This window comes from Bidens hawaiensis, unplaced genomic scaffold (assembly GCF_021521415.1).
Source record: "Bidens hawaiensis isolate Kalapana, Puna unplaced genomic scaffold, B.hawaiensis_p1.1 tig00003983_1, whole genome shotgun sequence".
Classification (NCBI taxonomy): Eukaryota; Viridiplantae; Streptophyta; class Magnoliopsida; order Asterales; family Asteraceae; genus Bidens; species Bidens hawaiensis.
This window is the reverse complement of record NW_027491231.1, coordinates 212,550-274,255: the sequence shown is the minus strand read 5'-3', so window position 1 is coordinate 274,255 and position 61,706 is coordinate 212,550. Positions and strand designations below refer to the sequence as shown.

The following is a 61,706-nucleotide window of genomic DNA, read 5'->3' as shown; positions in this document are numbered from 1 at the left end:
TTTTGACCTTGACCACATAAGTCAAATATTAAGTTGTTTTGGCCATTCGTTATGCCTAGCGAATTGGAACTATTTCGTGTGCAATTCGTTAAGCAAATTCAAACGAATTAGAATAGCGAATTAATTTGATTTACGAATCAGATTGGTAATTGATATTTATAACGAACTAGATGGTGAGTTCGTTACCTTGTCATAGTGATTCGCTACTTCTCATTCGTTATTTATTTACTTGATAGCAAAACAGGTGATTCGTTATAATCTTGTAACGAATCAGCTTGTTTTTAGCGAATGACATCTTAATTTAATTTTTTTCTTTTTAACATGTTTAATTGATTTATAAATTTATATTTATATACTTTTGATTATTACTGATTCTTGATATTGCTTATTTAGAATTAGGGCCGATAACGTGGAACAAGATCCCCCAATGGCTGATCAGCAACAACAACAAGCTCAGGATGCCCCTTTGCTTTCGTATTACAAACGGCATAACGTTTGTGCCTTTGTTGATACGAATTTTCCTGATGAGGATGTTTTCGGAAATATGCTGGCATTTATTAGTCGATCTCGTATTCACTACGCTGTTACTACTAATCCTGACGTTAGGTTCAACATTGTTCGACAATTTTGGAACACTGCTCACTGTGCGGAGACAGAGAAACATATTGCGGCTGAGGTTAATAGTAGACCTGTTATCGTCTCTGTTGAAACCGTTCGAAGGGTGTTACGATTTGACGATACGATTGATGATCCAAGCGAATACCACAAAGAGTTGAATAAAGGATTATTTGGGCGGTTATTTTATTCTGGTGGTCTCGATTCGTCTATGTATAACAAGGCATACTTGTGTCCACAATACAAGTATTTACTTCATGTTCTCATTCATTGCCTTGGAGGACGAAAGGTTGGGTTTGATGAATGTCGCACCATGCTACAATCAGCATTTGTTGCGCTAGTATTGAATAAGCGTTACAATTTCTCGAAAATGAACTTTGTTCATCTTACGGAAAACTGTATTCCTAGGAAACGACGTGTTAAGTTTTTTATATATCCACGTTTCATCCAACTGTTTGTTTAAGACGCAATCTGGGATTTGGTGATCGATCCAAATGATGTGAACGATAAGTTTATTTTGGACAACATGAAGGCTGACACCATGCGAAGGATGAAACAGTACCGTCAAGATCCTCCTCCTAGATTCAAACGATTGATTCGGAACTTTTGAAATATAATTATAATAATAATAATAATAATAATAATAATAATAATAATAAAAGAAGAGATGGTTTGCATATCTGATTTGGGATGTATCGGTAGGCCCAACTAGCGTTGATAGCCCTCTTTAGCAAATTTTATATATCTAATAATTTGAAAAATGGTGAAACCGAATTCGATACTTAGGGAGGATTACCATAATCTAAAAACTTTGAGATGGTAAGATATAGATGCACTCAAACCAGCACACCACCACATGTCCATCTTTTTACGAGCTTAGAAATAGATATATACTTTAGGGTGATATTAAAAAAAAAAGAAAAAAAAAGAAGGAAAAAAAAGTATGTGTTGAAAGTGTACTCTAAAAAGTTGTTCCAAAAAGCAAATGATTGTAAGAAAGTTATGTATTGTAAAATGCCAAAGAAGCATTCTTTAAAGTTAGTTAAAGACGCCAAAGATGCACATACTAGACGGGACTTAGAATTTACGTGTTACCAAGGGGATTGTGACTCTGAGGATACACTTTTGGGGCTCGAAGGTTCTTCGTCAATAAATATGAAATTAGGGATTTATAGGAAAATGTCCAATAATATTTAGGAATAGCTCGTACGACCTCCATAGGACCATTCATCCATCAAATTTCACCGAGTGCATCTAATTAGTACCATCAACGAGTCCTTAGCTTATGGTGATTTGTCGAACCAGTCTGCTTCGACTCTAGTTCTTCAAGCTCTCTTGGTATGAGATGGGGTAGGTGTAGCCTTGATTTTTTGACTTAAAACGCTTAATGCAATTGGGGGCTTGATTGGTTAGTGGCTAGGTTTAAGTGGACAACAATACCGGCAATCGCGGTTAATATGTCGAGCTATTTCTATTGTTTTGATAATATTAAATAATTTGGGAGTTTTTTGTTTTCACCTGGTTATGATCCTGTGTAGATTTCTTTTTTAGGGACGAAAAAGTCTTAAGTATGGGGATGTTTGATGTGTTGTAAAACACACTTATTTTCCGCACCATTTATCATTGTTTTAGTCGCTTTTATATACAATATTTAATGTTTCTTAACTTGTTTTAGTATGGTATTACATAGTTATATATTTTTCATAGGTTGCGGGTTTTAAAGAGAAAAGAACCGGGTTTATGGAAGACGAAAAGGGCCTTTGTGATCAAATTTTGAAGAAACAAGTTAAAACCCGGCCTGAGCCCATTTGTGTGAAGCCTTACATGAGTATAATATATCACACAAAAAATTTAAAAACCCTAAGCCTTGAACCTCTAATAGTAGCGTACGGCAGCACTAGGAAATCACAAAGAAAATAATAACCTAACTCCTTACTTCCGGTCGGAGGGAGTTAAGAAATCCAATAAATCAAAAAGTAACAAACAAACGTTTGTTTTGGTCAAAGTTTGGAGGCTGAGCAACAAGTGGGAAACAACATAAAAAATTTATATAATCTCCCGTTTGTTATATTCCAATCGGCAGTAAAGGCAAAGAAAAAAAGAAGAATTATTTTCAAGTGTTCTGAGATCAAGTGAAGAAGAAAGAAGCCAAGGGGAGTCGGGACAGCAACCGTAGGAAACATTATTTTTCTTCAAAGTGGTTTGCATTACTTATTTTACAAGTTCATCTCTATATTTCTTGATATGATGATTATGACTTTTGAATCTGTTAAGTTTTCTTTGGTCATGATTATTGGCTAAATCTTTTGCACTACCTAGGTTGAGATGAATATTGATGTTGTTTGATGTTTTATTTGGTTTTAATTAATTACATGACATATTACTATTGAAAAACTTTATTTAATTTAATCTTTTATGTGTTAAACTATTGTTTTTATATAATTATTGCTTGTGATTCCGCGTATGACTTTGATTGATTGATTGTGTGTCGTTCGGTTAGGGTTCTACGTTTAGGTGATAGACTTGGTGTTTTTGATCTGTTTGTGGTTAGCGCGACCATAGGAATCTTGAGTGTGATTAATTATTAAAATTCAATAGGTTCACCTTCCTTACGACCGGGAGGTAATAGGGAGTCGGTTTTTTTCGCATCTTTATCCATAGAAGTGTTAGTACCAATTTTAAGCGGGTTTTGTGTCATTGAGTCCGAGAGGAGATGCGTCATTTGGGTACCTTAGTAATCTTTATCCCGGTGCATTTATTCAGTCTTCTTAGATTTGTGAGGGTTAGTTGGTTAGACCGAGAGGTAATCTAGCTAACTTTAATAAGTCTTAGTTAATTATTTTAAGATCCCGGTGTCGTTTGATTAGTTAATTCCGTTAGCCGTTGAACTGTCAATAGGATTCTTGCCTAGGTAGTCATTTCTCCACATATGTTAAAACCTCGTTAAGTCCCGTTAAGTTTTCTCGTTAGTTTCGTTAAGTTAAGTAAGTTAGATAAATTATTTAAAATAGAAATCAAAATAAAATCAATTAGATATTATTAAGTAGGACTTGGATTATGGTTTATAATCTGAGCCGTTCTCACGTGTCTTCGAGTTCGATATCCGGACTTTCCTTTTCTTTGTTATACGCGACCGGTACACTTGCCATTTGTATGAACTTGGAGAGGTTGCTTGGTTTTTAAAGCTTAGTTGCGATTCGTGTTTTATTTATATATATATATATATTTTCGCGCATCATGCTTAATTATTTATTTTATGCTTGGTGGTTGGTATCTCATCCTCATCTATCCCCATCTAGTATGATCATACATTTACCCAAGTACTTTGATTTCGTATCAATAAGAACGGGTCCACATCTATTTTGTTTATACATTTTCATGAGAATTGTAACACTCATCATTTACATATGAATTGTGATTTATATATATATATATAACTAAAACTTATGTATGCTCACCAACTTTCATGTTGACAAACTCTATTTTCATACATGTTACATGTACAAGCAGTTGATATTATTCAAGATTAAAGACAATAGTTTGACATTAGGATATCTATTCATATTACACAAAAAACGATTTATTTGATTTAATTATTGTAATTTGTGTACTTGATTTATTGTTAATGAAATTAAATAATAATTTCCACATTAATTAGTGTCTTTTGAGATACTGTCCAATCAATACGTTACGCCCCGGCATGTTCCTCCGCCTTTGGTCGGGGTGTGACAGATTGGAATCAAAGCAGAAGGCTATAAGATAGGTGGTTAGATATAACGGCCTAGTAGCATGCTTAGGGTCCCAATGCGTGATATGCCTTTACGTTTTTGCACCCTGAATTATATTTATTGATTGCAGTAGCTTAAATGCTATTTAATGATTTAATACTATTCTTGTACACAAAATCACACACTTAATCCGAGGCTATGCCTCACTCTCAGAATTGTTTTCAAAACTTTAGGATGATTTAAAAAACAATGGAAAATTCCTTAAGAAATCCCGCCTTTTTCACTCCCCTCACCTTGAGGATGATTCGTGGGACGGATATGTAGTAAACTGTAAGAGTGACACACTTGTTTACCGAACACTTGACACCAAGGCTTGCGAGCCTAAGGAATTGCAATGCACATAAATCTCAATCAATCGTGAGACCCGGTTGCCTTCCTAGAGTGTTTAGTAAAGGTGTGGAACTTATTAAGCCAAAACATATCACGCCAAACGAAACCAAATCTACTACCCTCATTGTATCAAACGTGGTCATGTGACGATCACACTCTTAAATCAATGATGAGATTTTTGTTTAATTTTTTTTTTATTTTGTTAAGAATGAATATTTTCTCAAATTATCAATTTCATCAATACTCTAAGTTAAGGTTATTTAAAATTTTATTTTGTATTCTAAGTTAAGCTTAATAAAATTTTATCTTGTATTCTCATGAATTTTCACAAAACTCAAAATTTCACATAGTTATACAATTTTTCTTTTTTCCAAAACATAATAAATTTTCACGTGTCGTCATTGTAGCATGTCTTCTTCCCGCCTTATTAACCGTAACCGTCGCACCGGAAACTCGGGCCGTAGCATGTCATCCCGCATCGCTAAGGGAATCGTGGAAGCCCTCCCAACAATCATCTCTCAACTCCAATATGTGAATGCTCCTACATCATCCACAAATCCGAACCCAATTGCTTGCTCCATCAAACAATTCAAGAGTGCCAAACCACCCGAATACTTCGGTATCAACGGTGCTACTATTCTCCTCCAATGGTTCGAAGAAATGGAGAGCGTGTTCCTCCACTGTGTATGTCCCGAGGACAAGAAAACCACTTACGCCTCTAGCGTACTCAAAAAGAATGCCCTCAATTGGTGGAATGGTGAAAAGCGCACGCTTGGCACTGAGGTTGACATAGCCTTGCCATGGGATGACCTCAAGAAACTCATGCTCAAGAAGTTTTGCCCAAAGCATGAGCTTCGGAAGCTGGAAGAGGAATTTTGGAATTTGAAACAAGAAAGTGTTAATGACACCATCTACAACGATCCTTTCCATGAACTGAGCCTTCTCATCCCCCACACGGTCACTCCCCTTGAACGTTCAATCGACAAGTACATCTCGGGTTTACCTATGCAAATCCGAGATTCCGTCCTATGTCATGACCCTCAAACCACCCTCCATGATGCCATCACCTTAGCTGGTAGCCTCACTGAGAACCACGTTGAGGCCAGGACCTTGACGTGGAAGAGTTCTAAGAAACCCAATGATAAACCCACACATGAGTCCACTAAGGAATCTAAACCCGAGTTTTCTAAGCCCGAATCCTTCAAGCACAACAACAACAACTCTCCCCATTACTGCAACAATAAAAGAAAGTCCAATTCCCAAAACTATGTATTGGCCCAATCGCAAGCCCAACCCACCAAGAAGTCGTACACGAGACCCCACCCATTCTGTGATACGTGTAAATTTCACCATTCACCTAACCTCAAGTGTCGACAATGCACCCATTACGATCGATTTGGTCACCTCTTTACCACATGCTGTGAACGCAACCAACTCATGATGCAACCATCTACCTCACCTTTTACCCAACCCCAAACTTTACCTTATGCTCAACCATTTACTCAAGCACCCTCAACTATTAGGGCTTGTTACAATTGTGGAGACCCTAGCCATTATCGCAATGCATGCCAAAGACTCACAAACACGAACCAAATTCAATCCTACCCAACCCAAACCACTCAATATCAAGCTTACCAAGCCCAACTAAATCAACTTCAACCAATCCAAGCTCAACCCATCCAAGCAATTCAACCCCAACCCACTCAACCAATTCAAGTCAACCGAATCCCAATCAACCAACCTCAAGTTAACCAAGCTACTAAAGGTGCTCAAGGACATGCGTGTTACATCAACGGTTCCCAAGTCTAAGCCTAACCATTTATGAAGACATGCTACACAAAAGACGTTTTTTTTATTTAGTTCTTTTCATCTAAATCTAATGTATTAACTTCATTAAATCTCTAGTTTTGTTATGAATGAGAATTATGGTTATTTATAATGGTATTCAATCTCTCAATTGTTCCTGTTATGTCGTTTAGTGCATTATTTATTGTTACACAATTTATTATCATTAAGTGGTCTATGACCGATTATTTACCAGGACTATGTGCATGGTGATGTGCATAGTTATCTAATAGTACCGTATTTATATCATAAACTACCTATGACCGATTTCCTAAAAACGTTTTGGAAATTGGGACTATGAACATGTCTCGTACATAGTTATCAAATATGAATCACATGTACAAATTTTATTTCAATATTTTAATACATGACTACCCAAACCCTCCAAGCTCACCACAATCTCACAGTACTCTTATCTCATCTCATCGATTTTATAATCTTGGTTTCAAACCTTATCTATTATTATATTCATAAGTCATGTGATTCATTTGTTGTGTGAACCTATTTATTATTGCGTGAATTTTATCGTCATCTCAAGTATTTTCTCTACATCGTATGTGTAAGTTACTTATATAATTTCAAAATTTTCCTCTATCTATTTATTTCATTTTGTTGTTATTACTCTCGATGGTTATCTTCAACAATTTCGTCTTTTTTAGGATTATTTTACTATTTAATTATGTTCATCAATTTTCATTCAATTTTTAGTTCATTGCTCTTGATCAAATGATATCGATTTAAAAATTTTCTGTTACCTTGTTTTCAAACCCGCACAACAGGACGAACCATGTGTATCATGCGACGATCTAAATAATTATAAGTGTACGCATAATTATCATAATCCTGCATGGAACGCATAGTGACTACGGTTGTGTGTCATAACTCAGAACCGAGGGTGATTTTGGGTAACGATAAAAATGTCGATGTGATAAAGGTATGGTGGATACGCCGCCAGTACATCCTATATATAATTGTCCTTATCGTATTTTCCATTTGTAGCGTTATTCGGGTCATTCGAAGGTCTGCGTTATAGTTATAAAAAAACTCTTTTCTTTCTTAGACTCTTACTTTATTTCTTTATGTTATGGTTTTCTATAATTCCGGGACAAATTTTCAAAAAGTTGTGAATATTGTAACATTCGTCAATTTTCGAACCCGAAAACCCGACTCGTTTAATTTTTTTATTTATTTGATTATAGTTATAAGATTGTACAAAACCAACCCTTAGCCAACTTTGATTAACTTTTGCACCCACCACCATAGAACACGGACCAAATAGCAATTAATATTCAACTTTCATTCCCTCCTCTTCTCCCTCTCCCAACGGCAACTATCCCCCCCCCCCCACACACCATTTCTTGGACCTTAATCTACGGACTAATTGACGTAATTGATCATACCATATCATTCCATGCCAAAATCCGATCCTTCCGACACCCTAATCATGGGAATTACCAATCAATTGATAGCTGACTCGCTAATAACCAAACCGCGGCCAAAAGTGTCCCTATACCACTATAAATACGTCACCATTTTTCAATTAAAGCTGTACACACATCCCTCTCTACCTCACGACCTAAACCCCTAAGTCAATTAACCCATACATTGTTGTTAAGATTGTTTTCGCATTCAAGCTTTGATCCGTAACCCTAAACGGTCGTTATCACTCAATTCATCATCAATCACGGTAATTAAACATTGCTTTTTTACGTTCGTTTTTATGCGAATAACAGAAACCCCAACTCAATTTAACCAAACTATGAACGAATTGGACGATTTTAAATTCTAGGGTTCATAGTGGGAAGGAACTTGAATTAGTTAGTGTATAAAATAATTGATCTCAAACTATAGATGAGTTAGACACCTGCCCCAGTGGCAGGTGCATGATGGTTAAGCACATGAACCGGCCTGGGGGCGCGGGTTCAAGTCCTCCCAGGCCTAGTTTTGGGTTTTTTTTTAAAAAAAAAAAATTCTTTTTATATTCTTACTAGTATTGTCATTCTTTCGGATTTAAAACGTTAATTAAATGTTGATTTTAGAAATCGAACCTCCGGATTAATGTCTTCTTGTCTTTGAACCTTTTTATAAATCTCATATGTATATGTATTTGTGTGTGTGTGTGTGTATACACACACATATATATAAGACAATAACTCCTTTTGCTTAATAAACCGAACCATGTTCTTTATTCAAAATAGATTCAACTTTCTCATATTATACTTCATTAATGTTTTAATAATAATATTTAACGAATCGAATCGTATTAAAGGTTCCGGTTAATTTTTTTTAGTATACATAAACATTTATAATATTTAATCTACTTGTTTAAATATCTAACAAAAACAATAATAATAATAATAATAATAATAATAATAAGATTGAAACCCTAAATGACTACAAATCCATTTTAAGCCGATTAATAACCGTTGTGTCATGTTTTATTAACTTATACTCTCTAGTTACTTATAGCATTTACAAATTCATTGATAGTTAAATTAACTAATAATATTTTAAATTAAAATTTTACTTAAACCCTATTCATCGTAAGCCTTATAATTATTTCGTTATAAATAATTTATATTATCGTTAACAATTAGGAATTTCAGTCGACGTATTCCAAGGGTCCTTCTTAACTTCTTATCGCCATCTCATCTTCGATAATCCACACGCACTACAAAAAAATTGGCCTAAGGCAACCATTATTTCACAAAAAAAAAAGCAGCATTAGGTGAAGTTGCATTAGATCTAGTGCCACCTTTTTGTTAGATAACACAACTGTTTCTTTTAAATGCAACACTTTTAAAGGGTTGCATTTAAAAGAAACAGTTGCATTATCTAACAAAAAGGTTGCATTAGGTCTAATGCAACTTCAGCTGATGCAGCTTTTTTTGTGAAATAAAGGTTGCCTTAGACCAATTTTTTTTTTAGTGACGTTAAATTGAGTTTAAATATTCCCCATTTTCGTCTTTTAAATTTTGGGGGTGGCATGTATACTCTATTTAAATTACTCATTTTTATTTCCACATCTATTCAAAACACAATTCAATATATGTTTATGTGTGATTATTGCATGCTTCATGATAATGCTTTATGTGCTTAATCGTTTATTTTATGCTTAGTGGTTGGTATCTCATCCTCATCTATCCTCGTCTAGTATGATCATACATTTAACCAAGTACTTTGATTTCGTATCAATAAGAACGGGTCCACATCTATTTAGTTGATACATTTTCATGAGAATTGTAATACTCATCATTTACATATGAATTGTGATTTATCTATATATATATATATAACTAAAACTTATGTATTCTCACCAAAATTCGTGTTGACGGACTCTATTTTCATACATGTTACAGGTACAAGTAGTTGATATTATTCAAGATTGAAGAAAATAGTTTGACATTTGGATATCTATTCATATTACACAAAAGAACGATTTATTTGATTTAATTATTGTAATTTGTGTACTTGATTTATTGTTAATGAGATTAAATAATGATTTCCACATTAATTAGTGTCTTTTGAGATACTGTCCAATTAATACGTTACGCCCCGGCATGTTCCGCCGCCTTTGGTCGGGGTGTGGCATTTAGGGTGCTTAACAAGTGGTTGACTGTTTATCTATTGTAAAGTTCATATTTGTGATATTATTCCGTGTTTACCTGCTGCCATAGATTATCTCAGGTTGCATGTTCCCCATGTGGTTGATTATTGCATGAAGTAGTTTCGTGCAGGCTTTAATTGCATGTTTCAGTTAATATTTTGTGTGTTGATCGATTGTGGTAGGCATACCATTAGGGTTTGTGTTTCTTGGATCATTGAAGCTAGTAGGTTCACCACCTTTGAGTTGGACCAAAACCTTAGGTTTCGGCTTATCTTTCTAGTTTAGTCGGTTTGGTTATTCGTTGCGAGACCACATGCGTTTTTCCAGCTGTTGACTAGGTTAAGTTTGTAAGTTGAGTTGTTTTGTCCTTAGTATTGAATTACCCATTTTCTCTTAGGTTTGTAATAGCTCGAGCCTTGGTGAGATCTATAACTAAGACATGGACCAAATGATGAGTTATTATGGTACGTAGATTAACAACCACGAATTAAAAGTTGTCTATATGTCGTTAGGTTTTCTGGTAAAATTGACCGTTGGGACCCAGTTGCCTTGACTTCACCTATGTTCTTTAGAACCCTGGTTTCAACCACATGTTAGCACTCGTGTCATCTTATTGATGTTAATTCATCCTACCTAGGTGGTTCGTTTTCTTATTATCATTAGTTCTGTTAAGTTTCATCGTTAGTTAAGTTAAATTAGTTATGTTAGTTTTAATTAAATAAGATAAAGAAATATATATTATTTAGGCACGACTTAGGTTAGGGTTTAGTATTTGAGTCACCTCACGTGTCTTTGTGTTCGACATCCGGACTTCCATTAGACTCTGCTGCTACGCGACCGGTACACTTGCCGTTTGTGTGAAGCGTAGTTAGGAATGTTTGGTTTTATAAATTTAAGACTTAGTGTTGAATTGCGATAATTAGTTATTAATATTTATATATAGCTTTTCGCTCATCAGTGTGTAAGTTAGATGTATGTCAGTAAGTACATGTTTGTTAGTATAGGTTCCTTACATGGATAATAGTTACTGTTCCTTAAATGGATATTATATAACTAAGTATATGTTCCTCGTGTGGATAATAAACGTTGTTCCTTCTAAGGATAATATATAGGGTTCCTTGTATGGATAATAAATATTGTTCATTCTATAGATAATACACGTTCCTTCTATGGATAATATATAGTGTTCCTTCTATGGATAATATATAGTGTTCCTTCTATGGATAATACACATTGTTCCTTCTATAGATAATATATAGTGTTCCTTATATAGACAATAGGAAATGTTTTTTTAATGGATATTATGTAACATTCCTCTTATGGATATTTATAAAAGTTGTTTAAGTGCAAAGAATAAAGCTAGAACCCACTCAACGTATAGCTGACTTTTAGTATGCATGCAGGTATTGTAGATGACGTAGCTAGCTTGAGGAGCGTACGAGGCTATCCATATTGAACATTAACTATAATGACGTTGCTATGTAAAAAATTTTAATTTCCGCTATACCAATTGTATGTGCATCTGCTGTAACGAAATCAGTTTATGAGTAAATCCAACGCTAAAATAGGGTTCCCGGGTTCGGGATCTTACATTTTGTTTATATATATTTAAGATACTTGTACAATGCTTAGTTACGCATTATGTTGGAAGATTTAGACATTAATAAACATTGAAACCTGAGTGGAGGGATATATATATATATATATATATATATATATATATATATAAGACGCTCTAAATTAAATGCCCCATTCACGGCTCCGGCTGCTGCTCTCCCACCGAAGGTTCAGAATCCGGAGAGTTCAATGCAACAATCTAGCGCCTTCAATACAATCATTAAAACCATCTGTTACAATCATTCAATACATAATCATCAATTGACGGTTTAACATGCCCTTTTAAACCTCCCAGTTTCGTATCGTCATATTGGTTCGTCCATTAACATGTCGTTGAATGCTTTCACTGGCTTCATGAAGCACCACTTGACGATTGCACTTCTGACTTCTGTATTATAAATTTGGTTCCTGATTACCTTCAGCAGTTATCTATGGCAGGTAAATCCGTCAATTTCTTACCATTTTTTTTTTTGTTCATTTTGTGAAGTAGTCGTTCAATTAAGTTGTTAGGGTTCGGCCAAGGGCACAATCATTGTTCTTTAGCTTACTTCCACCCTCTCATAAACTATTAGCATTGAATTGGTTTTTTCCTTATTTTCATTGGTTAATTGCATTTTTAGGGCTAATTGGTTTTGGTTTTTAGTTCATTAATCGTGTTTTTGTTTGTTATATGTCAGGTGTTTAAACTGAGGTCCTTAATCCGCTGGTAGCTGGATGTAACAGTGAGCCAAATTTTCAACTTTTTAATACATGATAAAATTACGTGCCATATTAAGTCTAATTGATCATGAACTGATTGTTCAGAAGCGAACTGTTTTTCAAGGGTTTATGGTGAATGGTAGCACAAATGCACAACTGGGCCAAAAAGAAATTTAGCTAAAAGGGAAACCTTCAAATATGTCAAAAGAGTCAAGTTTGGAACTTTCTACCAAGCAGGTATGGTCTATGCTTAGTGTTAACTTTGATTTACTTTATGACAAGTTGTTAGTTATGATGATAAACTTAATAAAACTATACCAAATCATTTTTAAGTAAGTTTGTTTGTTTGATTCGTTTGTGTGGTTCTGCATATGATCTTCAAGATTTTCTGGCTGAATTTATTGAATATGGATTTGATACATACTCTGTGACCATTGATTTGTGGGTTTTGAAACGGGTCAGATAACAAGTCAAACCGGGTTAGGGTAAAAACAAGTAACCTTTTAGACATTTAGTATAGTATGGGTTTGGTTGGGCGGGGACCCTGTATATCCTTTAATTTATCGTTTTTGAAACGGTTAACTAGACGGGTCTGATGATAAACCAAAATGGGTTCGGGAGTTTGGGTCAATATGTTTAGGCTGTGCTAGGACCTTGTATATACATTGATTTGTCTTTTTTGAAATGGGTTTAACTACACAGGACAGATAACAAGTCAAAATGAAACTCACAAAAAAAAATAATAATTAAACTTAAGTAACCAAACCTTGAAAAAAACGGCGGTTTGGTTATCTGTTTCGAAAAAACTGCCGTTTATGGATTTTTCGGTGTGGTTTCGGTTTCACATGTAGTTCAAACCGAACCATGTTTATGGATTTTTATTTTTAATTTTGAATGTTACGTAATTTAAAAGAAAATTTTAATAAATAGTATTTGCTTATTGTTTTGGCCCAGATTCATAATAATCAATTAATTATTTTGAGCCATTTTTTCTTTTTAGCCTAAAAAAATTATAAGCCCAAATAGTAAAACTGAATCCAAACCGGAAAAAATGAACCGGTTTTCAGAAACTCAAATATCGGAAATTCGGTTTGAACCCACACCGAAACCGAACAGTTTCAAAACCCAAAATCTGAAAATTTGGTTTTTGTTGTAGTTTGAACCCAATACTGATCCGTGCACTGTGATGTTTAAAAGTCTGATTTTATTATTGGTTTTGAGAAGTGATTATGGTTGTACTTTGAATCATGCAGATGAGAGTGTGATAGCTTTAGCAAACAATTGCTTACATCTTCGGTCTCTCCGTTTATACTACTGTCAAAACATCACGGATCGGACAATGTATGCGTTGGCTCACAGCCGAGTGAAAAACAAACATGAAGTATTATGGGGATCTGTTAAAACCAGGTACGAGGAAGGCCTCATGAACCTTAAAATCAACCAATGCACGGTTCGAACACCACCCGCTGTTCAAGCTCTCTGCGACTCGTTTCCTGCACTTCATACGCGCTCCGGTAGGTATTCTCTTGTTATGAGTGGCTGCTTGAACTTGACCTCGGTCAGCTGCCCGTGTGCTTTTCAATCGCATCAAAACCTCGCACATGTGTGTATAGATGGTTTACTTGAAGGATTGTGGATGTTGGGACTTTTGAATGTGGCAGACTCTTTTATACAGTTTTATGAATAATATAACTTTGCCCCTTCATACCCCTTCCCTTTCTATTATTCCATGTGACCCAGAGTCAGAATAACATATTTTGTGTGCTTATATTTTGGAACTTAGGGTGAGGTTAACTTAGGTGATGTTGTTTTTTGAATAACATATTTACGCTTTGGCCCGCGGATGTCCAAAACTCACTAACCTCAACATCAGTCATTGCCCAGCTTTTACTGACTCTGCTCTCGAGTTTCTTACTACTTACTGTCGAAACTTGGAGATCTTGAACCTTCGTTGGTGCTTTAGAGCCGCAACCAATAAGTCCCTCAAGGTAGTAGTATAATAATATTACAAAGGTGCATTCGGAATATTATTATTTGACTATTTTTCGGTTGTGGTGGTGGTTACAGGCTATTGGATCCAACGGCCAACAACACGAGTCGATAAATCTCGGTTGGTGTAAGGAAGCCGGTAGTGCTGGTGTCATGAGTTTAGCTTACGGGTGCACTAATCTCTGCGCCATTGACTTGAGTTATTGTGTCTCTATAACAGGTTTTTATTGTATAAATAATATACAATGGACGTCATACATGATTTCAAAAAAAATATGTATTCTTAATGTTGTTTAAGCCCAACTACTAAACTCATTTAATGCCTAAATTTTTTGATGATTCTTAGAGACGGATTTGACTTGATTCTCGATTAAAGCAAACTTTAAACCAAATTTCAGAAATTCTTTTCAAATTCGGTTTGAGGCAAATACCAAATGTGGTTACATTACTCATTAAACTTAAGCCAATCATGGCGAAGGATACTAATGGCCCAGGTGGCCCGGGCCCTCCTTGTTTTTTTCTCATCAGTAGTTTAAATTTATCTGTTTTGTCTAAAAATTTTTACATATAGTGTAAATCTACCCGTATTCGTTCGAAATTTTGAGCTCGGTCCCCTTCGTTTATTTAACTTTTTTGTGCATGTTAAGTATGCATTCTTCACATTTCCATCCAACATTCGCCACTATTTGGATCATAAAGGTCACTGACTTACCCGATCATCTCCATTCCACTCTTGGAAAGAAAACCCATTATAGATGAATAAAACAATTGGTCCAATCTGACACCTCCTATTTTTTGCTGTCACACATGGGACTTAAACGGTTAAACCAGTCACCTTTTTCTTACTTTTAAATGAAGTTTTTAAAACTGAAGTATATAATTAATTTTATTGAATATTTAGGGGAGTTTTGGGATTTCTTATTTTTACCTCGTTATAACTTATAAGGTGAAGTCACAAGTGCGTGACTTATCAATATTTACTCTCACATAATAAGGAAACCCAAACACTTTTTTTTAACTTATCTAAGTTATAAGTAATAAGGTGGTAAAAATAAGTTATTTAAGTTTTCATGATAAGTTTATTGCATGTTAGTTCAACTCTAAGTAAAGATTCGGGTTGAAGACCGTAAGGTCTTAATTTCAAATCTGATCCAATCGGTGTTACCATGGTGGGTTTACAGACGCTAGTTTTTCCGGAACAGAAGATGGTGGGCTTGGACTACCTAACTCTCTTCTCTATTGCGGGTCTATGAGGTCACCTTCGGTCATTGGATTACTCTGAGTAGCCTTTGGTCATTCTAAAAAAAATATGGTAAACATGAGATATCTTTTTACTTTTTAGAGCATTCACAACCCGTTCCTCATCCTCATCTCTATAATTACACTACAAAACACTACAATTCTCTTTCATGTTTAATTAAATAATATTTTTTATACTTTATCATTACATTTTTCTCTCTCCTCTACTCACAACCAATTCAACAAATATTAATAAAAAAATTTGGACAAATTTTGTTTCCCCAAATTTACAAAAAATCATCACATTTCTCTTCACCCTATAATTTACACTCACAGTCATTCAAAATTTCACAGTATAATTTATCAATTTCTCTCACATAATTATGGGGGGACGGGTTGAGAATGCTCTTAGAATGTGTGAGGGTCGTAAAATAGTAGTGCACATTTATTTTATCTTGGGCCGTAATGACCTACAAGGTGTGGCCCAATGGGCTAAGATGGGACTTGAATTCTATTAGACACATTTGACCAAATTCATTTGGGGGCCTCGCCCTTGAATAAAACCCAATTACGTTTTCAAGAAACCTTTTTGTCATCAATTCAAGACTGTGACTTTCCCTTTGAATTTATTTTGATGGTAATTGGGCGGCTTCAAAGCATAATTTTGACCCATTATCAAGATTGGTCTTTATTCTCGGACCGGTTTAGCTAAGAATGATCCAAAATTGACCTTAAAAGAGAATGATCCGAAATTGACCATAAAGAATAAAGAAAATGCCCACCAACAAGTCTATATATTTTTTTCTTTTAACAAAGAACCATTTACACATGGAATACGAAATGCTGACAGTAAGATTCAGAACCTAGTCTCCAAGAAGGAAATGCTGCTATTTTGACCAAAAGAAAACAGGAATGACTTACTAAAAGCCACTATTTACACATGGAATACGAAATTAATAAAAAGCACTATTTACATATGGAATATGAAATTAATAATTTGAAAACTTTCAAAAGGCAAAATCCCACTTAAGAATCGGGAATTTGGGTCTACAAAACACATTATGCACTACTGAAAATGGAACCGATCAAAATAACGATTCGAAAACTTTTAAAAGGCAAAATTCTGCTTTACATTGGGAGATTTGGGTTTGAGTGAGAATCAAGAATGGTGCTTTGATAGATTCTTGCTTGTATATATATTATATATATATATAGGAAAATGTTCAAATAAGAATAAGGAGTTTCCTAGGAATTGTAAGAATAAAAAAAATTTTGACATTTGGCATTACAAATGATGGTGAAAGAATAATTATAGGAAACTATGTCGGTTATTGGTAATTTTAAATCTCAACCATTAATATATATACATATATATAGTATATTATAATAGATATAGGAAGGACAAAGCAGTCATTTAATAAAAACTTTTAAAATTAAGACATGTACAACTTATAATGCATCATATACCGCAACTTATATTTGTTTGAAAATTGGGCGGTGCGTTCAGCCGAGGGCTATTTCAGAATTTAAAATTAAAATTATCCTTTAACCCTAATTCCATTTCAAAATTTAAATACTCTTGCAACCAGTCTTCTTTTCTCTTTATCCGTCTCTCTCGTTTGCATCACTCTATGCAGCCGTTCAATTCGATCAGGTTTACCATGTATTCTTTGTTGAAGGCATGGTTCAAGATCCAAAACTTCCACATCATCGTAATCCACAAGAGTTTGTTTTTCATGATTACTTGCACCTTAGTTTTTGTTTCATTGTTTACTTTCAGGTGAGTTTTTCATGTTAACGGTTTTAGTTGTTTTTGCAGTATGCAATCGATCAGTTCTGAAACCTATATTCCATTCGATTAAAATTTGTGTAGATTTGGGTGTTTTGCACTGGAAATTAAGCTTGGTTAAGTGTGATGAAGATTTAGATTTAGAGCTACCAGAGGCTACAATAGTACAATTACATGGTAAACTTATGTCTAATTAATGAACTATTAAAAGCCTTATTATTTTAATTTTTTTTTAATTATTTTGGTTTTAGACTTGCATATGCCTACGCTTTTAATATAGGTTTACTTATTAGTTTGGAGTACTTAAAGAATAATATTCTTTTTTTTTCACATGATTTAAGAAAATTAAATTAGATGCGGTGTACTGAGTTGGAGGTCTGACTGAGTTTATGTAGATTCCAACATAATATAATTGTTGTCAGGATCTGAACTAATTTTCATTTATGGTGTAGATTCCGTTGGATTTTTATGGCTTTAACTGGAATGCACAAAAATTTTATGACGACCATGTTCGATGGGTACACAAATTTGATGATTTCATAATGGTTTTCAGCCTAATCAAGTTTGGATCAGCAGGTAACAGAGTTATATATGCAGATGTATATAGGGAAAGTATATGCTAGAAACCCCCTCCAGTTACGAAAACCTCGCAAACCCAAATATGTGGCTCTATCTTCCATTTATACATTAATATTTGTTTAATGTAAAGGTTACTTTAGTAATTTCCTCATTCTTGACATTTTCCTTTTTCTTATTTACTCACATCCAAAAGTCCATCTTTTTCATACCTTCATTGTCTCTCATTCATCTACTCATTCAAATCAAAAGAACTAATTCTATCATCATATTCAAACCCACATATCTAATTTTGTCACCACAAATATAATTTTGCATCCTTTTTTTACCACCACCATATCCTTTCTAAATCTGGTTGACATATCAATGATTTGATCCGTCGACAAAGTGTAGAAGACATCAACGGGTCACACCGTTATATCCACCGGTTGCATCCGCCGCCGGCTGTGGCCGCGGCTCCAATGAGAACTTCATACTCCGGGAGGTGTTTTTCGTTGATAGATCTTTGATGTTTGGTAGTTTTTTTACCCTTTTTTTAATAGATCTTTGATCTTTGATGTTTTTTTTTCCAAGATATAATGTTTTTTTTTTCTTTTTCAAGCTCTAAAGAACTTTATTTTTATTTAGCTAGATCTTTAATGTTTTTTTCAAGATATGATCTAAAGAATGTATTTGATAGATTTTTTTTTTCATAATATGATGTATTTTCGTTTTTTTTTTCTTTTTGTTTTTAAGATCTAAAAAATTTTATTTTGATTTAAGATATAATGTATTTGGTAGTTCTTTACCCTTAAACATATATTACCTCCGCCGTCACTTTAGGCCGGAACCACCGTCGGAGTTTGCCTAAAACCTTATGGTTGTCCATATCTTAAAGAAAAATAGGAAGATGGTTAGATTGGATTGAGTTAGGATGAAAGAGAAATGTATACTTTTAAAATATAGTGACTTTTGTGTAAGAGAGCGTGTGTGATGGTGACATAAAGTGTGTGATAAAAATGTATGGATATACTTAGGAGAGAGAGTGTAATTGTGACATAAAATAATGAAAAATGATTGTTTTTTTTTCTCTTTATCCTTTTCAAGATCTAAAGGATTGTATTTTTGTTTTTTATTTATTATTTTTTTTCGTTTTATCATAAGAATCCATATGAGTGTTTATGTTTGAATTGATTTGTTTATAAGATATGTTTTTTCTTCTTTTCTTTTTCAAGATCTAAAGAATTGTGTTTTTGTTTTTTATTATTATTTTTTTCTTTTTATCAATAAGAATCCAATAAGTTTATTTTTGTCTATATAAAATTTTCGTAAAACATATGTCCGATTAATGTCATAACATATGTATTAAACAACTAACATATGTATTAAACAACATATGTTTTTTATACAATTAACATATATTTATGTTACTTCCAGATCAGAAACCTACTGAGCAATCAACTTGTGGTGTGATAGATTTCTAAATAGTGCCAGAAAAATGCAGACTTGTTTAAAAGCTGACTGAAGCTTGTGAAGAGAGAGAAAGAGATTGTGACATAAAGTAAACAATTTGCAAAAGAGAGAAAGTGATGTGACATAAAGTAAACAAAAAAGAACAGGAGAAAAAAAAAAGAAAAAGTAGGAAAGAGAAATATTTTGTTTGTGTGTTTGTGAGGACATTTGTAAGATAGGGAAGATGATGTGAATATAAAGTAAACAAATGTGACATAAACTATACAACAATTGTATATTTTATGATACACATTTTTTAATTCATTTAAAAGTTTTTATAAAATAGTCTATGTAATAATAATCATTGATAAATTGTTTGAAATTTTGTTTTAAGTTGGAGATAAAATATTTAAATTTCTTTTAAAAAATTTTGTGTAATAATAATCATTAGTAAATTAGTTGACATTTTGTTTTAAGTTAGAAATATAGGATTTAAAATTTTAATTTATTAGTAATATTGTTGAATTAGATAGATAAAAAAATTGAATAATAACATTCTGGTACAAAAAAAACATACATATTTGCATATTTCAAAATCTGAAGACAGGCGTAACATACGTTTTCGCATGTTAAAAACATACGTTTCTAGACAACAATAACATACGCTTAAAAAAACTCTGAAGACCACCCCGCCCCACCATATTTTTTTCGGTACAAATAAGTTGAAGATATAGTACAAAATTGAAGATTTCTTCAAGAATCGCAACAAAACCAAAAATATATATATATATTTTTAAGGGTCAACAATAAAAAGAAGAATGGAGCTCATTTTTTACTCTAAAATAACAAATTGCAAAAGATGTAAAACAAGATCCAAATCTAAACAAAATTTCCAAGAATATCTTAAAAAACTAAAATACTAAAACGATCAGATCTGAACTCTGTCAACATGGTACCTTAAAAAGAAAAAAAAACAAAAAACGATGAGATCCTAGCAGCTTTCATCCATAAATTCTTGTTAAGAATTTTGTCAATATAAAATGTCTAAATCTAAACCTTTTGTAGAGGAAAATCACCGGATCAAGTGGTGGCTGTGAATCCGTTTTGTCCAGATCTGCGACCTACGACATCCGGCAACGGCGGCCCGTGAATCCGTTTTGTGGATTTGGATTTGGGTTTTGGATCTTGGCTTTGATATGCTTTGGATCGTGGATTTGATTAACATCATCATCATATTTGGATTCTTATTTGTTGTGTGAATGAATGATTGAGGGAGTCTTGGTTTTCTTCAAGAATCGCAACAAAACCAAAAATATATATATATATTTTTAAGGGTCAACAATAAAAAGAAGAATGGAGCTCATTTTCTACTCTAAAATAACAAATTGCAAAAGATGTAAAACAAGATCCAAATCTAAACAAAATTTCCAAGAATATCTTAAAAAACTAAAATACTAAAACGATCAGATCTGAACTCTGTCAACATGGTACCTTAAAAAGAAAAAAAAAACAAAAAACGATGAGATCCTAGCAGCTTTCATCCATAAATTCTTGTTAAGAATTTTGTCAATATAAAATGTCTAAATCTAAACCTTTTGTAGAGGAAAATCACCGGATCAAGTGGTGGCTGTGAATCTGTTTTGTCCAGATCTGCGACCTACGACATCCGGCAACGGCGGCCCGTGAATCCGTTTTGTGGATTTGGATTTGGGTTTTGGATCTTGGCTTTGATATGCTTTGGATCGTGGATTTGATTAACATCATCACCATATTTGGATTCTTATTTGTTGTGTGAATGAAAGATAGAGGGAGTCTTGGTTTTCTTCAAGAATCGCAACAAAACCAAAAATATATATATATATTTTTAAGGGTCAACAATAGAAAGAAGAATGGAGCTCATTTTCTACTCTAAAATAACAAATTGCAAAAGATGTAAAACAAGATCCAAATCTAAACAAAATTTCCAAGAATATCTTAAAAAACTAAAATACTAAAACGATCAGATCTGAACTCTGTCAACATAGTACCTTAAAAAGAAAAAAAAACAAAAACCGATGAGATCCTAGCAGCTTTCATCCATAAATTCTTGTTAAGAATTTTGTCAATATAAAATGTCTAAATCTAAACCTTTTGTAGAGGAAAATCACCGGATCAAGTGGTGGCTGTGAATCCGTTTTGTCCAGATCTGCGACCTACGACATCCGACAACGGCGGCCCGTGAATCCGTTTTGTGGATTTGGATTTGGGTTTTGGATCTTGGCTTTGATACGCTTTGGATCGTGGATTTGATTAACATCATCACCATATTTGGATTCTTATTTGTTGTGTGAATGAACGATAGAGGGAGTCTTGGTTTTGAATAAAGCAAAAAAGAGAGAGAGAGGCCCTTGATCTGATGGATTGCCCTTGATTAGTAACATAAAACAAAAAATGTAAATTGTCCAGATTGTCCTTTTTTTACCTTTCTCATGTTTTATTTAATTACAAAATGAGACTTTTTTAAATCATCCAATCTCAACCATTCATTCATCGAGATCGATGGCTAGTATAGGATTTCCAGGATTTTCGCAACTGGAGTAGGTTTTTATTTTAACCTTTCCGGATGTATTACTCTATTTATTCAATTTTTGAATCTAAGTGTCATGATTTGTTTTTGTACTAGATTTAAAGTTTCAATTTCAGTGCGAGATTGATTTCCAGGTCAAATTTAACTCTTTAAATGTTTTTACTACCATGTTTTTACTAAATTTTGTATTTCTTTGTAGAAATATCTAATGTGGTTATATGGTGAACGAGCTTTGCAATTTATTACGTGTGTGGTGTGCATGTTTATGTTGTTTGTTTCAGGAGATGGTTTTTTTTATGTAAATTGGGTTGAAATACTTCTAGGCGTTACTACGGTGATTAAGTTCTTGGAGGTTTCTATGCATAATTTCATGGGAGATTTTCTTTCTCCAAGTTTGCAAGAGAAAACTCTACCCTTCTGGCCAGGTAATTTGTAATATTGTATAATCTGTATTTTAGATATGTGTCAATTTCCATGAGGTGGAAAACAGAAGAGTAATTAAAGCTACTCATATTAGGTAGTGCTAAATAAATAGTTCTATTTTACACAGAGATAATCATTTATTATTATTTAAAAGTCAGAAGCTAATGAGATGGATTTAAACATAAGAAATAAATACATTAGAGCTTCGCAAGGGCAATTGTGTTTTGAACCCTATGTTGTTTCGGTTAAATACAAGGTATTTTATAGTAATATGATTTAATATTTTAGTTAAAACTTTTACATATGAATATTTATTTTGTTACCAAATACAGGATCTGATCAGAAGCTTTACGGGTCGTGAGAAACACAAGAGATAACTATGGTCAGTTGATATACCAGATAAACCTAATATGATGAGAATTTTAATTTTTATGATAGTTTTATTAAACATTTTGTCTTTTTTTTTATTAAGGATTTACTTTCAGCTTGGTTTTAAAATCGAGCCGATCCGAGCCAGCTCGGTTTCATATCGGGCCGAGCCCGAGCTTGCTTCGAATTGGCTCGAAAACACCCAAACAAAATGCAATTCTAGGTGACAACTTTTAGACTTTTTCTATATTTAATAAACTCATTACTTTTTCTTAATTTCCGGTTGGTTAAGAAGAAGATGGAATAGTAGTCCGGTGATGATTGCTAGTGCAGAAATCGAAGAATATAAGTAGTCCAGGAATCCAGCTGACCCTTAGATGATTTAATCATTTTCATTGGTTCTTTAGCACCCCTATTTTGTGCATTATTTTACAAACACTAACGCTCTCATAAGCCTTTCAAGTTTTCATGATAAAATTTCCAATATTCCCTTTATATGAGTAACAAACATTGACGGTATTAAAGTTATTTATTTTGGACATCTTTAGCAAGATTTTCCTGCAGTTTCTTTGTTTACATGGCCATTTTGGTAATTTATTAAGAACTTATAGAAAACGACATATATAAATTATTCGGAATATGGCTGATGGCATATAATGACTCAAGAAAAATTCATCCACTTTGAAGCTACAAAATAGCCTATTTAACAATTTAATATTTAATAAATGACCCATTTGTTTATACCTGAAAATTTACTTAAAAATAAGTTTCACTTATTTTCAATGTCTATAATTCGCAAATTGTGAAAATAAAATTTAATATATATATATATATATATATATATATATATATAAAAGATCATAGATATGATTCTATTGAATAATTTGTTGTGTTAATCTTCCTGCCTAAGCCTTTTTATGATTCTATTGAATAATTTGATGTGCCTGCCTAAGCCTTCTGTTCACATAGTTTCAAATTTTATACGTTAGTGTGTTGAATGTGACTATATTACCTATCGATTTTCTAGTTTGAAGGCTTTTTAATTCAGGTACTATTTATCTTTTGAATATGATTTTGACCTTTAGTTTGATTTAATTTTGACTTTTGTCTACCATAGAGGAACAAATGCAACAAGTTCAGGTTAGCAAGCGGGTCATAGCTAAAGCTCTTACCGATGACGATGCCAGTGGGTCGGCTTGTAGAACTTAGGAGGCTTGTAGAACTTAGGACGATCTTTCGATGATTTTGATATGTTTATTAATTTTGAGTGGAAAATGAAAATGAATTTGTTTTAGGTTATGTTTCTGGGTTGATTTAATTCTTTACCGTTTGTATATTTTATTCTGAATGATAATTAAAACAAGTCTAATTGTTTGATAGATTTCACTTACATGTTTTAAACATCCTATTTTAATATAATCGTTTTGCCATACTAATGAAGTATCTCTGATCCACCACTACTTAATTCACAACTGCTATTCTTCTTATGTGTGTTTGACAATTTAAACTGTAGTGTTCAGATAACCCATCGATCTTTTTATGCGTGAAACTAGATGTGCACAAATCGGGTATTTTTTTATGTAATATTCGTCACTTTTCAAACCCGAAAACCCGACCCATTTTAAATTTTCGGTTTTGTTCTATTTAATTTTTTTTATATATTTCAAATTCGTTTTTGTATTTTTATATTGAATTCGTGAAACTGACCCGTTTCGTCATTTCAATGTATTTGTAAATACTGTTCGATATATTATTAATAATTATGACGTTTATAGTCGTTATTCATTTATTACCTATTTCGTTTGGTTCAAAAACGAGAGCCCAACTTCAAAAATGCCTACTTGAACGAGACCCGAACTATCCGGGCATAATACAAAAAAAATAGTTAAGTGTATAAACCTTTATGTCATTTTTATAACATTCAAAAGTTCAAAATTTATTGGTAACTATAGTTTAAATCCAGATTTGATAGAATATTAAAGTTCAGGGGCCAAAACGTAAATAATTCAAATTAATATAATAAAATAATTAAATTCAAAACCAACCCAGCCCCATCCCTTTCCCCATCACGTTTTTCCGGCGAAACATTCCGGCGACGGCGAATTATTCCGGCAATCCCTAATATACCCATAATAACACTCGTTTGATCCGTTAATCGACCCCAAACGACATCTCCACTATTATTAAGCATTAATACGTGATTAATTTCGTTAATTAACAACTTGATTAACCCGTAATTAATCCCGACTCATCGTATTTTTACAAAATTCGTAATAACTCACATTTAACGTTATACGCGTCAATTGACACTGTAAACAATCTCTAATCTTTCATTTACACTCATCCACGGCAACATTTTAATCTAATATACGCCCTAAATCGCATAATCCTTCATCAAAATCCGATTCCGATCACCTCGTCGTTCACCCTCGTTCCTTCACGCTAAGAGGTAATTAATACATGTGTTTTAATCATTTTTAGCCGATTAACAAAACCCCTAATGTAAATCGATCAAGCATAGAACGTATTAATGGAATTGGAAACCTAGGGTTTTGGGTAGTGAAGAAGATGAAGTTGAATATTAGTATTTTTATTTTCAGTTTCTCTTTTGTTCTCAAATAAGCAATCAGTCCAGTTGGTTGTGTCTATGGCTTGCTACCACAGGGACCCGAGTTCGAACCCGTGTCAGCCCGTTTGATGGTGTTTATTTTCTTTTTTTAATCATTTTCCTTATTATAATAACAAAACTAAAATTTATAAAAACTATATTAAACCAAATAAAAGCTAGAAAAATTATAGAAATCATATACAAATTATTTTAAGTTGAGTAAAATTTATTTTAAATCATATTTATCATTCATCTATAAACCCGACTTTCGTTTCCGTAAGTTTTCGTTAAAATTTCTATTAATATTAAATTAATATATATTATTTCGTTAAAACTTTATATCACGTGAATATAATTATTTTTCAAAGCTAAATTTTGTGAAGATCCATAATGCATAAACGTTATAGATCTTAAACCGTCAAATTCGTTTAAAACTAGTTTAACCTATATATATATGTGTGTGTGTGTGTGTATACATATTTCCTTCGTTAAAATTTAAAATTCATTAGCATGTCATTGTTTAAAATAAAATATACCATTAACATCCAAACTCCGTAAACGCTATAATATTCAAACCTAATATTAAAATCATAATTTAAGGTAATAATAAATTAACAATTCGTTAAAAGCTTAACAGTAATATTATATTTTCAAAACTCCATAAACATGATAAAATATACATCAAACACTTCTAGTTTCCGGCAAATAGATTTATTTACTTTTTATAAGTCGTTAGTTAATATTTGGTTTTGTATTTTTAATTTTAGTTCGTGAAGTTCAATTGCTTCGGTTTCATTTACGCACTTTCGGTTTTATTTCAAGTTTGTCTTCAACTTAAAGGTGAGTTTCTCACACCCCCTTTTTATCTTTTTAAACTATTTTGGGGGTAGCATATATATCCTATCAACAATTCAATTTCGTTTATTCATTATTTACAAACTACAATTTGCTACATGGACTTGTGTGTTTACTTGTTACTTGCTACAAATTACTTGCTCATGGATTACTCCAAGATAGTATAATCATACGCCTCCTTTGAGCTCAATACATTTGTTGTTATGAGTGGAAAATGGCCTCATTATCCGAGTACGTTGGGGCACAATCCCAACTAGAAAGGACCTTACTTGTGCTTATCTGAGTACGCTGGTGCACAATCCCAGTTGGAAAGGACATTACTTGCTCATTTACACTTGTTCCTGGAATTGTATGATTTTTACGTACGTATATCAAAACTTGTGTGAACTCACCAACTATTCATTTAGTTGACTTTATTTTGTATATATGTTACAGACACAATTATTAGAGGATGAAACGGAGAAGACACTAGAACTTATGTTATATTAATAAATGGTCAAGTTGTTAATGGTTCTTGTATTTTCCTTGTATTTCTTGTTACAAACTTGTGTACCTGATGTTTAAATTAATTAATGATAATATTGTCACTTAATAGTGTCACATGTGTTTTGGGCAATCTGTACGTCACACTCGGGCGTATTCCGCTTTAGCCGGGGTGTTACAGATTGGTATCAGAGCCGTGACTATAAGATAGGACATTAGACGTAGTGTTCTAGTTAGTTATAGTTTATTTGCTTAATTGCTTAGATTGCATAATTAGAAATTATGTGGGCCTTATGTGATTGTTCAAAGCACTTAGTTGTTACTATTATACTGATGATTCAATTACTTCAATTACACAAGCACACACAAGTCCAAGGCTTATGCCTAAAATAAAGATTTTTCCAACATTTTCAATTATTGATTTTCATTGTGGTGTTCCGATATTTATTCTTCTTAAAGATGGTTCTTTATGGCGCGTATGTAGTAACTGTAAGGGGGACGTGCCTGTTTTCCAAAACTCTTGACACCAAGGTTATTGAAACCTAAGGATAAGCAATGCGTATAAATCCTAGTCAGACGCGAGACCCGGTTGCTTACCTGGAGAGTTAGGAAAGAGCATTAACTCTATTAATCCAAATCATACCACTTTCAACGCCATATGAATCACAACTTTAAGTATTCAAACGCGACCATATTCTCTTTGTGAAAATAATATGGTTGCACTCCTCTATGTTTTACAATGTGTTTTAACTGGAAGTCTGTACACGAATACCCAGCTTTCGGTTCGATTTAATTACGCATTTTTTTACGAGAATAGTTAAGTTTAAAAAAAAAAAAATTCGTGACACGTTTTTCTTTATTTATACGCTCATTTACGGCTTAAACTTTTAAAAGTTTGCAAAGTAATAACCGAATTTCAAACGATTCCTTTGTTATTTTACTAACATGTTTTAGAATTGAAAATTCAAAAAGTTATGGTGATATATAAATGGTTGAATTTCGATTTGATTACTATATTATTTTATTCATTTACTACTACGTTTTATAATTGAAAATTGGAAAGGTCATGGTGATATATGAATGGTCGAATTTCAATTCTATTACCTTATTGTTATATTCATTTACACTTACTTTTAGAATTGAAAATTTAGAAAGTTATGGTGGTACATGAACACTCGATTTACAACTCGTTTCTACAATTTATTGTTAAGTTTAATATTTATTCATATGATTATTCAATAATTTCTTAGATTTTCTTTTTTTGAATGGGAAAACTCATGACGTCTCATGAGAATTTCAATTTCGATTTCAAATTGTGTTTCATATGATTTCTTTTCTTTACTTGTTTCATTGATGTATCTATTAGTCGTTTTTATACTTACATCCCAAGTCACGCAAATTCCTCACGTTTCGTATCACGCCTTCTTGTTTTCATAATTGTCGCACTCAACCGACGAAATGACAATCCAAGTTATCAAACAAATGGCCTCCGCGATCCCGATCACTCCACGTTTAACCACACCCACCTCCATCGCTATAGTAAATTCAAATTTAAACCCAACACCATTCATGGAAACGCAAACTAAACCCAACCGAAAGGCCTCACGCTGAAAAACACCCTTTGTATGGTATGTGTAAATCCCACCACTTTACTTCCCTGAAACGTTGATATACTTCAATTTGGGGTAGATTCAATTACCACTTATTGCTAAAACCCACACAAACTCAACGCCACTCGCCCATCTGCAAGACCTGTACCTAACCATTTGTCTCAATTACATGTTTGACCTCATGCTTCAAGCCTACTATCATTGTGGTGACCCTAGCACACCCGCTATACTTTGGAAGTCCTAACTTGGTTCCGCCATGCAATATCCTAATTCCGCATCCTTTGTCGACCTTACACGATTTTCCTATTTCAATACTTAGATCTTTACAAAACTAATCAAACTCGTATATATTTTCTTTTGCATACATTCCTACATTTTGTCTCTTTTACTAACACCTCGCGCTTAAACTCAAATCCTTGGCTGTTTTTAACTTTCAATCAAATGAATTTTCTTTAAAAATGATTTATTACCTCTATTATTATTATTATTATTTATTATTATTATTATTATTATTATTATTATTATTATTATTACTACTACTATTACTATTATTATTATTAAAGTTATTAACATCATTATTAATATTACCATCATTTCCAATATTATTATTAATAAAATCTATTAATACTATTTATTATTATTAGTAATATTATTCTTATTAGTGTTATCGTCACCACTAATAATAATGTAATTATTTATTCAAACCATATTTAAAGTAAACTTCTTGTTCCAAACAAATCTTAAGCCCTTTAAGGCTATTTTTCATTCAACAAGTCGGATATCTTGACAATCATTTCTTTCCTTTCTACCTAGGCCACAGGCCAAAAGAAAATATTTGTTTTTATGTGAAAGTTTCATAAAATTTGCAAGTCTTTGCGACAGCTAAAAAAAAAACTTTTTGTCTAAATAAATTTTATTTCACCATTAGATTTAAAAGCATCACGATTTACAACCGATTTTCGTAAGATTAAAGTTCTCTTTTCATTCCCTTTCATTAACACCAATGAGTTTCGGCTAAGAAATCATGGCACCACCTCCCACGTCAACCTCTCCTACCCCAAATAAACCGACATTCGAGAAGACAAGCGTCACAAGCAACATTTTCGTTTCTTTAACTTCTCCTTCACGTATTTTTTCGAACATACTCAAAGTGATTTACATCCGTGTCTTTAGAATATTATTTACGTAGTTTATTTTGATTGTTTATTGATCTTTGATCCATATTTGTTTGTATTTTATGAAACGTAAATTCGTACATTATTCTTATTCGCTTTATTAAATCGGTTTATGTTTGTTATTTCGAATTCTGCGATCTATGACAATTTCCCATCAATGTAACCGTTAAGTGGAAATTGGGACTATGAACATGTATGTGTACATAGTTACCTAATAGAAACCGTATTTTCATTTTATTTCTATATTTTACTATCTGTGACCGGCTCTCCAAACGAATTCGCTTACTTAGAACCCGGACTGTGTCCCATGTACATGCCGAGTTTATTCTAGATGTTATATTTTTACACAAATTGTTTTGTTTATTCTTGTACTTCTCTTCCACTTAATGTTTTATTTGAACCATTTTATTGTTCTTGATTTCATCAATCTAAGACAAATACTTTATTTTAATTTCGAAGTCTTAATTATATATACTTGATAAGCACAAAGTTACTATTGGAAAATTTTCTTTTCACAAACTTAATCGATTTCAATATTTTAATATTAAAATTTTCGTTTATCCATTTCATTTCAAGTTATTGTCAATTTACATGTTTGTAAGATATAATTGTTTATTCATCTCAACGTTGCAATTGGTCACGTCGATGTTCTATCGAAGATTTTCATTTTTTTTAAAACATCATGATATTTTGATACTTACAAGTTTCGTTCATTTAAGCTATTCTCGAACCCAATGCGTTATCAAGTAGCATATTCATATTTCGTTGGTTAAATGCTATATTTACATGTCACATTATTTCGACTCCATTATTTCAATTACATGTTACGATGTTTATAATTCTAAATATTTCATTCTTTAATTTCATTTTCTCGTTTATTTCATTTTCAACATCGTTTACTTGCTTTAGACACGATGATTATATTTACTTGACTTCTTGTTTTTCGCGTTGTCCTTGGCCTGGATGGTCTATCAATGTGTTTGTAATGTTGTTACCCTTTAAATTCATTATTTTTGATTTTCAACGTTATGTATGAGAATTTTATTATTTATGTAAGGTCTATGTCCTAGAACCACACAATAGAGCAAGTTATATTAACCATCCGACGATAGAGGTAATTATGGGTCGACACGTAATTATCAAAGGCCTCGCATGGAAAATATAATAAGTCTAGTTGTGTGAAATAACTCGGAACTTGAAATGATTTTGGGGAACGGGACAAACACAATATGACAAGAGCATGGTGGATACGCCGCCGGTACATCATATATATAAGTGTCCTTGTCATATCTCCTGTTTGTGGCGTTCTTTCGGGTCATTCAAAGATCGGCGTTATCTTATTTTAATTATGTATGTATGTATAAAATTGTTAAGATTTCTAACAACTTCGTATATTAGTTGTTCTCTTTTAAATTTTATTTTTATTTTAATTTCGGGACGAAATTTCAAAAAGTTGTAAGTCCTGTAACATTCCTCACTTATCAAACCCGAAAACCCGACCCATATTAATTTTTCGGTTTTGTTCTATTTAAATTTTTTTATATATTTCAAATTCGTTTATGTATTTTTATATTGAATTCGTGAAACTGACCCGTTTCGTCATTTCAATGTATTTGTAAATACAGTTCGATATATTATTAATAATTATGGCATTTATAGTCGTTATTCATTTATTACCTATTTCGTTTGGTTCAAAAACGAGAGTCCAACTTCAAAAATGCCTACTTGAACTAGACCCGAACTATCCGGGCATAATACAAAAAAATAGCTACGTTTATAAACCTTTACGTCATTTTTATAACATTAAAAAGTTCAAAATTTATTGGTAACTATAGTTTAAATCCAGATTTGATATAATATTAAAGTTCAGGGGCCAAAACGTAAATAATTCAAATTAATATAATAAAATAATTAAATTCAATCCCAACCCAGCCCATCCCTTTCCCCATCACGTTTTTCCAACGAAACATTCCAGCAACCCCTAATGTACCCATAATAACACTCGTTTGATCCATTAATCGACCCCAAACAACATCTCCACTTTTATAAAGCATTAATACGTGATTAATTTCGTTAATTAACAACTTGATTAACCCGTAATTAATCCCGACTCATCGTATTTTTACAAAATTCGTAATAACTCACATTTAACGTTATACGCGTCAATTGACACTGTAAACAATCTCTAATCTTTCATTTACACTCATCCACAGCAACATTTTAATCTAATATACGCCCTAAATCGCATAATCCTTCATCAAAATCCGATTCCGATCACCTCTTCGTTCACCCTCGTTCCTTCACGCTAAGAGGTAATTAATACATGTGTTTTAATCATTTTTAGCCGATTAACAAAACCCCTAATGTAAATCGATCAAGCATAGAACGCATTAAAGGAATTGGAAACCTAGGGTTTTGGGTAGTGAAGAAGATGAAGTTGAATATTAGTATTTTTATTTTCTGTTTATGTTTTGTTCTCAAATAAGCAATCAGTCCAGTTGGTTGTGTCAATGGCTTGCTACCACGGGGACCCGAGTTCGAACCGAGGTATGCCCGTTTGATGGTTTATTTTCTTTTTTTTAATCATTTTCCTTATTATAATAACAAAACTAAAATTTATAAAAACTATATTAAACCAAATAAAAGCTAGAAAAATTATATAAATCATATACAAATTATTTTAAGTTGAGTAAAATTTATTATAAATCATATTTATCATTTTCATCTATAAAACCTACTTTCATTTCCGTAAGTTTTCGTTAAAATTTCTATTAATATTAAATTAATATATATTATTTCGTTAAAACTTTATATCACGCGAATATAATTATTTTTCAAAGCTAAATTTTGTGAAGATCCATAATGCATAAACGTTATAGATCTTAAACCATCAAATTCGTTTAAAACTAGTTTAACCTATATATATGTGTGTGTGTGTGTATGTGTATACATATTTCTTTCGTTAAAATTTAAATTTCATTAACATGTCATTGTTCAAAATAAAATATACCATTAACATCCAAACTCCGTAAACGCTATAATATTCAAACCTAATATGAAAATCATAATTTAAGGTAATATTAAATTAACAATTCGTTAAAATTCGTTAAAAGCTTAACAGTAATATTATATTATCAAAACTCCATAAACATGATAAAATATACATCAAACACTTCTAGTTTCCGGCAAATAGATTTATTTACTTTTTATAAGTCGTTAGTTAATATTTGATTTTGTACTTTTAAATTTAGTTCGTGAAGTTCAATTGCTTCGGTTTCATTTACGCACTTTCGGTTTTATTTCAAGTTTGTCTTCAACTTCAAGGTGAGTTTCTCACACCCCCTTTTTACCTTTTTAAACTATTTTGTGGGTAGCATATATATCCTATCAACAATTCAGTTTCGTTTATTCATTATTTACAAACTACAATTCGCTACATAGACTTGTGTGTTTACTTGTTACTTACTACAAATTACTTGCTCATGGATTACTTCAAGATAGTATGATCATACGCCCCCTTTGCGCTCAATACATTTGTTGTCATGAGTGGAAAAGGGCCTCGTTATCCAAGTACGTTGGTGCACAATCCCAACTGGAAAGGACCTTACTTGCGCTTATCTGAGTACGCTGGTGCACAATCCCAGTTGGAAAGGACATTACTTGCTCATTTACACTTGTTCATGGAATTGTATGATTTTTACGTATGTATATTAAAACTTGTGTGAACTCACCAACTATTCATTTAGTTGACTTTATAAATATCCAAATTTTTATGCCTAATACCCCATAGATTGTTCGAACTGTATATGAACAATAATCAATTTTAGCTCGAATGGTTTTTATATATATGTTACAGGTACAATTATTAGAGGATGAAACGGCGAACACACTAGAACTTAGGTTATATTAATAAATGGCCAAGTTGTTAATGGTTCTTGTATTTTCCTTGTATTTCTTGTTTCAAACTTGTGTACCTGATGTTTAAATTAATTAATGATAATATTGTCACTTAATAGTGTCACATATGTTTTGGGCAATCTGTACGTCACACTCGGGCGTATTCCGCTTTAGCCGGGGTGTTACATTTAAACCCGGAACCGGGTAGGAACCGGTTCCGGGTATGGTCAACAAAAGTCAAACTAGGTCCGGGTATAGTCGGGTATTTGACCAGGTTTAGACAGGTTCCTCCGGATTTTTTTCAGGTTTCGGGTAGGGTAGGGTTGGGCTTGACCGGGTATTTCTGGTTCTGGGTACGGTTCCGGGGAGAAATCATATACCTAATCCTACCCGCGGGTCGTTTACCGGTAGGGACCGGTTCCGGGTTCGGACCCGACCTTTTTGTGCACCTCTACGTGGAACACTAAAATCAACCTTCTTTAAATCTAGATCTTTTGTTCATATTTTGATTGGTCAAATGTAATAAACAGGTAATGTTTACTAAACTACTAGCATTTTCCTACATGCCCGAATTACGAAACACTTCTAGCTTTAACAACACTACGAAGTACTGTGTTGCAAACTATCGCTCCCACCGCATCGCGCGGGTTTCTACTAGTCTATTACTATATATAATGTAAATAAGAGAGAGAGAGTGAAGTGTTGAAATTTTAAGAGTTTTACAAGCTTTAAAGCTTGAGGTACAACCCACAAAGATTTCATTCTTTCAATCTCGTAAACCCACTTCAAAAACCGGGAAACCATTTAAAATTTCAAATGCTACTACGTCGCTTTTCTCTACCACCCACTCCAATCCATTTGTCCAGTCATTCGTACCCTAATGGATGAGGAGACAGATCTAAAGAAGCAATTGGCCTGTTCTTCTTTCCTGCTACCTCCATCCTCTTCTTCTTGCTCCTTATTATCTGTTATTGCAGCCTCTAACTCCATTGGAAAATTAGATCTACACATAAACTTCATCCTATTCAGGCGACATGGATTCTCAAATCTCCACCCACTACAATATTTGCAACTCTTTCAAATCCAAACATTTTAGGTTCTACTTAGGGTTTGTTAAGTATTAATCGTTTATGTAGAACCTAAATCAATTTGGGGGTTAATGATTCTATTTTGAGCTTTAGGTTACGTCTAATTTTTTTTTGTTTGTGTTTGTCCAGGAACTTTCAATGGCTTTGCTGAACTTCTGTTCTCTTTTTCGTATTAGATAAACTATGCTACTTTGAAATTATTGAGCGTTTTACTTTGAGAATTTTGTATATATTTTAAATTTGATTTATATCATAAGTATTTGTTGAATTTAAGACATTTTTGTTTGCTGGATTTGCTTGTGACATACCTTCATTTGGAATTTAACTCCTAAAGTTTTGAGGAGATTATATTATTATAAATACAACCTCAATTGCAGAGTTTCAGTTAAAACTAAGTAAATGTGAAAGTTAATTTTGTCCATGTTTGTACGTATAAACATTTTATAGTTTTTGTTGTGATTATCTTGGTGGATTCCGTTTACATGTAATGAGAATACAACAGAAGAAAGCTCATCATCATCTTTACCCACTACTAAAGTTGGACCTACCTTTGGTGGTTTTCAGAGATTTCTAAATACAGCTGCAGATGAAGGGGATCTACAGATGCACGAGTGAGAATGGCTTGGGCCTTTATGATGCAATTGTCGACCTGGTTAAGGGAATCCTGTTATGATTTTGACAACTGTTAACGACCAACTTCTCTCAAAGGTCCACAAACTACAAACAATGCTTATGTTTGAAATTAAGTTTTAGAAAAGCACAACGCTTGCTTGAAATCAGCTCGTTTGTAAACAGTTCGGGATGACTCAGTTTGTAACGAGTCAAGGTAAGTTCTTGACTTGTTAGTTTTTTTATCCGGCTAGCTATTTTCCTTGTTTAAATTAAATCACACATTTTAATATCTATAATACATATTCTAATTACTAATAGATATGAATTATATAATATAAAATTTACAATGTACTAATTATGCATGACAAAAATATTATTTTCACTTTATTAATTGGCATGAATTTTTCATGAGTGAGGTCTAGGTCAAAATATCAGCTTGCCAAGTTAAACAAGCCGAGCCAGTCAGTTTGTATGACTCAAGCCAACAACGTTTGTACACAAGCCAAGTTGACTCATTTTGTAACAAGCTAATTAGCTCGGCTCATTGGCTCAAAATTTAACAAAATCGTACTAAATTGTAACGGGCCTAGATGTTTCAAATGAATATATAAACGAACGTACATGAACAAACTTAAACTATTGAACACGAGCATAAAGGAATTATAACAAACTCAAACTATTAACTAAATTTGATCCCCAAGGATGTTTTATTTTCTGACCCGTTTATGAAACCCAATCTTTCCCTAAACACGAAAAGAGGTATTGACCTTTTGTGGGGTCTAGACATTTTATTGAAATTCAGTCTTAAGGTGATGCCATAAAATATCATAATCGTGACCATCATAATTAATTCTTCACAATTTATCATGTCACTTTTATGCTTGTGTGGAGCTTATAGATGTCCAATTATTGTAATATAACTTGTTATAATAATTAAGACAGAATTACAAATTTTGTCCTTTAAAATAAGACGAATTACGGTTCGTGTCCTTTTCTAAGTTTCCTTGCAGGCGGTGTACTTTAAACTTTTTTTTTCTACACGTTATGTCCTTTACGCTAACTGGGTTAGAAAAACTCAGTTAAATGCCCTCACGTGAGGCGCATGTGAGGGCATTTTTGTCTTTTCACCTGTACCTGGGGTTTTTAGGGTGGATTTTTCAGAAGTTTAACTGAGTTTTGTCTTTTCTTGAATCTAAACCTTTAATAGTTAAACTCAGTTAAATGACCACCATCGTAGGATTCAGAAGTTTAACAAATTTCTATGGTTTAGATTCAAGAAAATAAACCCTTTTGGATTCAAGACAACAAATTTCCAAACAAATCACAATGGTTTTTGTTGTTTGATTTTGTTTTTTTCTGTTAAAGGTTGTGAATTCTGTAGATTTGTCACTAGGGTTCCGCTTAATCGGAACTAGGGTTTGAAATTTGGGGCTTTTTTTCCGGCGAGATTGTATGGCTCCGGGTTGTTAGATGCTGGTAAATTAAACAAAGGGAAGAGTAAATGGTGAGAAGGTAACAAAGTCCACACAAGAAGATTGAAAAAACCCACCAAGACCACTGTCGTCGCCGGTGCGGTCACTGTTCACCTACCCCCAAATCCGCTTCTCCACCGGCCACTGCTAGTAACCATCAGACCCTAGCTGCTTATAAACACATAAATTCAATAAACCAACAACCATTCCATGTACTAGAGGTGATGAACAGTTGGTTCAAAATCTGGACCCCACCGGAAGCTAGGTTGTTAAACTAGTGATTGAGGGTTGGGTTAAGATCTGAATCCTACGATGGTGGTCACAGTCGGTTTTCCGGCCGCCAGTACGGCAGCATCTACGGCGGGGGTGTTTAGGGGGTGTACAGTAGCGGCTACAGTCGGTTTTCCGGCCACCACTCATGGCTATTGATTCCGGTGGTGGTGGTGAGTCCGGCGGGGGTGTTTAGGGTGGATTTTTCTTAGCCTGTGATGAGAATTGGTTGGTGAGATTGATGATGGTGATTGATGATGGTGTTTGCAGGTACAGGTGAAAAGACAAAAATGCCCTCACATGCGCCTCACGTGAGGGCATTTAGCTGAGTTTTTCTAACCCAGTTAGCGTAAAGGACATAACGTGTAGAAAAAAAAAGTTTAAAGTACACCGCCTGCAAGGAAACTTAGAAAAGGACACGAACCGTAATTCGTCTTATTTTAAAGGACAAAATTTGTAATTCTGTCAATAATTAATTGATACGTTGTAACTGTTAGATTGTTTGTCATGTTTAATGTTGTAGGCGGTGGATACGCTTTAGTTGATGCCGAAGGCCAATAAGACCCCAAATTTTTCACATTGATGCAAATAATGAGGTAATAAGTTACAAAATAAACTAATTAATTAGTTTCTTAACTTATATGAACTGCTTGATTAGTTTTATATATTTTGAAAGTATATATCTTGTTCCTTTGGTTTTAAGCTTTTTAGATTTATAAATTAATAATCCACTTTTTTATAGCAATTCATTAAGGTTTTTTTTTATTACTTTTTGTTATTTTTATTAGTTAGCATTAGTAAAACCTTATACTTCTGTTGTAATTAACTTGATGAATGCTTGAAGTTATTATTACTATTTATTGATATTGTGAAACGTGTTATATTTGCAGGCCTTAGCTAATTTATAGGTTAGCCAACTTGAAATCTGAATCATTCAAAGATCCTATTACAAAAGTTGATTTTGAGTTTGAAAGATGAAGACTAATCGAGAATGATGTACGAGAGATTATTTATAGGAAGGTAAATGACAGTCTGGTAAATACTTTCTACTTATCTTAACTTTAATATAAACAAATTTGTGTGGTTCTTAATGAGTTCCATGTACGTGAACTCGAGAGCCAATCTTTCTGTTTCTTTTCATTCTGTGTATGGTGTTTTTGTTAGATAGTTTACTAATAGTGTGGTTTCTGATAAAGTCTGGCCCGCATATCTCTAACAGAAGCTAATGAATTTGATTTGCATATTGAACACCGAGAGGTGAATTGAGCAGAATTTGACAAGAAAGTCAAGGAGAAAGAGATTATTGTATAAACGATACTGGGATGAAGCCGAATATGATTAAATGATAGTTTTTTTAATGTTTAAATTCAAGTAAATATTAGGGCCTAAACGAGTTAAGTTCATGTGCAATTATTCACCGAAACAAACTATAGTTATTTAGCTAATTGTATTAGCGTGTTTAAAGTTGTATAAGTGAGTGTATGTTGTGGGTGTTGTTAAGACTGATCCCGCCGCATCGCGCAGGTTCTGTACTAGTATATATATATATATATTAGACAATTTGGGTTCTATTGGGTCACATAAAAATCGTCAGCGCGTCAAAAGATTTGTCAGATTTTGAGTATGTATGGCAAAACTAGCTGGTGGTTGTTAGCTGAAGGCTGGAAGTTGATGATTGGAAGCTGGTAGCTGTAGTTTTTAAATATTTTTAGGTGTTTGACAGAGTAGCATAAGCTTTTAATAAAACTAGTTTGGTGCCTGCGTGCTGCGGCGGAATGGGCACACAACCTAACATCAACCGCATAATCAGTGTCGCTACCTGATGACAGTGCATACATAACCCCGAATGTAGACGTGTAATTCATGGAAAGGCAGTAAGCGTGTAACTGATGTCGAAAATCAAGAAACAAAGCTGAAATATACAGTAATTTCAAATAAATAATTTTTTAAACCAACCTATTTTGATCTGAATCCCTTTTCTGAACAGGAACTGTTCTAATCTGAAACATGTTCTGACCTGACCCCTTTCGACTCAAAAGCGTACTGATGTGATGCGTGTTGTGTTGATAAAATGATAACTGATTGGGGTTTTAAGCTTCGCACAAGATCGTGTTTTAAATTTATAAAAGTGATTTCTACTAAAACTAAACACACACAAAATAAGCAAGTGTACCTATCGTATATGTAGGACAGTATTGGTAAGAACCAAGTATCAATCCGTGGACAAAAATGTTTCTAATAATGAATCGTCATTTTAATTTAATCGGAGGTTTTAATCATTTTGGAGTTGATTTTTGAACCTTTTATAAAATATAAATACTTATATATAATATATAGGTGACAAGAAGAGAGTTTCTAAGTGAGTAATTCAATTATATGAAGGTTTACCATCTAATATCCACTCCATTATTCCTGGATAATTATTAAATGAACATGTGATAGACTTGTCCTAATAATATATGATAGAATAGTCCCTCATTTCTAAGTGAACATATACTATGACATAAAACAAAGTAACATACGCATTTTAAAGTCCATCCTTTCCTAATGTCATGCTTCCACGCGAATGTCAATTTAAGTAGACAAGTAGTTTGGTATAGTAGAATGATTATAAGTACACATTCCATTAACATATGATTTCTTTAACTAGTATAATAACCTAAGCAATCGTGTTAACAATGTTATTTCAGAATTATCAAAACTATAGAAATAGATCATAGCTTATATCTCATCATTTCAAGTACAACATAAGAATCCATGTTTTATATTGAATAAAGAATCAACGTATTCTTTATACCATTTCTAGTTTCCAAGAACATGAATTACCAAGAATGATTGTAAATCATTAACCTTGACGTATTGAATTAAAAGTGATAAAACATTTCTTCATCAATGGATAATTGCAATATAACCATGTACTATACCAAACTAAACCACATGTTTCATGTAATCATCAAGTAAAACAAAGCTTCTCCATATTTTATGCATGGTAAATGGAGATTAGCTCATAATGAGCATTGTTATGAACATAAAAAGATATGATGATAACAAACACATGATTAAACTAGAACAATCTAACCAAATGTGGATGAACCTCCCTTCTTAATGATGGATTATGATGGTGTTGATGATGATGGATGATGATGATAACCTCAAAGACTTCAAACTCCTCACTAGATCTTCAATATGAGTGTAGTGTGGGTGTTTTTATAAGTGAAGACCGTATAGAGCTCTACTTCAAGCACACTTCTCAAATTCCACAAGAGCCTCTATTTATAGGTTGTCTGGAGGTAGAAGCACGACCCTGTGCTTTATTAAGCACGGTCCCGTGTCCACGTATCCCAGTTGCATGTTGTCAGATCGTACATGATGACTCACCATGGGGGGTGTGCTTTCAGGGGCACGCCCCCGTGCTTTTATTAATATGTGCTTAAATTCTCTTTTGTCTTATCTGAATGTGATCACGACCCCGTGGCCAAAGAGGCACAGCCTCGTGCTTTTGTTGACATGTGCTTAAATTCTTTTTGTCTTTATCTGGAGGTGACCATGGCCCCGTGGCCAAAGAGGCACGTCCCCGTGGCCAAAGGGGCCACGGGGCCATGCTTAAATTCTTCCGTTTTGCATAAACGGAAGCTCATCAAAAGCATGGTGCTTTTGATGATGGACGTGTTTCTTGAGGCATGGGGGCGTGTTTCTTGTTTTTATTGTGTTTTCTTATGTTTTTCTTCGTATTTTCGCTTGTTTCTTTGTTTAAGGCTTGGGTTTACCTGAAATTACATTTTATAAAGATAAGTAGCCTTCCGTGCTATATTATTTGATAGAAGTTGCCGTTTTTAGAGATTATTTGATGCTTAAAAGATGTATAATTTTATATACATCAAACATCCCCACACTTGAACCTTGCTTGTCCTCAAGTAAGCTACTTATAAATATTCTCTAAAAATAGCAAGTTAGGACCATAGCTTAAACATCCCCAAAAGATTTTCGAGAAAATGGGAACAAAATAACCAACCTTAAATCATAAGAATATATGTAGTGATATAAAAAGGATGATTTGTTTTCATGAGCTTCCGTTTATGCAAAACGTCGCGTTCTCACAATGTTCACTCACACTCGGTTTTATGTCTAATCATACCTGTGATGTATGTATGTGAACACTCTTAGTCAAAATGCAACCTGTGAAAAATAAGCTTGTAACAATTTCAAACCTCCACCTTTGTGAAGGGTTGCATAAATTAGAAGGTAATATGGGTTGGTTTTGTAGGGAATTGATATTTTGTGATGGTTCAAGGGTTTAGGTTAATGAAGATGGGGATGGTGAATACAACTTTTGTTTGTTCTTGGAAATCTTGAGATGTCTTCGATGTTTAGATCCTTGTTTCCCGGATTTTATATATATATATATATATATATATATATATATATATCTATATATCTATATATATATTAAAACAAACCTAGTGACTCTTTTAAAGTCAGATCCTCAAGACCAGTTTTGTCGAGGATGTGGATAAGTTCTTCCTCAATCCTGTTCTGAACATAACTCCCAACTCTAATGGATCGTTCGGCTTTGAGCCTAATAGCCCCCACCCTCATTAGTTTGGTATATTCATGCTGAGACTGAGTTTCACTTTTTCTACATCTTCCTTCGTGAGACCAGTTTCCGCAACCTAAGCGTCGTTCGTATCTTTTTGCGCTTCTTTTCATTGCTTTTTGGGAAACTCCCCAAAATGGTGGCCTTTGTTCGTCTTGGCGCCACTTTTTCCTCACCTCATTGCTAAAGAGAAAGATTATCTATCTAAGTTCTGGAGGCTACCTAGGTTTTGTGAAATTTATGTAGCAAAGGAAATTGAAATCGAAAGAATGCATTTCCAGTTCTTTAGGGTCTGCCGGTAAAAGACCAGTGTTGTATATTACCGGTTTGTGAGTGATAAAATGGTAAGGTTTCGGTTTAGGGTTTTGTGATTTGGAGAATGGTTTAAGGTGATTAAAATGAAAAATATTACCTTCTTCCTTATACAATTCTTCGTGCGGTCTTAAAATGAATAGTTGCGACAAGTTCTAAATCACACGAAACATATGACTCACTCAAATCTTCCAAAAAAAATATTTGTATGGCATGAGGTTTATCTCGCAGTATAAGAGGAATTGGGTATAAACGCCATATTTTGCATAAAATATTTCTCAGTATTACAAAATTTCTTTTTTACTTTTTCACTTTTTGGTTATAATAGATTTGTAGTTGTTTATTCGCAAAAAATTTTCTTGGATTTTTCTTTTGGTTTTGTTATAAATATAGTCTTTATTTGCTAAAAAAATGTGTTATTTAGAGAATTTTATAATTAGTTGAGCATCAATTATTAGTCAAGTAATTTCCCTCCCCATACTTGAATCTCACATTGTCCTCAATGTGAAAAGATTCATAAAAAGATTAAAATTCTAGTTAAGTATGGTGGGTTAAAATGTGTAGGTACTTCCCTATGGGTTTAACGAAATTTCGACAGAGGGTCCCTTGTTTTTCGTCCGTTTTCCTATTTTGTACCTGTATAATGTAAAACTGCAAACAACCAAGCACAATTTTGCTGAAAATGGGGTATGGAATCATCTATACCCTGCCCATACGGGCTAAATAAGTACCTGCTACGATGTCTTGGCACCCATGGCTATAAAAGTATCCAACCAAACAAATAAACAAACAAACGACAAAATGTGAATTGTTTAAACAAGCATAATAATAATGTCATGAAAATACTACCAACCCATCCATTCCCATACTCGACCTACCATTGCCTGTCCATGCGGTGTCCCAAATGGTCAATCTATTGCTTTGTTTCTGCATATTTAGTTGCTCGCTATGCATCTATTCTGTCCTTTCGTTCGTCATCCATCGCCATATCCAATTGGCTCTCCGGATCTCAAAACTAGACCCGGTTGTCGACGAACCTCCATATCTCTGGTCTTATGATTGCATGTCGAACTATTTGCATCATGATACAATAACTATGGTCAAGAGCAATCGGGTCAGGGTTTTGCGTTCCTTATAGTCTGCATGATAGGCTTCGTAAAGTTTATAGATCCATGCACCGCCAAAAATTGGCGCATTCGGGATTTTTGCGTTTGCAAGTTCTAAAAAGCTGGCAGAACAGATAAGTAATGTTGCAAGTTGTTTTATTTTTTATTCAATAAAGTGCCCACAAATCCCTCAGATTCACCACTCCTTAACTCATGCCGCGAGCAGTGACCATGTGGCTAAGCAACCGGGGAATGTATCTCATAAGCGGTTCACGTAGAGCCGTGCTCCTTGACCTGTTGGCACAGTTTGCTTCATCCCAAAAACCCAGTAGTTCCCATGCTTGTACCTGTGTGTTTCCAGCCTATGCGTCTTCTTTACGATCTTCATCTGCGAACGTGGTTGCGGCTGCGTACCAGATTTCACTTTCTGTTTCCTCACTCGTGTAAATCCCCAAATCAACCCCCAGTTGGGTGATCGATGTTGTATACCACTAACCCCCACATCTGAACTTGACTGCTTCTTCATCCCACACGTCTAAATTCTTCTCCTTAAAAGAGAAAGAGGCTAGGAATTCCTTTGTTAATTCTGTGATAGCTTCCCCTCTTTGATTAAAAACTCGTTTTCATGGTCCTTTCACAATGGACTTGTACCTATTCCACTGATTAACTTGCCTCAACGTATCCCTGCAAGAATAAAAGTTTGGTTCTGCCAGGCGTCGGTTAAGGTAGGTCATTCTAGCTTGAGCTCTTCGGTCCCTTGAATCGCGTCCTGGAAAGACTAGGAATGCATGTACGTCATCCCCATACTCGGCCATCTACAATTTGTATCCAAATTGGTTAAAATCTTACGAAAACTCTTAAAATTTTGGAACAAAGACAAAACCACGGTGTTGTGCTTTTAGAGGCACGGCCCCGTGCTGCTGATGTTCGTCAGTTTTACCAATTTTGACTTTTGTTGACCAAAAGGTGACCACGACTCGTGTTATTTAAAGCACGATCCGTGTTTTTAATCCTAATTTCAAACTCATCAAGATTCGAACCTATGTTTCTACCCAGTTGTTTCAATTGGGTTTTGATTTGTTATATACTTTACCCAAGATTCGAACTCGAATGATTTCTTCCAACCAATCTTAGTATAAAATCTATCTAACAAATCATTATCTTAGATCTAACCCATATAATTTTTCGGGTTTAATCTCGATTCAATCAATTGGTGAGATTTGGTTGGTTAATTTAGACCTAGAAAGATGAAATCAAACAATAGATTTGTTAAATTAACATACCTTTGGTTGGAATTGGTTGATTTTAGTCGTAGATTAATGAAATCGATGGTTTGTTGGTAGTTTTCTGTTCTGGACGATGTTGCTGTTTAGGGTTAATTGAATGGTTATGTTATTTTATTGAATTAAAAATTCGTAGCTGTACTGAACATAAAAGCACAGCCCCTTGCTGCATGAAGCAGACAGATTCTTTTGTTTTGCTGTTTATTTGTCGGGCTGGTTCGTTTTTTAACTGATTTTCTTTGAGGATTAAAGTTAAAATAGAAATTAAAAGTCCTAATTTTCATTAAAACATAAAACATAGTTAAACATAGTAGAACGGAAAGTACAACAACAATCCCGAATCACGAAACATAACACTAGCAAGAGTAACTTCCTAACATGATAAAGTCAGAACTTCAACGACCGCCATTCCCGAACAGTTCTTGAATGTGTGGTGAGGCTCGTTTAGCTTCCAAGAGCTCGGAAAGCTTTTTATCGAGCTTTGCGATCTCCCGGTTAAGATAGTTGAGCTTGAAAGCCACATCCTTGTTGTGGATATCCACAACATGGAAATTCTCAAACCGCAGTAGTTCGACTTTATTGATCAGCTCGATTAAGCGAGCCTCAGTTTGGATGTTACTTTCGACTTGGTCTCTCATAATGCATTGGAGCCTCATGATTTCTTCCTCAAGGTTTGAGGAAGAATCATGTTGCTTGCCTTTCCTCACTGGTCTCCATTCAACTTTCTTTCTTTCCATTTCAGTAAACTTGTGTTTGGTGTGAATGGAATAGTGAGTTTTTGCATACATTATATAGAGACTGGAAAGTCGAGCACGGCACCGTGCTTTTTAAAGAACGGCCCCGTGCTGCTATGGGAATAAATGTTTCTGATTCAGAGAATTGTACAGAGTCAGGGCGTATCATGCTGAAGATTCTAAGGTAACCACAGCCCCGTGCTTCAAGAAGCACGGCCCCGTGCTTCAAGAAGCACGGCCTCGTGCTTTTTGTCACTGAAAATTTTCTTTTATTTTTCAGCCAAATGCGTAAGCCGGAACTTTTAGAATAATTCTTAGTACGTTATTTCAAGAGTTTGATCATCCTAAAAATTACTTTTCATTAAAAGTCCTAAAACAATTATGGGATAAGTCTGTTTTAACTAGAACGTAAAATTACTCGGGTTAAGCCCGAAGATCCTAGAACGATGTGCCTAGTGCACTTGTTTACACATAAAAACAGAGAATTAAGGTTCTTAGATCTCTCCGAAGGGTTCTCATCCGTCGAATGGTCCTGGTGGTGGAAAGTACGTGAAACCGAGAACTTGAAATTGGGTGTCTCGAAGTTCCATTTTCATGTTCTCCACCGATTAGGTGAGTTGAACGAGACGCATTTATGCGAGTAGGTTCATCTCGGTGAGTTCTTTGACGAGTTCTTGAAGTTTCAAAAGAAGCTCGGTCTTGGATACGTGTCGGGTTTCGTTTCTCGGTCGTCGAGGAACGTGAATAGCTTTACTCATCTCAGTAGGCATGTTTTAATCCCAAAAGAGAGTGTTTTTGGTTTGGGTTGGTGCAAGAAATACATAGGCAAAGGATGCCTTTTATAGCAACCAGTTGCCAAGCATTGCCCCGTGGATTTGGAAACACACCCCCCGTGTTTTTGGTCTGAAAATTCTGTTACAAACCAGTCTGACTGAGATTTTTGCAGAGAAGATTCTGGCATGCACTTTGTGGCATGGGTCCGTGCTTTTAGAAGCACGCCCCCGTGTCTTTAGTAATTTTTTTTAACTATTACAAGGCCTAGTTTAAGAAGGTCTTGGCCAGACCTTGTTCCTGGTATGTTTATTTGGTTGGTTGGAGGATTATTACCTCCGAGACATTTTCAAATGGCCCATCGATATATGATTTCAATCGATGTCCATTCACTTTGAATTTGTGGCCATTAGAATTTGAAATCTCGATTATCCTATAATCCAAAACTGAATTAACTATGTATGGACCTGTCAAGCGAGATTTCAATTTTCCTGGGAAAAGATGTAAATGTGCGCTGTATAACAGTACTCGATCGCCTACTTGAAACTTTTTGTTTCCTTTTAAATGGGTGTCGTGTAGACGTTTAGTCTTCTCTTTGTATTACCAGGAGTTTTCATAGGCTAATGTTCTTAGCACTTCGAGTTCGTGAATTTGATCTTCCCGGTTTTTACCGATGGACATTAGATAAAAGTTCACCGCTCTTAGAGCCAGTAGGCTTTGTGCTTAAGTTCTACGGGTAGATGACATGCTTTTCCATAAACGAGTTTGAAAGGTGTTGTTCCTATGGGGGTTTTGTAGGCTATCCTAATGGCCCACAAAGCGACATCTAACTTCTCTGCCCAATTTTTGCGATTCATACCTATAGTTCTTTCTAGAATCCTTTAAATTTCCCGATTCGAGACATCTACTTGCCCACTAGTCCGAGGATGATATGGTGTTGCCAACCGATGGTAAACTCCATACCGTGCTAAGACTTTGTCCATTAAAGAGTTACTGAAGTGAGTTCCTTTGTTGCTAATTAAGGCTTTTGGGGTACCAAATCGTGAAAACAACCTTTTCGAAAACCGTACAACTACTCGAGCATCATTAGTGGGAAGAGCTTGTGCTTCTACCCATTTGGACACGTAGTCGACTTCTACAAGGATGTATTTGTTTCCGAATGAGTTAGGAAACGGGCCCATAAAATCTAATCCCCATATATCAAAGACCTCATAAATTTGAATGCCTTTTTGAGCCATCTCTTTTTTGGGCGAGATGTTCCCAGCTCTTTGACAAGCATCGCATGCTTGGATCAAAGTATGTGTGTCTTTATGTATGGTGGGCCAGAAGAATCCTGCATCAAACACTTTTCTGACCGTAGTGGCGGTACCGTGGTGTCCGCCAGTTGGTCCTTCATGGCAATGTTTGAGGATATCCAGGCTTTCCTTTCCCTATACACACCTACGTACAACCTGATCGGCACCTATCCTAGACAAGTATGGATCTTCCCAGAAATAGAACTTAAGGTCCGAAAAGAATTTCTTCCGCTCCTGATGAGTTATCTCTTTTCTTAAGATTTTACAAGCTAAATAGTTTGCGAAATTGGCAAACCAAGGACTCTCATTGTCCTCTTGTATGACTACTTGGATATGCATGAGAACTTAATGTTGAAAATTATCATCGATAATTTCCTCATGCTGTTCTTCTGAAGTTGGGCCTTCTAAGCGAGAGAGATGGTATGTGGTTACATTTTTTGCTCCTTTATTGTCCTTGACTTCTATGTCGAATTCTTGGAGCAAGAGAATCCATTGGATAAATCTAGGTTTGGCATCCTGCTTTCTGAATAGGTATCTAATGGTTGCATGGTCGATGTAGACTATGGTTTTGGAAAGAACTAGGTATGATCAAAACTTATCAAAGGCGAGCACTACTGCTAATAACTCTTTTTTCCGTTGTGGTGTAATTTTCTTGTGCATCATTAAGAGTTTTACTAGCATAGTAAATTGGGTGAAAATGTTTCTCTTTGCGTTGTCCGAGTACGGCTCCAACTGCAAAGTCACTTGCATCGCACATGATTTCGAATGGAATGGTCCAGTCGGGTGTAGTCATGATTAGTGCGTTGACAATCTTGTCTTTTAATGTATTGAATGATTCAACACATTCTTTAGAGAAAACGATTGGTGCGTCTTTTTCTAGAAGTTTTGTCATAGGTCTAGCAATTTTGGAAAAGTCTTTTATGAAACGAATGTAGAATCCTGCGTGACCTAGAAAACTTCTAATGGCTTTATTTTTTCCTTATGAACTTCTAGTCCTTCTTGAGATATCTTGTGACCGAGAACAATGCCCTCTTTAACCATAAAGTGGCACTTTTCCTAGTTAAGTACTAGTGTAACATCCCGTTTTTCGTTCGGTTAATAAAATAATAATAATATTAAGTAGTATGAGTTGGGCTTGTGTTGGGTTAAGTAATATGGGTAATGGACTTGGGTTAATAAGAATGGAGGAAAAGACCATGGGCTTAAGCCCATGACCCATAATATAAATACCATAATCACCCATTAATCCATTCATTTCACATATTCCATACACCACCTAAAACACACACTTAGCTCTCTCTCATCCTACTTTCTCTCTCTAGCCGAAATCACCAAGAAACCCGAACATCAACCCGAGGTAATGATAGTATGATATTTTATATATCCAAACTCGCTAGATCTAGTCACGGAACGACGATCCGACACGCTAAGCCGTTAAAGTCACGAGATCCAGATGTAATCGGGTATAAACCGATCAAAAGATGAGCTTAGGAGTCACCCTAGCTCAGATATGGATTGAACGGGACGAAAAATGGTTCAAACGGTATAATATGGGGTAAAACATGTTTTTCCGGCCACCGCCCAGTTTTCCGGCACGGCGGCGCCGGAAAGGCGGCGTGCGAGTTAAGGATGTCAGAGAATGTTCTCGGACATTCTGACCTAACCCTAGGCGCGTGTGTAACAAATTCATTAAGCAATTCGTTAAGGAAGAGTTAATTCGTTACATAGAGTTAACGAATGAGCTCTCATTCGTTAGGCTGATTCGTCATGTCAATTCATAAAAGAAGAAGTGACGAATTAGAATCAGTTCGTTAAGTAATTCGTTAAAGGAGAATGAACTCCAATTCGTTATGATGACTAGTTCGTTATAAGGTCCAATTCGTTATGAGGACTGGTTCATTACAAGGTCCAATTCGTCATGTTTAGATAACGAAGCAGGTGATTCGTTACTCACCATTCGCTATGTTAAGATAACGAACTAGGATAACGAATCAGGTAACGGATCAGGCCATGTTCTGATAACGACAGAGGCCACGAATCAGTTAACGAATTAGGCTTAGTTCGTTAAATCCAGCCAGGGGCTCTGCCCCTTAGACCCCGCTAGGGGCTGTCGCCTCTAGAACCCCGCTGCCAGGGGCGCTGCCCCCGGACCCCCGTTCGTTGAGGGTAATAATTAGACTAAAATACGATATGGAAAAATGATACTTGATTGATACGCATAATCGTTATATAGTTAGTCATGCCCAGCTAAAGAAAGGATTAACTATTAACGGTGAACGCAACAGGACTCAGGTGAGTTGCTAGCCCCACATCCTTGTTATGTTTTCGGAGCTGTGTGCATACTCGATGTGATAATAAATACACTTACCTTAAGTGGTAAGTGTATGCATTGTATGATTCATGTATGAATAAATGTTTGACGGTGCGTGAACGATCTTCGGATATAGCACGTACCGCCAGGTGGTAGTTTAAAGATATGATTTGCTATACATAATGTATGAATGATGTATGTATGTTACATTATGTATGAGTGATTGATAGTACGTGAACCATCTTCGGATATTGTCCGTACTGTTAAGTAATAAATGAAGATATGAATGTTATATGTAATGTATGGATAACGTATGAACGTTATGAATGAATGTTGTCGGCACGTGAACGATCTTCGGATATTGCACGTAATGACAAGGAGTATGATTGTTAAATGAATGATGTGAAGAACGCCTAAAGTGTTCTTATGCCACGATGTAATTGTTGTATATGCAAAGTATGTGTATGCCGGTACAGGAATGATAAATGAGTTCTACGTCTGACTTAGTAAGTTAGGATGGCAAATCCCTCTAACTTCCGTTGGATATAGACTTGGCATGTGATGGCGTAGATAAGGACTGGGGGCCTTATACATGTTATAGATGACAGGTGAGAACGTAGTTAAGGACTGTGGGCCTTGTACGCACTTCAGATAAGATCCAGCATAGGAAAGGACTGTGGACCTTATACATGCTGTAATTGTATTGTGGTAGCATAGAGGAGGACTGCGGACCTCGGACGTGCTATGAACTAGGTTGCAACACGGGGAAGGACTGCGAACCTTGTGCGTGTTGTTATTGTAGTATGGTATAAGAAAGGACTGCGGACCTTGCAGGTACCATAAATGGTGAACATAGGTAAGGACTGCAGACCTTGTACGTGTTCACGACCTGGAGTATAGGTACAAACGGCGGACTATGAACATACTCTCGGTAGGCTGAGGTAGGTAATAGTATGTATGCATGAATGTATGTTGGAAAGGTAGCTGGTTAAGTATGGATATATATCTTCGGATATGTATGTATGTATGATATGTGTATGTATTGTATGTCGTCTGATTAACTAGAACTCACTCAGCGTAGTTGACTTTTAGTATGCACGCAGGTGATTAGACTAAGAAGCTAGCTTGAGGATGGCACATGGCATGGATTGAACGACTGGCATCTGGAGATGGAAGAAATGATGTTTTAAATATGATGTTTATGCTATGATTATAAGGAAAAGATTAAATGTTTTGTAACGAATGACTGAAGTTAATGTTTCCACAAAAACTTTTAATTAAATCTGATTGTAGAACTGTTTTTATGAGTAAATCCGACGTTAAAGTGAGGCTATCGGGTTCGGGGCCTTACAACTAGATTCACTTCTTCACACATAGTCAACATTTTGTCTAGGTTTTTTAAAAAATGATCGGAGGAGTCTCCAAAGACTGAGAAGTCGTCCATGAATACTTCCATAGAGTTTTCGATCATTTCATGAAAGATGGACACCATGCAAAGTTGGAAGGTGGCTGGAGCATTACATAGTCCAAATGGCATTCTTCGGTAAGAGAAGGTTCCATATGGGCATGTAAAAGTGGTTTTCTCCTGATCTTCAGGAGCTATGGGAATTTGAAAGTATCCGGAGAATTCATCAAGAAAACAGTAGAACATTTTTCCAGACAGAAGTTCAAGCATTTGATCGATAAAAGGAAGTGGAAAATGATCTTTTCTTTGTGGCGTCATTAAGCTTCCAGTAGTCAATGCAAACTCGCCAGCCTGTGATGGTTCTCATCGGTATTAGTGCGCCCTTCTCGTTCATTACAACGGTCATTCCTCCCTTCTTGGGTACTACTTGAACTGGACTAACCCAAGGTGAATCGGAGATTGGGTAGATTAATCTGGCATCAAGTAGTTTGATTACTTCCTTCTTCACCACGTCTTGCATGTTGGGATTGAGACGTCTTTGATGTTGGACTACGGACTTGTATTCTTCCTCCATGAGAATTTTGTGAGTACAAAAGGAAGGATTGATGCCCTCGATATCCATGATCTTCCATGTGATGGCCTTCCTATGGTTTTTAAGAACCTTAAGAAGTTCGTCTTTCTCTTCTTAAGAAAGGTGAGATGAAATAATTACTCGAAGTTGAGATTCTTTTTCAAGAAAGGCATATTCGAGATGATTTGGGAGTTCTTTTAACTCTAACGCTGGTGGTTCTTCAATTGATGGTTTCGATTTTTCATTACATTCGGTGATCTCACATACTACTTCTGACGCTTCTTGATTGTTGTCATTAGCATTGAGATTTTCATTTTCTAAATTGAGTTTAGTGTCTATATCAGTTAAGATTTGTGTTTCTAATGGTGTATTGATGAAAGATTTTCGCACATAGCAACTCACGATAGAATCGATGATGTCGACACAGTACAATGTGTCATCGTGATGTTGCGGATGTTGCATAGATTTTCCTATGTCAAAAGTGATAGCCGCGTCATTGACCCTGAGAGTGGTTTTTCCGGTGCAAACATCAATGATAGCCTTTGCAGTGGCTAGAAAGGGTCTTCCTAAAATCAGAGGTACACTTTTGTCATCTTCCATATCTAGAATTACAAAATATACTGGGAAAACAAATTTGTCAATTTTGACAAGCATGTTTTCAACAATTCCCCGAGGATATTTAATGGACCGGTCAGCAAACTGAATGCTCATGCGGGTGGCCTTTGGTTCTCCTATCCCTAGTTTTGCAAAAACCACATAAGGCATTAAATTATTACTAACTCCTAGGTCGGCCAGCGCATTGCTAACAGAAAAATTTCATATGAGACACGGGATAGTAAAGCTCCCTGGATCGGTCATTTTTGGTGGCAACTTGTTTTGAAGGATAGTTGAACATTCTACAGTCAGGGTGACATGTGATAGCTCCTCCAGCTTCCTCTTGTTTGTTAGCACTTCTTTGAGAAACTTATCATATTTTGGCATTTGAGCAATGGCTTTGATAAAAGGGATGTTGATGTGGAGTTGTTTGAAGAGTTCTAAAAACTTCCCGTATTGAGCTTCCAATCTTTCCTACTTCAGCCGTCCAGGGTATGGAATAGGTGGAACGTAAGTTCGGACTAGTTCCTTAGGTTGTACGATGCCTGTTGGGATCTGTCTTTACTGCGTTTTTTCAGGGGATTCCTTCTCCATAACTGGTTATGAAGTTGGTGAGGCAACAGTGGTTGTACCGCTTCTGAGTGTAACAGCGTTAGCTGTCTCATTCGGGTTGGTGACTGTGTTGCTTGGAAGAGTGTCGGGTGGTCTTTCGGATAATTGTCGGGCCATTTGTCCGATCTGAGTTTCTAGATTCTGTAGTGATGCTTGTTGACTTTTTAGGTCAGCTTCATGTTTTAACAGTACTCTGCTGATATCAACAGCTCTTGAGTCAGCCTTCTTTTCTCCTTCATTTGTTTTTGTCATGATTTGGATTAACATTTCTTCAATTTTTGAGTAGCTTGGATTTTAATGGCTACTGGGACTTTGATCTTGAAATTGTGGTTTAGGCTGGAAGATTTGATTCATCGGTCTTTTTTCGAATCCAGGTAAGGGTTGAGTGTTACCTCCGTCCTTCCAACTGAAATTCGGGTGGTTTCTCCATCCTAGATTGTAGTTGTTGCTGAAAGCGTTGTTCTGTCGAGCGATGAAGTCAACTTCTTCCATGACCATAATGACTTGTTTGTAGTCACTTTTCTTATGAGTTCCTCCACAGGTGTCACAGGTGATCTTGGTTTTCAATAATTCAGCTTGAAGTTGTTCGAATTTCTTAGAAAAGGATTCAAACTGTGCGGTGACAAGAGTGTTGGAATCGACGTGGTGTATTCCTTTATGGGTTGGTGTAGATCTTGGTGGGTTGTAAGTGAAACTTTTCTTTCCTGCCTTTTCCAGGACTTCAAATGCTTCATTAGGTGATTTGGATCCCAGCCTGTTTGTTTTAACTGAATTGTGTGTCAAAAAAAGTTTGTACTTGTAACCATACGCTCAGTCCATGAAGTCGGCATCTTCTCAGAAGACTTTTATATCTCTCCCATGCTGCGTGTAACGACTCATCATCATCGGTCCGGAATCCGGTAATGCTGGCTCGATATTTGGTAGTTTATCAGGCGGAAAATATTTGAGGAGAAACTGTTCAACCATCTGGTCCCAAGTGGTGTTGGAACTAGAGGAAAGAGATTCTATCAATTCCAAGGCTTGTCCCCTTAGAGAGAAAGGAAAGAGTATGAGTTTGATATAATCGAGATATATGAGAAAGAAATATATGAGAAAAAAGGTCTTCGTGAGAATCGAGATATATGAGAAAGAGGGTCTTCGTCGAGGAGACCATGAAACTGAACTGAATTTTCCACCATATGAATGGTGCTTGATTTGATTTTGAAATGTTCGGTGATATCGGGTGGAGCCACTCCAGTGTCGTACCCTTCGAGAGTTGACTTGGCATACTGGCTCATGTTTGGTTCATTGTTTTGGGCCGTCATCATTTCTTCGGTTTGATTTTCTCCTAATGTCGTGGCGTCTACTAACTCGTCTTTGATTGATTCGGCAGTTTCTGTAGTCCGTTTACGCGTTCGTCGTCGAAAGAGTCGTTCCGGTTCAGAAATTGGAGAAACAAGCTAAGGTCCGAATGTATAGGACATACATGGGGTTAAATCAAAATTTAAACTATTTAAATTAATCTAATGGTTAGGCTAAAGTTAAGCTAAAAGTTAGTCTAAGCTATTCTAAAACTAAACTAAGGCATAAGCTAATTAAACTAGAGTAAAGGTAAAGGTTAGGCTAGCCTTAAAAGAAAATATTTAATATAGTATATAAAAGAAAATAAAATAAAAGTTAAAACTTTGTACAATTATAAACAATGATTAAATTAAAACTTGGATCGTTCTTAGAAACGTACCGTGTCCCCGGAAACGACGCCAAAAACTTGATGTGATGCGTGCTGTGTTGATAAAATGATAACTGATTGGGGATTAAAGATTCGCACAAGATCGTGTTTTAAATTTATAAAAGTGATTTCTATTAAAACTAAACACACACAAAATAGGCAAGTGTACCTATCGAATATATAAGATAGTATTGGTAAGAACCAAGTATCGATCCGTGGACACAAATGTTTCTAATAATGAATCGCCGTTTTACTTTAATCGGAGGTTTTAATCATTTTGGGGTTGATTTTTAAACCTTTTATAAAATATAAATACTTATATATAATATATAGTTGACAGGAAGAGAGTTTTTAAGTGAGTAATTCAATTATATGAAGGTTTACCATCTAATATCAAGGATCCACTCCATTATTTCTTGATGATTATTAAATGAACATGTGATAGACTTGTCCTAATAATAGATGATAGAAGAGTCCCTCATTTCTAAGTGAACATATTCTATGATATAAAAGAAAGTAACATGCGCATTTTAAAGTCCATCCTTTCCTAATGTCATGCTACCACGAGAATGTCAATTTAAGTAGACAAGTAGTTTGGTATAGTCGAGCGATTAGGATTGACTTCGATTTCTCAAATATCATTCCTAACAACTTCGAGTGGTTGTAGTTAACTTACACAACCTCCCCTTGGCTGATTTAATTTGATTATAAGTACACATTTCATTAACATATGATTTCTTTAACTAGTATGATAACCTAAGCAATCGTGTTAACAATGTTATTTCAGAATTATCAAAACTAGAGAAATAGATCATAGCTTGTATCTCATCATTTCTAAGTACAACATAAGAATCCATGTTTTATATTGAATAAAGAATCAACGTATTCTTTATACCATTTCTAGTTTCCAAGAACATGAATTACCAAGAATGATTGTAAATCATCAACCTTGATGTATTGAATTAAAAGTGATAAAACATTTCTTCATCAATGGATAACTGCAATATAACCATGTACTATACCAAACTAAACCACATGTTTCATGTAATCATCAAGTAAAACAAAGCTTCTCCATAGATTATAAATGGTAAATGGAGCTTAGCTCATAATGAGCATTGTTATGAACATAAAAAGATATGATGATAACAAACACATGATTAAACTAGAACAATCTAACCAAATGTGGATTAACCTCCCTTCTTAATGATGGATTATGATGGAAAATGGAGTTGAAACGAAGATTCTATGAAGAAAACAGTTTTGGCCTAGCAGGACCGTAAGGCAGTGGGTGCAGACCGTAAGCTACAGTGGCCAGACCGTAGCTTACGGTCTGGTCTGACGAAAAAAGGGATTTTGGTGATTTTCTTCTATATTTAAGGCCCAAAAACCCTAAGATCGATTCTATTAAGTCATAATCAGTTTTGGGACTTCTTGGAGGCTATCTTAGACCACCATAACACATCCTAATCACAAGATTGATCCATGAATATCTTCTCCAACATCATAATCAAGAACATGAAGATCAAGATGCAAGGCTAAAGGCTTCATAACCATCTCCGGGTGTAGGGTTGAGTTGCTTGTTAGGTTTTTTTTATTCTATACCTTATCTATCAAATAGATTTTCATTTAACTTTGTCAATTGTTCGGATTCAGTTCTGACGATCAACACAGTCAATCGTTAACTCTTTTGATTTACATACTTTATAAGAAACCGTCCAAAGAAGTTATCAATTCCTTAACTTGTTGCAAAACCCGAACCCTGGAGTTTGGTTATTTTCACATAATTGTTTACAAACTACTCTTTTAAACCGCTTGACATCGTTTGTCCACTTTAATTATTTTTACAATAAAATTTGAGTTCCACTTGCACTTTCCACTGATTCCCTGTGGATTCGACACCTTACTTGCCCTAGCTAGTAAAGGTATTTTTATAAGTATTTTTTATTGACCTTTCGACATCGATCAAGTTACGGCTCCTAAAAAAGTAGTGCGGGTGGTTAGTTTTGAATAAGGGTTAAATTTGTAACTATTATATAAATTTACAAAAGTTGATAGAAGTTCAAGTACCAAACTTATAAATTCAAATGTAAAACTTTGTACCTAGTTTTTTTCTCAAACGCTAGTACTAGTAGCGTTCAAATATGGAGTTTTTTTCTACCAACCTAAAAGCTTGAAACTACCTTAACCAAACAAAGTTTTTTATTGAATATGAGTTTTTTTTTCTAAAAAGCTAGAAGCTTCTAAAAACTCCTTGCCAAACATACCCTGTGTTACTTTAAACTAGTAAACAGGTCAAAATGAGCAACTATCCTAAAATTAAGAAAAGTTTCCAAATGGGTTAACACCACCCACGGCCCACGACCATTATTTGTCTTCACCTGCTTGTTCCTGCCACCACCGTCGCTGCAACCGTTGATACTTCACCATTGTCGTTGCTATCGCCATCAACACTCCACCACTACCTTGTCGTCGCTAGCTATTGGCACACCTACATGTTCATCCTTCTCACCAACCGCTACCATGATTGGGGTGTGAGGTGGTGGTACTATTTCTAAAAGGACTCATTTTAACTCGGGTGAGGTAGCTACATTTTTCTAATATAAATCATTTTAATCCATGCAGTGACGAATGTAGCGTAAGGAGGGGGTATTCCTCAAATTTCTTGGCTAAGTGCAATATTAGTGTAATTTTTTCTCTTCTCCTTTTTATGTATTAGATGGCACGAAGCAAATATTAGAAAAACTCTAGCTTCAAAATCTATTTTGGATATCTCTGAATTTTGGTTCTACATCAGCCACTAAATCCGTGGGGGGGGATCGTACTTTTTACTAACATGGCACATTTTGGACGTTTGACACGATGTCACGCCTAATTGAGATCCACAATAAAGCCACTACAGCTCACGTTTTGTCATATTCTTTTCGTTTATTCATATAATTCAAGCTATAAACAAACATAATTGGTGAGGGTGAATTGTCCATATGTATTTAACTAGACAAGAAAAGACCATTCATGGGTCCTAACTAGGCTTGGATTTCAATTGTTTTAGTCCATGAAGGATTGAGGACCATCCCGTCACTTCAAATAATCTTTTCACTAGTAATCATAGCTTAAAACAAATTTTTTTAATGTGCAATATTAGTTTATTCAGTAATCTTGAATAAGGATGCTCGGGGCTTGTTGAAATCGATTCGATTATTCAAATCAAGTTAACTTGAATAGTTCAGCCGGTTTGAGTCTAATAGTTCGGTAACAATTTGTTGTTCGAAAAACAAGTCCAGAGGCAATAGTTCCAAATCTAGATAAAACTGGCGACAATGAAAATCAACTGTTTAATTTACGTGGAGAGCCGTTCAAAATAGGGTACGACTCAGTGACTCACCTTATTAGAGCGAGGCATAACCATTCCATCCAATCTAGCTTTATGTTGTCAGGTTAATTCAACTAGAATCCGGAACTCATTTGATATATTGTTGGTGCAAGTAGCCGCTGCTAGCAGTTTTTGACTGAAGATTATCAACTTTCCCTTACAGTTTAAGTTCCTCTCTAATCACCAATTGGCACTGCACCCGACTTTCTCAACCACGTGCAGGCTACTAATTTGGTGAACCCACAATGACAAGCTATTCAACATTGTAACTCCATCTAATGATGTCGTTTCAACTTCTTAGATTTTTCAGTGTGATAGTGCCGATCGTACCTTTATAGCTTCTAGCTCATTACTAATTATTTTCCGGTTAAAAAAAAAAAGAAAAAACTTTAGTCTGTTCAAGAAATTTCGTTAAAATCAGTTGAATGAGACCTCAAACACGTAATGCATAATTATATATTTAAATTAAAGAATCTAGTAAAGATACTCTGGAAAGTATCTTGATAATGCATGTGCATGGTGTCTGCCTTTAGGAAGAAAACAATGAATCTTGACAAAGATTCGTTGCTGCTTTTCCATTATTAAGAGCAAGCTAGTGAATTAGTGATGGTTACAGTTGCGGTGTAGATTTCACGGACAAAGTTGGTTAGGTACCACTTGTTTTAATTGTACTTTGGGGAAAGGAAAAACCGATACAAGTAGACTATTTCGGGATTTGTCCTACACACAAAATCAATATTTTCAGGCGTGTCATAGTTATGTTAGTATAAAAATCACGCTTAATTAGTCGTAAAACACGCAACCTCAAAGTCGTGTCTCTTGTTTTGTTCGCATATAAGATTATATTCTTGTCACTTCATAACTAAATCAATGTGCTATTTGAAATAATATGCATCGGTTTTTATTAGCTCATTATCGGTAATTGTCTTTTTAATGATAGTTAACCGTCAAAAAATCAATATCATTTGGTCTGAAAAGCAGGGGCGCAGCTCAAGGCAAGGCCGGCCTTTAGGGAGGGCTGGGTGGTCGACGGCCCCCGGCCCAACACCCCGTTAGGCCCGACAAATTTTTTCTTTTAATTATATGTACTTTTATGAAAAACAAGATGTATATTTAATGTTTAAACTCAATTACATAACAAGTAGTTTGACTTAGGCCACCCATAGTGGACGAAGGCCTTGGGCGACATTTCAGCGATTATGGCCAGCACCCCCCACCCCCCGGCCGAAATGTGGGGAGATAGGGGGCGAAGATCTTTTGTCGCCGTTTGATTGAGGAAAATAATAATAAATTAATAATAAGTCCATTAGAATGATCAAATTTAAAGAAAAAAACAATTTAGTTTAAACAATATATATATACATACACATATACTCTTCTTCTCCAAACCCATATCCATTTCAGATATACACATAACCAAATTCTTCAAAAATACAATAAAAATGAATTCTATAAACAACCCGAACCAACCGAAACACCCATTCCCTCATTTCGGTCAACTTCACGGTTCGCAAAACCAACCGAACGTAAACATGCAATGGAACCTAAACACCCAAAACCAACCGAACCAAAATTTTCCGTTTGGTTTTGCCAACCCGAACCTAATCATGTATGCCAACTACCTCATGCCGGCGTTCAAGTCTACCCAACCGGACCCGGAGACGGTGTCGGAGACCCAGACGGCACATGCCTCCGGTTCCAGCCAAAAGTCGGGCCGTAAACACACAAAAAAACAACCGGGTGAGCCGATGGCGCAACGTGATCCATACAAGCAATGGAGCGAGGAGGAGAAAGTAGCTCTTGCTAGGGCTTGGATCGTCGTTTCGGAGGATACCGACGTCGGTAAGTTTTTTAGTATTAAATATTTATATAACTTTATTCGTTGTTTATTAAAAATATATACTAATTGTGACAAATAATTTTAATTTGCAGCTAACTTTCAAGCCGGCAGGATATTTTGGAGGAAAGTTTTTGAAGCTTAGGTTGCGCTAACGGGTAAATCCGAAGACTACTAGGGCAAAGAAGTGGTTCAAGCCCACTAGAAGGGCCTTAATTCGGATTGCCAAAAGTTTGCCGGGATATACAATCGCTTGCGCGGGTCCGGTTGGCGTAGCGGGAAAAACGACGCCGACATCCAATCCCAAACGTTAAGCGACTTTCGATCTCAAGGGTATCCCGAAGGACGGCTCGGGAAAGGGTATCCTGAAGGACGCCGAAAAATTCAAACCCTTTGCTGACTGGGCGCTACGTGTCGCAATTCGTCCAATTTGTAGCCCCTCCACTACACATAGCCTTTGTGACAAAGGAGTATTACTCTCAACCAAGAGGTTGTGGAATCTAGTCTCGTTTGGTACATGTTTAGCCTATTTTTATATATAAGTTTGAGTTAATGGTCATATTCGTCCCTATGGTTTGCTACTTTCGCCATTGTAGTCCAAAGTTTGAAATTTTGTCAATTTAGTCCTCACAGTTTTAAATATTAACCAATTACGTCCCATTCGTCTAACGGCATCCAGCTATCCCGTTAGTTTAAGAGTATTTTGGTCTTTCTTCTTTTTATTTTGATTTAATGGTTATTTTCGTTTATGTGTTTTGATATTTTGCAACTTCGGTCCAAAGTTTGAAAAATTTATCAATTTAATTTTCAAATTAATTCAGTTTTTTTTTTGTCTATAATCCTGAAGAGCATAATCCAAGCCTAAAACCATCGAGCATCAACCAAAACAGGTCCGCATTTACCCTGTCGACAACAATATTCATACCCTCTCCCCTCGTATTTAGTTTCTAGACGGTTCCTAAACTCTCCCCCATGGTTGAATTCAATGGTAAAGTGGTCAAAGCAGTTCCCTGAAACCGAATTGTACGGAAAAAACTAAAAATCGTTTATTTGATTAATGCATAATAGTTAGGGTCTAGAGATTAACATAACGTAACGAAAATCTGGGTCGAAATCAACTATTATACATTAAGCAAAGAAACGATTTTTTAGTTTTTATGTACAATTCGGTTTCAGGGATTTACCTTGACTACTTTACCATTGAATTTTACCATAAGGTGAGTTTAGGAAATGTCTAGAAACTAAATACGAGGGGGTATGATTAATATTGTCAACATAGTAAATGCATACCTTTATTGGAGGTTGCTCGATGGTTTTGGGCTTGGATTATGCTCTTCAGGGTTATAGAAAAAAAACTGAATTAAACTGAATATTAAAATGACAAATTTTCAAACTTTGGACCGAAGTAGCAAAAGTATCAAACCACAGGGACTAAAATGACCATTAACTCAAAATAAAAAGAAGAAAGACAAAAATACCTTTAAACTAACGGCATAACTGGATGTTGTTAGACAGATTTGACATAATTGGCTAATATTTAAAACTACGAGGACTAAATTGACAAAATTTCAAACTTTGAACTGAAGTGCCGAAAGTAGCAAACCACAGGGACGAAAATGACCATTAACTCTATAAGATTTTTACACAACCAAATCATAACAAAAAATCCCCATTTAAAAATTAAATTGTTTAAGGCCAACAAAATACTCATTTTACTTGAGGCCCAAATATTTTTCGCCTTCGGCTAAAATATTTTTTTGGCTTCTCGGAACCAATCCTGCTCAATGGGGACCGAGGGTGGCCCCGGTCACTGTCGTTTTCTTCGTTATTAGGGTAAATTTCGTGTTTTTTCCCAAAAATTTTTTGTCACACCCTCAAAATCCACTAACGGAGTTATACCGTCAGAGGGTGTGAACTAACAGGATCAGAATCATTAGTTATAATCAAACACCATATTTAAAGTTTTCAAAACCAACAAGACATCAAGTCTTAAATGAACTGCGGAAGCGTAAATTATAAACCAAAAAGTTGTGCCACACAAGACGACTTAAAAACCCAAGTTATCAAGATAAAAATTAAAGAAGTTTTTAAAGCAATGGTGTTTAGCGAATGCATGTCCTATACCGCGCGCCCGCCTCGGCTACCTGAGAATAACATAATAAAAGTGTCATACAAAGGTTGGTGAGTTCACAAGTTTATACAAATAAAGCGTTTGCGTTTTAGCGTTACCAGATAGTGTTAAGTTAATTA

General features: G+C 34.9%; 1 long non-coding RNA gene across 1 annotated transcript; it reads left to right on the top strand.

Annotated features, from left to right (window-relative positions):
* The first annotated feature begins 11,970 nt into the window (after positions 1 to 11,970).
* LOC143624847 (uncharacterized) lies at positions 11,971 to 14,479 on the top strand. Its single transcript, XR_013152184.1, has 4 exons — positions 11,971 to 12,240; positions 12,313 to 12,524; positions 12,607 to 12,738; positions 13,755 to 14,479. It is a non-coding gene; the product is annotated as an uncharacterized LOC143624847 (long non-coding RNA).
* The last annotated feature ends 47,227 nt before the right edge of the window (positions 14,480 to 61,706 follow it).